The 72,089-nt window shown below is 41.1% G+C and overlaps 1 protein-coding gene across 1 annotated transcript; it reads right to left on the bottom strand.

Moving 5' to 3' along the window:
• Nucleotides 1-22,443: 22,443 nt before the first annotated feature.
• MYRFL (myelin regulatory factor like) lies at nucleotides 22,444-71,709 on the bottom strand. Its single transcript, XM_086740035.1, has 25 exons — nucleotides 71,664-71,709; nucleotides 64,547-64,637; nucleotides 58,741-58,808; nucleotides 58,388-58,646; nucleotides 56,825-56,916; nucleotides 54,890-55,037; nucleotides 51,474-51,669; nucleotides 48,972-49,048; nucleotides 47,614-47,724; nucleotides 46,972-47,062; nucleotides 42,523-42,723; nucleotides 42,005-42,113; nucleotides 41,439-41,548; nucleotides 37,958-38,121; nucleotides 37,299-37,362; nucleotides 36,038-36,123; nucleotides 35,185-35,256; nucleotides 35,019-35,062; nucleotides 34,728-34,892; nucleotides 30,031-30,105; nucleotides 27,178-27,265; nucleotides 26,882-26,956; nucleotides 24,752-24,860; nucleotides 22,624-22,698; nucleotides 22,444-22,530 (listed from the first exon to the last, which is right to left on the bottom strand). The coding sequence occupies exons 1-25, from the start codon at nucleotides 71,707-71,709 to the stop codon at nucleotides 22,444-22,446; spliced, it is 2,703 nt and encodes a 900-aa protein (XP_086596161.1).
• Between the last annotated feature and the right edge of the window lie 380 nt (nucleotides 71,710-72,089).

Here is a 72,089-nt window from a genome sequence, read left to right as displayed (position 1 = left end):
CAGCTGGGCTCACTCGCAGGCATGCAGGTGTTTGATGTATGATTGCAGTAATTTCAGGAATCATTCCTTCCTCAAGGTGGTTCATTTTTTTCTTAAATTATTCCCATGCTCCACATTGCCAATTACCAGACCAGCCTAGACGGAGTCTAGTGCTAGGCTTGGGATTAGCTGCTCACCCTCCTTGAAGAGTTTCCCTGACTCCACAAGGAGCTGTGAATTCAGCTGCTGATGAATAACCCCTTTCTGCCAAGCACCTGAGGAACCTGAGAAGACCATATGGGCTGTGAAAATGACAACATGCACATCAAGCGCTGTTTGTGTTTGCTGTGAGAAAACAAGTCTGCACAGACTGACATCAATGTCAGCATGATGACGGCTGTAGAAAAAAAAAATGCAAGCTGTAGATTTATCCTAAGAGGCAAGAAACCAGCCAGGAGCAGGTAACTCCCATCCTTCCTGCTTCACCTGCCCCGCTGCACCAGTAACACTTTATCGCTGGAGAAACCCACTGCCAAAATGTAATCAATATGGAGAGCCTTGACTCTTCCTTCTCCTCATCCTCACCTGGGTACAATACAGATGAAAACTAGAGGCAGTGGAAACAGTCCATGGGCACACACAGAAGCAGGCAGACAGCTTTCTGTGGTGCTCACCCCGTGGGTCAGGTGTCTTTCCCACAGAACCAAGACAAGCATCTTTCCCCTACTTAGAGCAACTGGTTGTGGTGCTACAGAAAAAGCTAACCCTTTACCACCGATCCTCCTCACCAGGAGCTCACATACTCCTTACGTTATCCCTCAAAACCCTTCCATGTTCAGTTGGAGGAGCCCACCTTTCACAGGTGCACAGGAGGTACACACAAGGCTGAGTGCCTTCTGTGGTTTCACAATCTGGTAACACTTGAATCCAACTCCCAGCCGCCACCAAAATAATTTTCAGCTGGATTTCTGGAACCAGACTTCCTGGTAAACTGAGTCCTGGCTTCATGCTTACGCATTCATGGCTGACTCAAAGGGAAGCCACCAAGGACATAGTTAGGTTGTGCTGCCAAGGCGCTTGCCAGAGCATTGGCACTGTCCAGGGGGGATCTTACCAACCACCCTTCAACTTCTGTCTCTTGAACCACCAGAAAAAAATGACCATACTCTCTTAAATGGCACTGATTCTCCAGCTGGACCAACTGCAGATCAGCCCCGGGCTCCACTCCAACGATCATTTTGGGTTTATGCATTTAAATGAAAGCCAGTGCATAAATACGGGGAAGATCAGCAGTGCCATGTTAGGGGCAAAGCAAGGTGGGCAGTTGACCCAAGCACAAGCTGGAGGGCATGAAATGAGAGAAAATGCACTGAGTCACACTGGCTGCAGCTTACCTGGTTTCTGCTATTGCCCAGCAAGTTACTGGGAGGGAGTTACTGGAGATAGCTCTCAAGAGCTGGAGAAAGCCAGGGAGACGTGGGAGGAGGAGGACTGAAAAAGGCTCTGATGGTCTGTGGGCGGAGGAGGAAGAGAGCAGGCCATTCAGATATCCAGAGTGAATGCTGTACACAATATTGTCAAGTTACTTCAATTTTTAAAGGCACACAAAGAAGTTGAATGGCCTACATAGCAGAGGGAGGATTATCCAAGCTGGAGAAGAGGGTATGGATCTTATCACTGGGAGAGTGAAGTCAGCATCTCCATTTTCAGTGGACTTGCCCAAGAAGAGTGGCTGAAGGAAACAGTTCAGATATTAGTCATTAGGCAAATTACTTCTAATAGAATTCTTAGCACTATAAGCTAAGTAAATCTTAACTATGATGTTACTTCAGAGGGATAAAATCCAAAACCAATTTCGTAGTGAAGCTCGACATAAAATCAATTACTACTGGCTGTGAAACACATGCACATCTTGGAGGCCTTTGATCTTTTGGAATGGGCGACAGAAGCTTCTCCTTGCAATACACTTCATACTGAAATGATCTGGCTATGGGGTCATGACTGAGCATTGGCACATGCTACAGACAATTTGGCTCAGAAAAAAAAAGCTCTATTCCTTCACAGTGGTCACTGGTTTGAACACTGGAAATCACCATTTCAGTCTGTTTTCACAGACCCATATCAGAAGCACAAAAGGACTCAGTGAATGCCTTCTTTCAGTCGCATGCAGTTGTCACTACCAGAAGCTCCTGTATGACAGTGTCTGAATCTCCCAAAGGTCTTTCTGGCATCTGCAACGCACATGTCTGTGGCAAGCAGAACCAAACCAAATCCCCCCGAGTCCTCTAAGAGGAACGAGAGAATGGGAAAGCATCCTAATATTCTTCCTGGCAAAATTCTACAGAAGCTTAATTTTTCTTACCGTTGCGTAGATTATGTGTGCAAAGGAAAACAAAAAAAGAAAGGGAAATAAAAGGTTTCTCCAAGAATATGCATATAATTTTCGTAGCAGAATAAGTCCTTGAGTCATGCAAAGGACAAAGCTGTGATAAAGCTAAAGTAGTATCACTACATTTTTCAGCCCTACAAGCTCTAAGCATTTCATATCCAGTGATGTTTATGTGCATTTTAAAAGGTAAAAATAACAAATTCTTACAGAAATGAGCATTCATACATACATATAATATATGTTTGGCTCTTGGCTGGAAAAGAAAGAGGTTTGTACATTAAACTGGAAAGCTCTATAGCACAGAATACAATTCCAAAATTAAAACAAAAAAGAAAAGAGAACTCCGTTCCAACAGATTCCATTGTCATAGTTCGTCCTTAGCTAAAAGTGAATCCATGATTAATTTTAAAGATTTGTCATTGGGACAGATATATGTAGTAGTCTGAAAAAGAGACAGGAAAGGTGAGCGGATTTTGTTACTTCTTCTGTTGTTTGTTTTTTCCATGGTAGTTAATAAACTTAACTTCTTCTACAAAAGGTTTTGCAGAGCTTAATGAATTTACGCTTTTGAAGACTATCCTTCTGTACAACAAAAGGCATCCTGAAACTGCACATCATTGTTTTGATGATGGTGATGGTGTTGAAAGCCAGTGTGACAGCTATCCACCTTCCTGAAAAAGTGCATGGTTTTTATGAGCACTTCTAGAAATAAAACAGTAATAGTAATACGGCACTCCAGCACCAAAAGGGTAGATATATAAGAACTATGCATTTTCTTATAGAATTCAGGGGAGAACAAAGAAAGGACTCAACTCCTGACAAGATAAACATGATCCTAGAATCATGGACAAGATACCTAAGGCATTGATTGTGTGCAGGACAAACATCTACAGTCATTGATCTTGATGAAATACTATATATACAAACACACATAAAACATCTGCAGCCTGTATTACACACTATCTTTCGCCAAATCTAGCAGGTTTCCCTGTTCTGTCACACACATACAGTATTCCAGGCTGGCTGTTATAAGGACAGAAGCCATTTACCCAAAGTGACCCTGCCAGCAAGCCCCTCGGGATGGATGGGAAGCGGGAGCTCTCCACGGCCTCCTGCCCGAAGCACTTTGATCTCAGCCGCGTGTCCCAGCTTGGCAGCGGGCAGGTACGGCGCACGATGGCCCTGCGCCAGCCGCGCTGTACGTCCATGGCTCCTGGCAGAGAAAGCGTGTAATTCCTGGGGAGTAAAACCTCCTCTGAGTGCCAGGGGAACAAAACAAAATGACTCCTGGCAGGAGGCAGAGCAGGGATTTTCGTGCACGGCAGATCTAGGTATCGGTTTGCAGAGTCAGGGCTTGAACGGCTGACAAGGCAAACGCAACTGGGAGGACGAGAAGGGACAGATGGACACTGAGAGATCTCCCCCCTTGGGAGCCAAACATACTGCTTTTGGCAAAAACATGTTTAAGATTTAATTACTAGGTAAGAACAATCTTAGAATCCCCAAAGGAAAATCTTGCGTTGTTCATGGCAGGAATAAAACATCAAGTTAATTTTTGTCAGCACATATATAATCCAGGCTGAAGCAGAACCAACATTTGACTTAAAATTCCTTGTAAAGAAAATCTTTGTCTTATCCTGACAGGGATCAAATATCCATGAACATGCTCAGTTGTGGTATCACAACCCAATAGGATTTCTGGTAAAATATGGAATATGTTTTTCATATGGAATAGGTTTTACAGAGCTCGTCTCAAAAACCAGACCAGGCAGCAAACTCGGAAGGGCTGCCAGTGAACCCAGCTTTGCAGCTTCACTCCGAGATGCACAGCGGTACACACTGAATTCCAAGTGGGAACATTTGGCTGCCACCATCAGCCAGCTCTTCTCCCCGCAGCCTCGATTTGTCCTTCAGGAAGACCCAGTGTCCTGTGTTTTCCATGTTTTCACAGGGGACAGAACAACAGAGTAAGGCCAGTTTGCCAGCTGAACATCTGCTTGGGCAACATAACCCAACAATCACTGCATGCTCAATAAGCCCTGGGGGGGGCGGTCACAGAACTTGGGTCAAGTGCTACCACCAGCTGACTTCAAGCTCAGCACGGCTTGAATCTTCACTACTGAGCTGAACGGCAAGTCAGACATCTGTTGTAACATCCTTGGTTGATTTCCTAGCAGCGCATAGCTGAACATATCAAACACAGCAGCCTAAGTGTCAGGAAGACAATCCCATCTTCCTTTAAACTCACGGGTTTTTTCTCAGCCTCCACTTGTCTACTGCAAAACTAGAAATTATTGCCAGCTTACAGACTGATTTTGAGAAATATGTACGCTTTCATACAATACTGAAGAACAACCAAAAGACTAGTGGAAACTTTCACTGCTATTCAGTTAAAATATTATTATGAATATCAGCCAGCCTGTTGCCAATGATAGCGTACTTTCTCAGCGTATGGGGTGGAGGGCTGGTTTTTAGTGTCTGCCTTTCCCTTATCAAGAGAAACTGATGTTGGTGTAAGAGCAGTATGCTCATCACTTTGGTGAAAACCAATGTGTGAAGGATCCAAAGAAACTAATATAAGGTTACGGGTGGAGAAATTGATTGCAGAAAATTTTCATTATTGAGTTGAGGAAGAGGGTGCTTAGGAACCCTGGAAGGGCCCTCATGTTTAGGAAGTTAGAGCTAGTCAAGTAACTCCTCTGAAAAATGTTTTCTTCAGTAATAGCACAATAAGCTTTGACAGTCTTCATGTTGGCAGCAAATGCTCATGAAGTCTTAAGCCATTTTTTTTTTTATTCATAAGCAAACCTCTAGTCCTTCCCTGCAGGCAAATTTTAAGGGCAAGCCAGCTGGTAGAGAGAATCAAGGGAAATAAAACATTCACTGGAAGTTTGGGAATTGGATGTTTCTTGTTGGTCTCAGGAGAGGACCACAAAGAGATCTGCAGCAGCAGCTTGGGATGTTCAGAGATCTCAGTTCTTTAAGGAGAACTCCCAGTGAAGACCATGCAGCGAGTCCTTGACAGAATAATAAACAAAATCATAAGTATTAGAAAGAAGGATATGAAAGGCTTCCTCCACCAAGCTACTGTCCCCAGCTGATTGTAACGGCAGCGGGTTCAACCCAACTCTCAAAAGGCTGTCAGACTTCCAGCTGAGCTGTGTGCGCCTTCCAAATTCAAGCAAATGGAGACAAAACATCCAGTGGCTTGAAATATCAGTAGGACCTTTCTGTAGGCTCTGTCCACTGCTGGTTGAAGAGAAATTTCCTAGAAATTTCTGTGACAAAATGCATAAAATTATCCAAAAAAACCCCTAAAGACCGAGTCTCCTAAGACCTTAAAAACAGACTAGCAGTCAAATAAATGCAAGCAGCAAAGAAATGGAGAAATTTTACAAGATGCTGCACAAGGAACATAAGCAGGAGGGGACCAAGAAACTGGGGACACCTCATAGAACAAAGCTATAAATATTCCACCCACTGATGGAAGTGAAGCTGCACAATTTCGGGTTGTTTAAGAGCAAAACTGGCTACTACTGCTTCAGGCCTGAAAAAAAGGCTTGTGGGTCCAAAACCATGTTTTTTAGATCGGTTCATACATCTGGAAAACACAGGTGCTATCTGCTCCAGGCTCCAAGCTCCATTTTGCTCATGTTCGCGGTGACCAAGCCCAACGCAGCTCTGAGAATCGGGCACTGTACCCTTGTCAGCAGCAACCTGGACAGCTGAAGTCTGCCGTCTGCACCCTGTGCACATAAATACGCCCTTTGTAGCTGTGCAGCCCCTCTGGATGTTTCACTGACCTACATTCCCACGCGTACACCTCACAGAACAGCAGCGGCACAGTGCAAGCGCTGTTTCTTCCCCTCATCGCAGCAGTTTTCCACTCTGCCTGCCGATCACATTGCACACTGCAAAAACGACCACTTCCAGCACGTCCTCAAGCCTCAGAGGAAAGCACAGATCTTTGGCTGAGTATTTCAGTGTCACCCCAGCTCCAGCACACTCAGCGAGAGCTGGAGCGCGAGAGAGGGAGCGTTGCAGCTCGGCTCACCAGATGCACAACTGTGTCTGAACAGCAGCGGGCCAGTATGTCAGACGCGGCAGGAGCTCATGGAAACGGGCCCATTAGCCAGAAATCTAGGGCGCTCTGCCAATTAAATTATTAACCTCCAGGCATGTTGAAACCCATTGAACACATTCAGCTTTTTTCCAGTTTTACTCCTTTCGCTACAATCATGTCACAGCGCTACCCATTTCTAAAGAGCAAGGTGCTTCATGCAGCTAGGAAAACATGCCAGGGGAAGCTCTGAAGTGGAGGAAATTCAGTTTTCAATGGGAATTATGCCCTTCGGTCCCACAAATGCTTTTTAACACTCACCCCATCAATGCACATCTTTCTTTGTAAGCTCCACATTGAGTGGCGTTGTCCTTTGGCACTGGGGAATGTCTGACTGCTCTTCCAACGTAATGCAAACAGAGAGGTGAAGGAGAGATAAAAAAACCTACCTTACTTCAAATCACGGAGCAGGGTCGGCTCATTAATCTGTTCCATAGAAGAATATCAGAGACTTTTCCGTAAGTTAATATATTTGACAGGGCATTTTGAGAGAATTGGGGAAGTAAACTACTTTTACACAGTCAGAACAAAAGTGGGAGGCAAAACCAGGTGTTAAAATGCCTCTAACTCTGAGGAGTTTCCCTTATTATGTTTTTCTGTGACCATCACATTTTAATTTGATAGGTGAACATCACTTTACTAGTATGCTCTAGCACCATCTAGCTGGCTCCTAAGGTAATAATAATAATGCGCTCCATTATTTTCTCCTTAAGCAGGCAAACGGTGATAAGAACCACCATTACCCTGCGGCAGATGTCAGAAGACATTTCCTGAGGAGCCAAGAAGGCTGTTCCTCTTTCCCTGACACTCAACACAAATGCTAAGCGAGCTTTTGCAAGCTGTGAGGACTCTCTAGTCATGCCTCCGCAGGGCTCATCAGCATACTTGTGGAGACCTCACTTGCATTTCGTGGTGGGCTTCTAGCTGCCTTGCCCATTTCTCCCTGAAAAGCACTGCAAAGATGAACCTCACTCAGATGGTACTGGCTTACACTGCAGCACCAAGCAGTGGAGAAGGCCAGGTTAAAGACTCAAATTCTTCCTCTCCAGGTCAGCAATGGATGCAGCTGAATGACAGCACCTCGGTCTCGGGGTGCCCACTGCAGAGCTCCAGGATCCACATCGGCTGCTTGCAATGGCTACTGCATATTTCTCACACATGGAACAACCCGAGGCTTTCTGTTTGAGTGGCTTAGTTAGGTCCACTGAAATAATTAAGGAAGAAAGGGAGAAAAAGCAAGGCCTCCAGGATGAAGCACAGCGCATGTTTTGTTTGCAATGCGTTGCACCACCTCTGTTACACAAATGGCCATCTCCCTGCTCAGACACACACCATGCTCCCTGCAAATGGAAGCACGAAAAGAAGGGAATGTTTGCTCCAGAGACATGAAAAGGTGCATGTCTGACCCCCATCTGGAGCCCCATCTGGGCCAGAGTGCATTCGCATGAGGCAGCATTCAGTAGAAGCTAATTCACACAGTTCTTGCTCTCTACTGGCTTTTTTTCCTGCATTTGTTGCCAAAAACACAGGCTGATCTATTGAAGAGAAAGGATTCATATTCCAGGATACATTAAATGAGACATTTTTTAAACAAAATCTGACACAGCTACTCTGAAGCAGAGCAATGCACTGACCCTGTGTCCTGGGAGTCTCCAGAGCCCAGGGAGGAAGCTGTTAGCACTGTTAACGTAAAGGTCGGACATGTGCTTTTCAGCACAATTTGAAACGTAGAATCTTCCCAGAGGGGAGGCAGCTACTGAAGAGAGACATGCACAGGAGCCTCTGGAGGCATTATCAAAATCCAGCTGGGCATATACCTGGAGAAGAAGATTGACACAATTCTGAATAAAACCTGTTGGAAGAGGAAGAAAAGACAAGATGTGTAGGTGCCAGGATTTTATAACTCCACAATCCACAGAAATGCTGTAAGTCCAAGATGAATCATAAAGGAAGCGACCTTGGCTCTCCCTTCTCATCCTGTGTAAAGCTTGTGCTACCAGATACACCAGGCAACAGTGGCCACTTTTCCTCCCTCTCCAGAAGACGAGCCAACAACTCTGCTCAGCCAAGGGAGAACTTCACTTGCACATTTTTGTACTAGCCTTTTTGGAGAAATATAAATTTAATCCTAGAGTCAGTGACATTTCACCCAACATGAAACCATCTTGTCACACTATCAGCATGATGTTTGCTGTTTTGAGAAACATTATCAGAGTGCAAAACTCCTTGGGAGCTTACGTGAGCTGGCTCTTTGTCACCTACAGAAAGGCAGGCACACAGCAGAGCTTATGAACAGGGGTTAGGAGACATCCATGAGAGAGCAAAGGCAAGTCGTTGGAGGCTGTTTTGCAATTTGGAAGATGCATTTTCTGCTCCTTGCTCTGCTAAGGTCCTCTTGGGTAACCTCAGGTGTAGGAGCCTCAGCCTCTGCTGTCCCTTGCTCAGCTTGAAAATTTATTGCCTTGTCCGCACTTCATGCATATCTGAGCTGCCTGTCAGTCAAACTGCCATGGATGGATTGATATTTAAGGTACACCACCACCAGTACCGACTTGCCTAAGACATTATTCTGTTCAGGGATGAGCCACCTTCATATTCTGGGTATTTACCTCTTTATAACCACTGTAAGTGAAAGCTTGCAATTGTCTTAAAAGCATAAATAACTACAACCTTTGTTGGCAACTACGATATCTTTCTGTTAAGCAAAGATTATGTTGCTTTCCTCTTTGCTGTGAGGCACGGGTGAAGGTGCACAACCCATTTCTTTCAGGTTTGATGCTGTTCAGTTCAGCTGAGGCAAGAGCCCGAATACAAAAACTCAATTCTTAATCTACTACTTAAGTTTAAAAGCTTCATTTTATGGTTTCACAAACATCTTCGGCCTTCACAAGGCAACCAAGTCCAGCAAATGGCTTCTGGAAATTGCCCACACTGGGAAAATGCAACCCAGGTTGGACACAGTTGAAATGGGCGGGCTCATAAGCAGCAGTGACTGAGTAAAGTTCCACTGTTTTCTAAGGATTTTACTAAAACCCCAAACATTATATAATTTATCGATGGTGACAGTACCTCTTACTGCCTCTCGAGTTGCTTGAACTGCATTTGTAACCCAGGTCATCACCAAAATGCATCAGGTATCACCACCACGATGACACCACCACTTCACCAGAGCTTTAGGACACCAGAGACAGGACATCAGATCTTTAGGTTTTCTTCACCTCCTCTGCTAGTTGTGGAGGGTTGACCCTGGCTGGATGCCAGGTGCCCACCAAAGCCACTCTATCACTTGCCTCCTCAGCTGGACAGAGGAGAGAAAATATAATGAAAGGCTCGTGGGCTGAGGTAAGGGTAGAGAGAGATCACTCACCAATTACCATGACAGACAAACACTCGGCTTGGGGAAATCAGCTTAATTTATTATCAAACAAATCAGAGTAGGACAATAAGAAATAAAACTAAATCTTAAAACACCTTCCCCCCACTCCTCCTTTCTTCCTGGGCTCAATTTCACTCTCAATTTTCTCCACTTCCTCCTCTTGAGCAGCGCAAGAGGACAGGGAATGGGGGTTGTGGTCAGTTCATCACACACCTCTGTGGCTCCTTCCTCCTCAGGCGGAGGACTCCTCACACTCTTCCCCTGCTCCAGCCTGGGGTCCTTCCCACGGCAGACAGTCCTCCACGAACTGCTTCAACATGAGTCCTTCCCACAGGCTGCAGTTCTTCACAAACTGCTCCAGTGTGGGTCCCTTCCATGGGGTCCAGTCCCTTAGGAACAGACTGCTCCAGCATGGGTCCCCCACAGGGTCAGAAGCTCTGCCAGCAAACCTGCTTCAGCCTGGGCCCCTCTCTCCATGGCCCCACAGGTCCTGCCAGAAGACTGCTCCAGCGCGGGCTTCCCACAGGGCCACAGCCTCCTTTGGGCATCCACCTGCCCCAGCATGGGGTCATCTATGGGCTGCAGGTGGATCTCTGCTCCTCCATGGGCCTCCATGGGCTGCAGGAGGACAGCCAGCTTCACCATGGGCTGCACCACGGGCTACAGGGGAATCTCTGCTCTAGCACCTGGAGCACCTCCTCCTCCTCCTTTTTCACTGACTTGGGTGTCTGCAGGGCTGTTCCTCTCACACATTCTCACTCTTCTCTCCTCTGCTGCTGGTGTTGCGCAGGTTTTTTTCCCCCTTCTTAAATATGTCATCCCAGAGGCGCTACCACCATCGCTAATGGGCTTGGCCTTGACCAGCATTCGGTCCATCTTGGAGCTGGCTGGCATTGGCTCTGTTGGACATGGGGGAAGTTTCTGGCAGCTTCTCACAGAAGCCGCCCCTGTAGCCCGCCCCCCCCCCCCCCCCCCCCCCCCCCCCAAAACCCTGCCACGCAAACCAAATACACTAGCGCAGTGGGAACAGCTCTCTTCCGTACACAAGGCAGAGGATGGGGCTTGCAGACCAACTGTGTGCAGCGTCACTGGGGCAGGTCACATTGAACTACCGCGGGCATTATCTCCCTCCTGTTATGTCCCTCCTGAACAAGAGCAGACAGGCCCTAAGGCCTCGGTGTCTGCAGCGCTGGCTGGGAACAGCCTCCACCGCAAAGGTCTCTGGCAAAAAGGAGCTGGAGGAGGCATTGATTGTTCCCATGGGATTGTTCCTATTTGTGCTGTGCTGAAGCTTTAGGGAGGAACTCAACTGGTTTTTTTTCCTGTGAGCAGCTTCATCACTAAATTAGCTGGCAAGTTACAAAGTCGTGATGCCAGAAGTAGGGAGCCTGGTCACAGGTAGATGTACCCAGACACCAAGCAAAACCTATCCTTCTCTCTCAGCTGCAGTATAGCTTTACTTGTTTACGGGAAAAGCCCTTAGGGCTGCCAGTCAGGAGGATTCAACTTAATTTTGCGAATGTGTTAAGTCTCCAAGACTTGAGTCTTTTTCATACGAGGAGATGAAAAATATAGGAACCAGGCTCAGTAGGGGCAATGCCCTTCAGAGCAATTTAGAAATCCCCAGCTCAGCGCTACACCACAACAAACCATTTTCAAACACCGCATTTTCCTGCCTGCAGGTTACAATAACGCTCACAGAGGCAGAAAGCTCATTACCGGCCCTAATCTAAAGCCCATCCTTCCTGACTCGGTGTCCGCACGACATGCCCACACTGGCGTTTTCCTACACAGGAGGCTGGGTCCCTCGGAGAGCTCCCACTCCTGGGCAGGGAGCTGACGGGATGTGCAGCCGGAGCACCTGCACGGAGACAGACAGCTCGTCTACCGGCGGCGTTTGGCAGCACAGAGTGATTTCACAGAGGACGCTCCATCTGTCGCTATATTCTGTAGCAGAGCCTGACCTCACTAGCACTAAGGAAGCCCTAGCAGATTAACATTTAATGATGCTTTCAGTTCCAGCTCTTGTAATTTTTCATCTTTCAGAGGGCAGACATAGAAGAGGAAGAAAGTCATATATTATGCACAGCATATGGGTCGTCTTCTTGCAACCATCTCCTTTAATATGCTTGACTTGGACAGGTTCAGATTTTTTTCTTCTTTCTGCATTGAAAAAAAATTTCTCTACATGTATTTTACTCCAAAAAGAGAACATCGGCTGCTTCTTGTATACACAGACTGGTTTTGTTTTGATTTGCATAACATTATACCTAAATCAGTTTAAACAAGTAAACATAGCGGGTATGGTTCCTCGTAGCTGTTTGAACAGAAGCAAGGAAACTAAACCTTGCCAAGACAATGGATTGAGTGAGATCCTTCAGGTGACTCTTTTTATTGTCTTGAAAAATACATTTAATCACACAACTTAATGCAAAAAGAAATCCTTAAGGGACAGTAAAATAACCTAGAAATGCAGAATTTGCATTCTTTTTTTAAGCAGTTCTGTTCATTTTTGTATTTTCTGCTTGTGAAGCCAGTTTGTACCCTGTGCTGAGGAGTGCATGTGGACAAAGCACCCAGAGATCTGCTTTCCCCAAAGCCTCCTTCCTTCGTCCAAGACGAAGGACCACCAGTGCTATGTGGAGCACCAGCTGAAGTCAGCAAGACCATCCACAAGCACAGAAGCCCACTGAAGGAACAACACTACAGTATAAAAGTTAATTAAATATATATTCGGTGGCATGGTTAAGTCTCTGATCATTTAGGTTAGTATTTGCAGGAAATCGTGAAATGGAAGAGGGATTTGCATGAGAAAGCACAGGGACAAAAATGATGGCCAAAAAGGAGGGAAAAACACAAAAGCCAGCAGAGAGATCCCAAGCTGCTGAACATGTCTGGAAGACAAAGGCACAAATTTTTAATTTGGCATGATGTTTACTAAGAGACGACACAAAAGACTGAACCTTAAAGCAAGTAGCTCACAAAGGAAAGTGGTAAGATGAATGTCAAGAGGGTAATTTGAGCTGCTTCGGCCATGATGCTGTAGGGGGGAGCAAGAGGGGAATGCAGGAGGCTACAGGTGAACGGCACTGACTGAATGCCGTTAGCTGTCAGTGCTGCAGCCAGAGCCCAGCCACTACGTGCACGATATCAAAGAAAATACCTGAGACAGCAAAAGTCCAGTGAAAGTAAGAACTGTGCAGCCATGAAGTGAAAAACAGGGCAATTAACCTGCCCCATGCAGTAGCCTTTTGGGGTTTGTTTTTTTGAGTACTGCCCGTGAACCTTCAATAGCCGGACAAGCAATGCTCACCAGCTCCCTATCAGCAATGAGGTTACTACAGCAAGCTGCTAGTGCAGATATCTATACCTGAAGAAATGAAAGCTTCAAAAACTGTTATCAATGCTTAGAAAACTGACATAAGTAAATTGGCAAAAGGGAAAGTCAGATCTGACTTTTTTGGAACTAAGATCCTCCAAAGTAAGAAAAAGGAACTGCTTTTGAAGATTAAAAATGCAAAATCATAAGGTTGTAGCAGACTCCAAACCAGCCTAGAAACTGAGAAACGGCACCCTACAAAGGCTTAAGACACCCACAAGAAGATGGAGAAGAATAGCTCCATCCACAGAAGACTAATTCCCAAATAGTCAGAGCTTGTGTTCAACAGTGCAAGTCACAGCAGAGCTGGCTCATAGGAAACTTCCTTCTTGGTGTCACAGGAAGCCATGGCTTTAACGCTGCAAGAACTTCACTTCTTCATGGCCTATCTCCATCCTGCAATGGCGAGAGACGTGCTGACATAAGGCATATCATTCTTTAGAGTGAGAGAAAAGCTTCTAGAAAACTGTTGGGCCCTGACTCTTCAACCTGCAAATCTTACAGCCCCTTGCTAAAGCTTAAAGCAGATAGCAATGGCATAGAATCTGAACGGCAATTTATTTTGAAGAGCAAAAATGAGTGTTTGTGGTTAAGTGCAACTATGGAAACATAAGACTAAAGCCTAAGACCAAACCACTCCCTGTAGCAAAATTCTGCAGCATTACTCTGCATTATTTATAAGCATCCATCATCATTTTGTGCTCTCTGTGCCCCAAATGTATGCACTGACACAGTCCCCAACGGCAACATACAGTAGGGAAGGGAAGAGTGCAGCAAAGACCAGTAGGCACATCTCTCTACCTCTGTAATATTTTCAGTGAGAACCATCCTTAAGAGTAGGATCTAGGCCAAAGTACAGGGGCATAACTACAGGATATAACCACATTAACCATCCCTAGATCCAGAGATAACCAAACGCCTCAGCAAGAATATCTGCAGTCTTAATTAACCTTGTGAGAAATCAGGAAAAGATAGATTATGCTTAGTTACTGCCTCATTTTGTTAATGAGAGATAATTGAGAAAACACATGCTAAAGTGATTGCCTAATCATCACATCAAATTAGTTTTTTAAAAAATTACATATTCATCATGATTAAATAGTTATTTACAAAAAAAAAAAAACCAACACCACACAGAGCACATTACATTTTTGGGGTGAATCTCATCCAATCTGGACAAATGGCCTTTGTGCAAGGAGCTTTGCAGAGCGAGGAAGATCGAGGCTGTGCCCCAGCAGCCTTCGGATGAGTTTGGGGAGTCAGAGCATCCTTCCCACTGCTCAACCACCTTCTATTTGAGAACATTTCTCACCCCTTTGCTGCGCATCCCGAGAAACCTCTTGACTCTTGGATCAGTGCTCCACCTTGCAGCAATACCCTGACCCCATCCATTCCCCTCTACTGTCAAGGTAAAGGTGATGAGGGTCCACATTGAGAGCTTGCACGACTCTACGCCTCCGAAAGGCAGGATTAGGCCTTTTGACAACAAAAGTCCTTTGTCACCCCTGTCCCCTAATGACATTTTCTTAATCTAGGTTTTCAGTGAGGAAATGTGTCAGCCAAATGCATAATGAATTATTTGTAAGTAATTTAATCTGAAGAGCTTAGTTCCAAACCCATGTAAGGCTCTGCGGATATAACAAAGCGTTCAGGACGCAACTTATTTTAGGAATCAGCAATATGCTTTAGGCAGAAATCTTGATTTGTAAATACTGCATTCGGCCCCAGCAGATTTCCTTCCTGATAGACCATGACCACTTCATAATTCTAGGGCAGAACCATGAAGATTAATAAAAAGCAGAAAGAGGATTTTAATCAACACAGCCAGCTGGTCTGTGGTTTAGATTATGTTGCGGAAGGGAAAGTGTAACATTAAGATTGAATGAAAAATGCAAAGCGCTGATTACCCCACAGCGTATCTCTACCAGCTAAACTAACATTAAACTCAAATTTGCAAATCCTGTGCTTGTATTACTGTGTGTAGGCAATTGCAATATATTCAACTAGAAATTAAAACACCCGCCTTTAAAATAATGAGTTTTGTTTTAAATCCTGTTCATAAAAGTCACTTTCCTTTCTACCCATTACTAAGAAGATGACCTATTTTAAATCTCATCCTTTAAAAGTATTGTAATGAGTTCCTTTTTTTGGAAGGAGGTAAAGCAGGGGACAGGACGGCTGGAAAGCAACTAGTGAGTGAAGGGGAGAGGAAGCCTACTCAAAGCCTGGGAGCAGGAGGATGAAGGCTTTTCCAACACAGGGACATGTAGCCAAAGGGTGGGAGCTGTGGTCTGCAGGGGAACAGCTCTTGGTTGCCTGGGAGTTGGTGGCTCCTCCAGGAGAACGACACGGAGAGTCAGCAGAGGCTGCATCCGTGCTGCTGCTCCTGGCCGGCAGATGTAGGCTGCGGCCAGCTGCTGCAGGGTGAAGGGAGAAGCGGGGAAATAAGCCTGCTGGACCCAGGCCAAGGAGCAACAAAAGGCTTGTGTGCCATCGCCACACCGCCCTGCCCCGCCGACCGCCCAGCTCGCAGAGGTGCCATAGCAACCAGGGTTAAAATTGGGTCAGGATTGCCAGTGTGAAACCTGTTACTTTGAATATAGGGCCTGGGCTCGCACTGAAAATGTTTGTTCATGCGCTATTTTGACAGAAGACACGCTATTTGGGGAGGCTGAAATGAGGAGAGGAGACTATATTTAAGAGGACATCAAACTGCTCAAAGTGCTGCGAGTGCATGAATTCTTTTTTTACCTATACTGGACCTGGACAAGACACACTAGAACGAACTAAAAAGTGCCTTAACATGCTTCAAACCTCACTGCCATTCTGGTGTGCTCATAAGTCACAGGTCCTGTATCTGGCTGGGGACAGCTGAGGCTGGGCCAGGCAGGTACCTGAGCCTGGTCCCTCCCTGCAGCACCCACGGTGCCCCAGGCAGCATCAGTCAGGCTGCTGGTGCCTGCTACAGGGATGCAGCCGCTGCTTGGCATTCCCCAAAGCTCAGATGACAGCAGGAGGACAAAAGTCAGTGGACAAGATACATGTAATATATTGGAGCATATACATAATATATGGAGCAAGTCAGTGGACAAAATACATGTAATCTAGGATGGGTGCATTCTTGTGCTTTGGCCTTTCCTTAGAAAGCACTGTTCTTTCAGCCAAATGATTTTGGGAGTATGGGACACAGCCAGCTAGCTGCCACCCCACATACTATTTGATGGTTTGCAAATGTTAATTAAAATTACTCATTCCACAGTGAGCAAAGACACCCACGTCAGAGTAGAAAAATTTAACAAATACTATGCATGCATAAAAGCAAGCGAGGGGGTGCGGAAATGTAACGGCCAAAAAAACATTTCTTCCATTTATTTGACCAACGTTATCCAGAAAAAAAAAGTTCATGCTTTTTCTACAGAAACATTTCTATACCCTAACAAGGACTTTGAGTTAACATGCCAAGATCAAAGCATTCAAACTGAAAAGCTAACGCTAGATCTATACACTCCTCACTGAGCCTTGTTTTCCAAAAGTGCTGGGCACACTGTATTACTAAAACAATGTCTGTTTGATTAGTCCCAAACACATGTAACCCTGACACCTAGGAGTACCCTCAGTGTGTTTAATACATTTATCCTCACAACACTGCCCTACTTTCAGTTCCTCTTCCCCTTCAAGAAAGGGAAATACTGTTAGCAAAGTTACTAATGAAGCAACTGAAGCATGAAGGCATCACTGGTCCCAGGTCTACAGAGGAGTGGGAATGAATCCCAGCTTCCTTAGTATCAAAGATGTTAGCCAAAGCTCTGGACCTACTAACTAAAACTTCCCCAACATCTCATTTCAAAAAGCACCATCTCCCCTAAGAGACCCGAGAGCCATCACTAGAGATTCTTTTGTCTGAAATGAACTAAATCCTGGCTTTAAACAGAACATCAGATTTCCACACTGATATCATTGACCCCCCTGTTCTGCTTACTAATTATTTTTATTGCACTGACCAATTACAGCCAAATCTGATAGAGGCTCAGCCATATTGTATTTCTACAAGATTCAAGAAAATCTGAAGCCAAGAAGACCCAAAGTGGTGCCCTCACATAGAAACAGACAGGCACAATTTAATATTTCCAGAAGCAGGTAGGAATTCCCTGTGCAAGGGAACAGCCAGCTTTTCCCACCTGTATGAGAACAGCTCAGATCAGAGCTGATCCTGCCTTTTACCTCATCAAACAGGTAGGGAATGCGGGAGGAAGCAAACATCACGTGGCAGTGATCCACAGAAGACAACAGAGCGGCTGGGATTTTTGCAGTGGCGGGCTGCCAGCGATACAGGATACAAATCTGCAGGAAATTGGTTTTTGTAGCACAGTTTAGCTGGGACATTAAGTAGAATTATTTCAGCACGAAGGTAAGACCAGTAAACGATTCCTATAACGAGTTTCCATCAATTGTGTTCAATGCTCTTAAGTGTACTATAATGTCATATATAAAAGCCATGCTTTCATATAAAGCAATATACCATATAAAAATCTTAAAGCACTACTTTATAAATTATTATTATTTTTCTGTATTTCTAGTTTCTATACCTATAATGAACTGATTTATTTTAAACATAGTCTAGCACTCAGATCAACAGAAAGAGTAAATCTGATGTAAATCAGGTTTTCATTTTGCAGTCAGATTGTCTCCAGTTCTGTGCAATGGATTTGTAATTTTAGAAGTGTAGGACTCCCCAGTGAGCAACTTCTCAGACTATGGGCAGAATTTAACCTGCTAACAATTCTTAATGTAAGTATTTTTCTGATTCTAGAAAGCAAGCTATGATCCCAGAAAAATGCAGGTAAGCAGGACTCTATCAAAAGCTCACCTCCAGTTCTCCCTTCAGACCTGTGCTGTGCAGGACTCCAAACTCAGCTTTGGGTTTGCTAGCTTCTCATGGTAGGCTCACATCATCTCACGCGGTCAACACGAACAGCCTCCTCATTCCCCATCAGGCTTCTTCTGAACTAAAGAGTCATTTGAACTGAGCTGTTACCAGAAAGCAAAATGCTCCTTTGCTCACAGCTGTCTACAGCTTTGGCTGGGCTCGTACCTGAAGGCTATTGGCTATTCCAGCTGCGGACTCACATCCCAGAACCACTCATTCTGCTCTTCTCCCTTGTACCTGGTTGCTGTGGGGCGACCACACAGGATTTTCCTTTTTATAGCCTCTCCACTTTGTGTGCCAGGCTTTTGAGTGATTGCAGGTCCTCACTTAAAATGCTGCTGCCACCGCCAGATCAAACTTACTGAAAGCAAGGTTAGGTAATTTGTGTTACAAGTAAAAATGTGAATTATCATATCATGTTCTCCGTATGAACAACATGGTTTGAAACCCAGATCAGATGGTACCAGATTGACCTATTCCAGCTCTAGCTTTGCCTTCTGCAATTTACAGCTGTGTGTATCACCCAGACTGGAAATTTGCTTTGCCTCAGCTCCCTCTTAAGTTCAGGGAAAATACTCCAGTGTCTGGAGGTCTCTACAATTCATCCACACTGTGCTAAAATGAAGCAAGGGAAGGGGATTTCCTCTTCCATGTAGAATGTAAATAAAAAGTTAATAATTTATTATTCAGTATCACAAAATTTGTTTCAAAGTGTAATGACCACTATTAAAAATTGTCGCAACTTTATCACTGAGCACACAGGAATGGCAAAAAAAACAACTGAGATGCTTGAACATTTAGAACTTTGTTTTTCATTTGGAAAAATCAATCCATATTTTCTTTAGTTGTTCAGGACAGAAAATCCTGCCGGCCATGTTTTCCCCATGGTACTCTTCTATGGCAGTCCTAGTTCAGTGTTGTACAAGGGAGAAGGACTGCACGAGGTAGAGAATGTCACCAGTCCAGTGATGTCAAGATGAGTTTCACCTCCCCAAAGACCGGAAAGTGAAGGCTCAGCTGATGCAGGAGTGAGAATCATTCCTAGAGCTCCTGTATTTCCACACTAAAATGGACCAAAATCTGGGCATGTACATTACCAACTGCACACTTGGTGGGGCTGTGTCATGGTTTAACCCCAGTAGGCAGCTAAACACCACCCAGCCACTTGCTCACTTTCCCCCAGTGGGGTGGGGGAGAGAAACAAAACTGAGAAAACTTGTCGGTTGGGATATGGACAGTTTAATAGGTAAAGTAAAAGCTGTGTGGGCAAGCAAAGCAAAACAAGGGATTCATTCACTACTTCTCACAGACTGGCAGGTGCTCAGTCATCTCCAGGAAGGCAGGCTCCATCATACACAACAGTTACTTGGGAAGCCAAACACCACCAAGTTGAAAGTCCCCCTTCCTCCTTTTTCCTCCAGCTTTTATTGCGGGGTAAAACATCTTATGGTCTGGGACTCCCTTTGGTCAGTTGGGGTCAGCTGTCTCAGCTGTGTCCCCTCCCAACTTCTTGTGCACTCCAGCCTACTCGCTGGTGGGGTGGTATGAGGAACAGAAAAGGCCTTGACTCAGTGTAAGCACTGCTCAGGATTAACTAAAATATCCCTGTATTATCAACACTGTTTTCAGCACAAATCCAAAACACAGCCCCATACCAGCTACAACAAAGAAAGTTAACTCTGTCTCAGCCAAAACCAGTACAAGCTGACACTCGTTGGGCTTGCTGAACCTGCGGTACATGCACTGTACCGCCAGCCAGCGCATGCCTGGCAATTCAATGTATTCTGAAAACATTTTTCAGGGGAAGGAGAATTAAAACATTTTCTGGGATGTCCAGGTGACCAAGCACCTGGTTGACTCTCAGACAAAAGAGCCGTAATGCAACTACATGCTGAATTACTTCAGGTACGTTCTCTTGCACTTCTGGACCTGGTGCATGTGAAATCCCAAGCAAATAGCAAAGTTTTGCTTTTTTAAGTAGGTTAAACTTCTAGATGGAAAACCAGGGCATGTTCAGGGATGCTCAGGGTTCTGTTACACTACCAGTGTTTTCTCCTGGCCCCCTGATCCACTAACTTATTCAGTGGTAACCCCAACCACACAATAATTAGTGTCACAAAGGGACAGAAGTAATCTGATCCCCATTTAAAATGGTCAAAATACTAGTGTTAATATGTCATCCAATTTTAAAAAGTCTTTCAGCTCACTGTTATTCACAATTTTCTTAGGAGCCTGAAGACTATGTATCATAGCTTTTTCAATGCCAAGTATTTCATTTCTGCCAGGTCCTCCCCAGCTTTTCCCAAGGTGGATTTTTGTTACCTCAGACATATTAGAACACAGTCTTCATAAGCAGCTTGTCACCTTAAATCTGAGTAACGTCTTCAAGAGTATCTCTACTAAAAACATATGGCAGGAGTAAAGAACTAGTTGAAAATTCTTGAACAGGCAAAGTAATTTGTAATAAAATCAACACAAGCTTTTTCATAACAAAAACAGTTGCTGTCCCACATGCATGCCACCCCAGACTCTAATCACAGGAATTTTTTTTATGACAGAAAACACTGGGAGCTTATATTCTCCTACTGCAGTGCTCTGTGCCACTGAGAAGAGTATTTCAACCCAGAACAGTGTGATGAAAACCAGGTGGATCTAGAAATGTACAATTTTTGTTCAAAATGCACATACATTATCATCTGTGACTGGGTGACACTTCTTAGGAATTACACTCAAGTATGGACCATAAAAAAGTAAAGGCACAAATTCTGATGCTTTTGGATCCAGAGTTCTAAGTCCAGTTACTCTCTGAGAACATGTGGTCTATACCATAAATACTTCCCAGGAAAAAAAAACAAAACCAAACCTTACGTGTTTAAAGTAAAAGCAGTGAGTCATTTAAGGCAGAAAAAAATGCACAGACATTGCAGTTAATCCCAACTGAAGCACATACATCTAAAACAATCAGTGAGAAGGTAATCCTTAAAGGAAATCCCAAAATAATGACAAAAGAAATGCCAAATGAAGGCAAAGAAAGAAAACTCTCCCACCGCATCATCAGGCAATAAATATACAGTTAAGACACACTGGTGTTTACAAAGACCGTGGTCAGCTCTTTTTCAGAGATTAATTTTTCTTCCTAATGTTTCCCTTTCACTGCTAAATCCAGAATTTAATTCAGAGTAAGGCTATTCAACTGTAACTTTTACATTATAAATCTTTAAAAGCCTACAGTCTCTCAATTATATTTACTTTATCTTCTCCACACAAAATGAATGACTGCTCTAAACATACCCCACAGTATTATTTATACTGTAGTTGGTTATTACATGTTTTCTTTCTGTCTGAGCAACTAATGTGGAATTTCATTCAAATAGCTTTACCTTAAAAATATATTTCCTAAACATAAAGATTTCTGCCATGCAAGACTGTATCCACATCCATCTCAGAAAGATATGCAAGCAAGACATTGTTCTTCTCAAGCATTTCTGTTCTTCCATCACACTAGCACAAAATACAAACATCAAAAAAAAAAAACGAGCCTGAATTTAGCAGTAAATAGTTCATTCCTGCCATACAGTTTAAAAAAAAAAAAAAGTAGCTGAAAAATATCTCATTCAAACTGCAGCAGCATCATTAAATCACACAAACGTAATGGTAATTATGGTACTGCTTTCTGAAATGGAAATACTTACACACACCATAGAATTGACCTGTTGTTCCCTAACTTAACAGCACTTTTTTTAGAGGGCCTTTGCATAGTGCTGCATTTCTCTCTCTAGTTTTGTTTGGTTTTGATTTTGTTAGGAAAAAAAATAGATTTATATATAAATAAAGGGCAGCTGATACTAAGAGAAGGTAAATGTCTTTAGTACAGAAGCAGGTCTCCTGACTGCAAATAACACTTTATTGTCTTACTGTCTTCTGAAGACTGGAGTGTATCCTAGATCAGCAGAGCTTCCACCCATTTGTTCTTATCTGTTCTGTGTACAATGTCATACAACTTCACGACCACCAATGGGATTTTTTTATTTACGTGTCACATACTCCATCGCCTCATGTCCTTTTAGAAACAGTTCCTCGAAATGCAGAGCTACGGTTGTTCTCAAACACTTGGGTTTTCTCCTTTTTTTACATGTAAAAGTGAAACAAGCAAGAAAGTGCCATACAGCTCAGAAAGATGTTTAAAAAAATACCCAGGGCCATTCACAAGTCTTTTTTTCACATCAAGAGCTTCATTGTCTTTTCCTCAAAAAACAGAATGATCAGCGACATTTTAGTTACACTGCCGATAAAAATAGAAGTAGTGATCAGTAAAAAATATTCCAGCAAAATAAGGGTCTGTTGAGCAGCTTGCAAAACCCTGTAGAAGGAAAATAAAGGAGATTCATATAGGATCTTCTCTAAGTTCAAATGCTATTTGTCTTTTGCTGTGTTGCCATTTGAAAAGGCTTACCGGTACAGCCACACGGAAATAGTATGCACTGTCATACAGTTTAGCTACAGGGAGAGTCCAAATATGCTGACGTCCCTAGACGATAAATGAGAGAAAGATTAGATAACCTTATTTTACATTAAATAGGAGAGAAGGATAGGGTCTGGAAACATTTTTTGGCAAATGCAGTGTAAAGTGATTTTAATAACAAGACTTGATAGCTATAGTCAGAGTATTTAAAGACAAAGTGCTGACTTTAAACCTTGAAATGTGGGTTTGCTCTGATCAGCTCTGCACAGGAACTGACAGATGTCTGGCTCCCAGTGACACTCAGCTGGCTCTCAGTAACTGAACTCCTTCTCTAGTTTCCCAAGCAAATCCCACAATAAATAGGGATTGTTCCTGATATGCCAAGTGGCCTGAGAGCTTTAAGGTGTAAGGTGTAACAGAGAGCTTTAAGGTGTAATAGTAGCAAACGGCAATTCTGATGATTTTGAAATAGCAACTTTAGTAGTCCTCAGATGGCAGTGAAAGTTCCTCTGTATATTCTGTCACTCATATTTCAAAAACAGATGTGGGCAAGATTTCATGCTATTTTTGATTGCAGTGTCCTCCCATGTACAAAGGACATAATATACTTTGTACTGGAAATGTTTATGTTACATTGAATAAAACAAAATTCAAAACTCATCTCTTTTTGACCTAATGATGCATGGTAACTTTTATTTCATCAGTTTCTATCATCTCAGCTCCTTCATCTTTCCCTCTTCCCTTCACTTTCTGACACATTCTCTCTGTTGAAGATGGTACGTTCACATAATACAATTTATGTGAGACTGCTGAGTCCAAATGATTGCTGTCCTGCCCTTTGGTAGGGAATAAGTCTTGCAGTCCCTAAGAAAATCCTCTTGGAAAAAAAAACTATTCAATAGGCAGCATTTCTACTCTGACTCAAACCAGAATGTTCACCGCTGCTGGAGGCTAGTTAGCTTTAGTCTTTTGATGTGGATTTCAGGTTGACAGTTGTCAACCAGTTTCGTCAGTAAGCTTCAAGGATATTTCTGCACTGCGAAACTCTCTGGGTCTGACTTAGTTTCAATTCTGTTCGAATTACGGCAGACAGGTCAAAACCTGGACAATTCTGACTTTCTGTTGGCTTTGCAGCAGTTGCAGAGAAGCCTGTAACTTTTTGCAAAGACATTTGAAAAGTCAGACAGAAAGTCAGCTTAAGAGTGGAGGTATCCCAACTGCTCTCGCTTGACAAAGCACCAAAAAAGTAATTAACAATCAATTAAGAACATAACATAGAGCACTATAGAGCAGAAATCTAAAGAACACTCCAAAATGACTTCCAACTTCACAGAGGTTTCTCCTACAATGTGTCCAGAAGTGCTACTATCCTTGCTTCTGCCTTTCCTAGTGTTTTAGCCAGAATAAATATTTCCAAGCAATGTGGACAAATCAAGGCCTTGAAAGAGTCTCATATTTCCAGAGAGTTTGAAGGGAGTTTAAGGCCTTCATTAATTTATTGGAGATCATCAAACGTTTGCAAGATCTGGTCTCTAAATATTTTTTTTTACTGGGAAATGCCAACATGTTTTCATAGCTTTTATTCCCATCGGGGCAATCCAGAGAATAACATGTAAACAACACTTGCTTTTACAATGAAGAATTTTCCCTAGAGAGACTTACTGGTAAACTCCCGTTCACACAGAAATAAAGGGGAATACTATCACTGTTTCCAGTGAATTTAAGACTTTAAAACCGGAATTCATTGCCCATAAGACAATAATAGAAACAGTAGAGTAGATGAGAGTTTGAAGGACTCTGTCTCCTAACGTCCTAGGTGAGAAGTATTCCCATTTCTTAAGTGTCTCTGCAGATACAATGAGTTATAGTGGTGCGTTAGGTTAAAGTAGACTCAAAAATGACCTTGTAGAGACTCACTAGAAAGATTTTTACAAAAGCCAGCAGAAAACTGACTCCTACAAAAAGGCTGCATCTCATTATGTTCATGCTAAAGCCAGCTATGACTGGCAGACTCAATACCATTTGGATTTCTACTACCTTAATCAAGATCAGATTTTCGCAGCCATTAATTTTATAAAAATGACCCCCAAAAGCCAGAGTATTGCTGCAAAACTCTTACCTGTGTGGTTTCTAGGAAATCCTTCCTACTGTTTTGGCTTGAAGAATAAGGGGAGCAATAATTTCCAAATGTCACTTTGCAGAGAAATATAATTAATGGTTCTGTGGTGCTTCAAGAAACAGAGAAAAATAAGGATCTATCGCATTGCTCTTAAACAGAAGAATCATATATATAAATACAATATCTATAGAATTGAATTGTGGGGAAATAAAGCAGAGGAGCTTACTTCACTAGCTGATATGAAGGAGATAAACCTAAGCCACCAACCTCTAATCTGCTCCCACTAATGGAGGATGTTTTTCATTTGGAAACCTGAGTGATATTTACAGTTGTTAAGATAAATCTAGAAAAGTACACTAAACTTCCTCTAACCTTAAGCATGTTCATACCAGAAGCTATTGTATATGACTTTTTATACAAATTAATGGTCATGACATGCTTGAGTTGCATGGCTGACATCATGCAGAGGCACAATATACCTGTACCAGAGGGTACCTGGGCATCTAAACACAACATCAATTTTATGGATGACAACTCTATAATAAGCCTTACAACAGGGACCTCTATAAATAACTCCCATTTACTACCGTACACATGCAAATATATCATTAAAAAGAAGCAAAAATATCCCAGACTTTATCTGGGAAAACAGTGGTAAACAGAATTTTATTCAGAACTCTTCAACAGCAAAGACCTCGTGGTCATATCTTCTCCAAACTATCTCTAGGAAGAGTTTCCAGCACTTCCTAGCTTACCAGATGGCTTTTCTGAGAAGAGTATAAAAAAACCAAAAAAGCCTTGGAGATGCAAAGGAACCTAGATATGGCAATGGCTAACAGAAGAAATGAAAGCAGAAGATGGGGAAAAGATGACATCAATATCTACAGTTTATGCTGTGGGAAACAATAAAGCACCCGCAGCAAAACGTCCTTTCACAACCTTAACTGGGTATTTAAGAAACATCAATTTTAAAGCATATTATTCACATACGGCAGATTCTCTGTCCTAGACAGGCTGTCAGTAGTGTGTGTTGATTTCATTTGATTTTATTCAGCAAGCACATATTTTTTCCAAATTTTTGAAGTAGTTACAGTGTCTTATAATATCTGGACACAGCAATAATAAAAATATGTTTGGGCTTTCTTAAGTGTTTTTGGTTTTGTTAAGTTTGTGGCTTTGTTTAGTAAAAGTTCATAACAAAGGTATGTATTGAAAATCCCCCTCTTCCCAAACCACAAACCAATATCCAAAATAAACTCAGCACCTGCTACAGTGAAACTCTGAGCATGATGTATTAATCCCTACATGGGAGGGTCGCATTTTTTCAGAATGGCATACACTTAAAAAGAGATTTTCAGTTGCTGTAGAAAAGCAGGCAAGCACTTCAGGAGTTCTGTTATATTTCCTCTTATCTGAAAAAGGCGGATATTTAAAAGGATAATATTCAAGATCAAAAGACTGAACCTAAAGACCATCTATAACTCCACAGAACCCTTTCTTGAAGAGACTGGAGTCATGAAGTGTTATCAAGCAGAGTGTTTGGCGCCTGTTCTGGCTATCGCTGGCCTATCTTGGAGAAGAACCCAAAAAGAAAGGATTTACTTCTGGGAGAACACCATGGAGCTAGACTTCTATTTGAGAAGAAAATATCTGCTGAGAGGAATAAGTTTGCTGCTTATTCCTGCTCTAAGTCACAATTTTATGCATTATGAGAGGTTCCTGCACAGTGCTTGGCATAACAGGCCAAAAAGGGTGTTCCCTGGAGTTGTGTTCCTAATAATATTTCTAGTGGCCTAGTCTACAGGACACAATCCTGTTAATATATGTGTACATTTCTGCTGAAAAATGGATACATGTCTGCTCAAATGACTGAACCTTAGGACTACTGGATTTTAATATCTGCATCAATGGGTGATATCGTCATTGTGCTGAGAGCGGTACTGGGCCTATGCTACAACAAAGGATCTACTCAAAGCTTTACATTAAAGACTTAGTTGTGCATAGATTCATCCCATTCCTCTAAACAGGGACAAATTTGTGTCACAACAGAAATAATGCAAGAATTACTATCCAAAAAAAAAAAGTGAACCACTCTCTTGTTATGTATGTGTTATCTTTAATTGTACTTACTTTATTTCCAGGGAGATTTCTACATCCATGGGTGTATATTTGTTAATAGGAATAACATAGGTATAATTTCCAGACCTGAAAAAGGTGGTATTAATGCACATAAGATTTGGAGGTAGGTAGTATCTTTGCAAAAACATAGAAATTGCATTTAAATTTTAAAAGAAAAAATATGAAAAGGTAAAAAATCTCCTGCACACTAGAGGAAACAACTGTGAGAAGGAGCCAGCCAAGTAGCCATGCCACATTAATAGTATTCTATTCCATCATAATAAAGGATAATAAAACAATTTACCCACCTGCACTGTAGATTTTTACTACAATAGCGACTGTCAATGCTTTGCTGAGTTTCCAAAATCTGTATGGAACTGATTGTTGTATCAATCCCTAAAAATATTAAGAATAATGTTTTCTTCTTAATTATTTCAGAAATCTTAGATAAGAGCATAATAAAATTGCAGTTAATACAGTGGCATTGACTCCCTTGTTTGCCACTACAGGAATTCCTACAGGTCTAAATTAGTGCTCAGTAAAAAGCCTTTCGCTGATAACCTTTAATTCTGCCATTATAGGGGAGATAAGATCCTTGTTCGATTTACAAGGACAAATATCCTGGACAGGCACCTAATATCTAACATTTTATTTTGGGCAGACATTGAAGGCTATTTTTATGGTAGTCCAAGTAGGATGTATTATAAACCATGATCATGCAAATAACCATTAATTTGAAAAACATTCTCTTTGCGGAGAGAAATAATTTAGAATGTAACAAAACTTGCTTTAATCCTATGTACATAAAAAGTACCAAACTCTAATGAATATTACAATTTCTACTTAAAACGCTGCCTTGAACTCGGAAGAACTTAAAGAGTTCTGTAATATGCTACACATACGAATATCAGGAAATATGAACCAAAATCATGCTCAGCTAACCAAAAATACATATGCACTTTGATTCTAAGTACACTGTGGCAATAGGAACTAAACCCAGTGGTAGCAGGATACTCTACTGATAGCTTCCAAACACTTACATCCTGAACTTGGAGGAAGTTTACAGTCTGAGGAATGGGAATATGGAAGAAAAACTCTATACAAATTTGTATTTTAGAATTAGCTCAACTTCTTATGTATAAACAGATGTATATACACTGTATTTATACTTATGTACATATAAAATATGTTTCAGGGCAGCACGCAATGCAGTTAGATATCTAGACACTAGTAAAATTGAAAGACTAGTTTCCGGGGCAAAAAACAACATCAAATCATAGCTGGTGTACTGATTACCAGGGAAGATGATGAAAGTAACTGATTACCAAAGTGATTATGTCCCTAACCAGGCTGGACTAGGTTCCTCCATTTGCCACAGGCTTCCTGTGGTACCTTGGGCCAGCATCTCTGCGCCATGCAGGTGTTCTCTAAGGTGCACAGTTAGGGTGACATGAAGAGTATGGCCTCTTCCCTGAGGCACATCAATCCTGGGGAAGAGTCAGGTGGCAAGAACCAGTGTGCTAACACAGCAGCATAGCTTCTGCTTTCACAGTTGGCCTAGCAATCACTGCACCGAGCTGCATCTTCAAAAGCTTATTTCTTCTGGATGCATTTACAGCATTGGAACGGTCCATAGTTAGGATCTGCAACATCTCAGACTCCTAAACCAGTTCACTTCAGCCTGAACTGTGGAGGGCCCTCAATCAGAAGGGGCTGAACAGGTTTAATCCCCAAAGTGGACCAGGCTCACACTGCCAGTGGTTTGGGGAAGGCCCAGGTTGGGGGGATAGAGTGTCTGAGCCATCAGTGGATAGCCAGACTCCAGCTGTTGCCTGCAGCATCGAGCTGCTGATATTTTATGTCTTGCAATCTGGTGCAGAAAGCATAAGGACAACCTGGTTCAGCTGGCCCAAGCCTGCTCTTCACATCACACTGTGAACACTGGTTTTGTGTTTCTGTTCCTCTGTTCTACAGCAACAGTTCTCTGCTTTGCAAAGAAACTTGGTGATTACAGGCTGATCTGTGCTCTGATTATAACACATCTGTGTGGTGGTATATACTTAACTTTCAGCATGCAAATATCCACACGTATACTTAAGTGACAGAGGGAAACTGAGCATGTTAATCTCAAAGAACTAGCACTGAAGAACATTTTCCTCTGACACAGCATCTCATTATATGTATCATAGTAACGCCACAGAGGCCCTTTTCTGAGGTGTGTAGCCATGCAAAAAAAAAATCAGGAGAGGAATGACTTTTTCCAGATCATATCCCTAGGGCACACCCAGGCAACAAGCAGAACCTGTGTTCTATTCCTCCCATGGCACTGGGTAGCAACTTGCTTTAAGTGCATGCCAGCATATAGATATTTTATCATCCAAATACTGTCTAATTGAGCATTTATTAAAAAAAAAACCAGACCATAAAACAGAGCATCCACATAAACAGAAAAGACAAGGCATAATCCTGCTCACACTGAATGAATGTCAGAGCATACCATTACAAAATACATAATCAGCAGATACTCATCTGCATGGAAAAGAATCAATATTTTCAGCCCAGATTGGCTCTGACAGCAGTACATAGTCACTAAAAGGGGACTGAAATCAAGCCAAATGTCCCGTGTTGAAGAACTTCATTTCATCTCCACTGATGCAGGCAGTGTCAGGATCCTAAGGTAGAGATGGCCCCTTTCAGCACCCGAGGTTTATAATCCATTAGGTCAACCGGGCCAAACCCCAAACACTTCCTTTACACTGTATGATGCATTTCCTGCACATAAATACCACGCTCATATGCTCAAGCATTTTGCTGTGTAAGGGTTTGCAGTGATGAGCACCTCACAAGATTTCAGCCCCCGTCAAAGAAAACGTCACTTGTCATTTTACTGCACCTGAAGCCAAGTTTAAGAACACTCTAGAGAGTGCAGACAGAGTGTCTATAGAAATCTAATGAAGTAGTAAGAATAAATTGCAATGACAAGAAAATTATAGTGAATCACAGGTATTTAACAGATTCCTAAGTGCTAATTCTCTATAATGACCAGTTACAAATGAAACTTCTCTAAATTCCAGCAGCAGAATTCCAAGCCTAAAAGTAGCTCTTCAAAGTTACACAATTACATGATTCAATAGTTTTTTTTTAAAAGATACGGGACTTACAGTCATTTCCAAGATCAGGTATTCCATTAGATTTTCTGACTGGATCTTGTTCAGGTAACATGTTACTTTGGTTTCCTGGAAAAGCATGTATGTACAAATGTCCTCAAGTTAGCCTTGCACAGTTGTAACAGCAAAATATGAACACAACACCAGAAGATGTTTTGCTAATTATCTCTTGGATAAAGGCATGCATAACCAACAAGAGAAACCTTGAAAATACAAAACACCTCTATTCAGAAGAGGATATATACAGTCAAAAGACTTTATAGGTTACAAGAAACAAGTTTTTGAAATTCCACTGGATATCTAAAACATTTCAAAAAATAACCTAATAGAAAATATTTCATCCCACACACAGAATATCACCAATTGTTATAACAGAGAGCCAAAGCAGAAGTCAACATCCAGTCAGGCACTCCAGCACAAATCTGATCATAAAACCACATCTTTCTCATTAGTGAGAAAATTAATAAATAGGCATCTGCCATGTAAACATAGGCCAGGGAATAATTTAGCTTTTTCAACGTGAGATGTAAGACACTGAGGACTGACTCAAGCAAGATACAGTACTACAGAGAGAGAAGAATGAGTCATCAAATTAAAGAAACTAATACACAGCTCTAACAACATGATCACCATGTTCACTGATGTCACCTCTGCAATTTTAAACGCTGGGAAATATAAGCTGATGACTTTTTTTTACTCTAATCATTTTCTCAGCATTTCTCTAGAAAAGTGAACTTTGTTTTGAATAATCATCACATCAAACAACCTGTGGAAGGCAAAAGGCCCTTCAAGCCCATGGGAAATGGTTTAAAGTGATTCCTGTTCTTTTACACTAACTGCCAGCCAAGAATCTGTCCAGAGACATGTTATCAATAAACTGGCACTGAGAAATGCTGACCATGCCTAAATGAACATGCTTCATCAAATACCATTTCATCTGGGATAAAACTGAATCACATAATTCTAGAATATCAAAATGCTCCATTCCCACATTTTCCAAAGGAAACACACTGATTTCAAAATTACTGTTTAGAACAGAAGTCATTGCTTCATTCTATCAAATTTTATTTTACAAAAGGAAGGATCAAAATGCATTATTTCACTGAAACTGAAAAAAAAGACAGCTGGACTGACCTTACTATTTTATTATTCATTCCAGATTTTGGTTTTCATTTCAGTATTAGGAAATATGAAAATTCAGACTTTCCTCATGCTAGTAGGTGACTGAGAGCATGGAACAACATTAACAACTGGAATTTGAGGACCCAGAAGCAATATAATACAAAATAATCTCTGGGATTTCCATCATCTTTGTGTTTTGTTATGATTCTGTGGTACTGCTGCCAATTATTCCTTGAATCCACTTTGTATTTACTTGCTCATCATACAGATCTGCCAGTTCTGTCAATTTGGGTGGTAACTGTTGCATTTAGTGGTCATCTGCTGTCCCAGATGTGTTCTGCTATCACACACTGTGATCTGCTATCACACACCTAGAAAAACGGCTACTGAACACATGCAATCACTTATACACGTACAGGACATCTTGAGGCAGATCTAAAAAAGACGTATTAATTCTCTCATTCTTCCTTTTAATTTGCAAACTAGTGGTCATATCTTCCTTTCACTTTCTGCTGTTTTCTCTTAATAGTCTAGATATGTTAGCAATGCATTGAATGTTCCCTGCCTTTTTGCATTCTCATTAAGGGAGAACTATTCTGTAGGAAAACCTATATCCCCTGGTAAAGGTAAAAGATTGCTCACTGAAAGAAAGATATTCTCCCTGTAGATACAATACTTCAGCTATGCAAGTGTTGGCAGGAATATTTATTACATACTCTGAATTTCTAAACACTTAATACTGTGATTCTTTGACAGATGATGGAAGAAAGCATTAGTGGGTATCAGAAATCTGTATTAAAACTAGGATGATGACAGATTTACTTCACTAAGGTTTCAACTATTTAAACTGAGTCAGTAATGAGTATAGAAAATTATTTTTATTTGGTTTTTTACTCTTCATCAAATTACTGTTTCACTGTCCTTTAAGCTGATGCAATGCAAATGAAATGTAGAAAACAGGACCCTGAAGTTATTTTATTTGGAGCTCTAGTTGCCAATTGAGAACATCAGGAACCACCAAAAAACCACCGTAGCAGTCTTCAATAAATTGTGGTAAACTTCCACTCTGTAACATAAGGTAGCTCTGAGGGCTTTCTCAAAGGCTGACGTGGGGTGTGAAGATCCAATTCAATAACCAATAAAAAAGTACGAGCACAACCAGAATGTAATGAGGACAACCATTACCTGCAGATAAGATTTAGATAAACTCATCCAATAATTCTGGCATCCTTTTTTTTTCCTCAAGTACTTTCTGGTTTTAATTTGAGCAATCTGATCTGGTTGGAGATGTCCCTGCTCCTTGCAGGGGAGTTGGACTAGATGGCCTTTAAAGGTCCTTTCCAATCCAAACCATTCTATGATTCTATGATTCTAAGTTGTAATATTGCATAAGCAGTATGGAAAAAACCTGCGGATGATTTCTTGTGGTAGTACCTTGCTATGAATCTGTTAACTACCATCTGAAGACAATAAATTAAAATGCATGAAGTTGACCAAAATCCAGCAGAAGTCCTCACCAAGCTTTTATTGTGAGGGGAGAGACACCAGGGAGAAACAACACTCTCAAGAGAAAGTAAAGAAAAGGGGTGAGCAATAAGAACTAATGGCAGGGAAGCAGAGAGCAGAAAAGGCCCAGATGCTGGAGGGTATTCAGGCTCCTCCTTTCCACTGAAACCAACAGGCATTTGAAAGTCTAAATCCTTCAGAAAAAACAGTTATTAAAACAATAAAGCATGAGAGAAAAGGCCACATGTAAGACTACATAAAGATGTGCTGAATTTTTATTTAATAAGTTTTCTCTTGCTTATTAATGCCTCTGTTTCTACTCAATAATCCTAACAGTCTTCTCAATGAATCTGAGATTCAAGAGGTTAGGATCTGCACTGGACGCACTCAGTAGTAGCCTGCACCCACAGAATTCGGGTATCGCATGGCAGAACAGTAAAAGGTCTGTTAAATATGAACTCCTAAATTAGCATGTAACTCAACTGTAGTGTCAAATAGTTTTATCTTTGCATGAACCAGACTAATCAGCTCACTCTAAAATATCCACTGTTTATCTTTATTATTTCCCGTATTTGACTCTTAGCTTTTTCTTCTGAAAACATTTTCCTTTTCATTTATCTTGGCTACAGCTACATTAAGCAGCTTGTTGGTTTTCCTTATTTGGATTTCATATTGACATTGTTACTTTCCATCTGGGGAGACATTCACCTTCATTAAACTTGTGCAGACCTGAAATCTTTCAGTAGCTTGTGTACTGTGCTGATTTTTCACTCTTGGATCCACACTTAATGCTATTTGGAGCATAAGACCTTGAGAAAGTAATGCTTTGTGTTTATTCTTATCTTCTTTTTCCACCTAGCATTGAAAGCAGCCAGCTGGGGATAGAAGGTTTTCGTATTTCATTTTCATCCGTCTACAGTTCCCTCATTTATAAAGGAGATTAATGTCTTCTTAATTAATCAACACTCTTTCAGGCTTCAGAGCAATACAAATCACTTAGGTATGACCTCTGGAAAGCAGTATATTGAGTTGTATCTGCCACGGGGCTTACTGCAGCACTAATCACAAGAATCACAAGGACCGCTCACACGCAGGCTGTCCGCAGACAACAGCACGTTGCGGTACAAAGAACTGCCAGTGGGTGAATCCCACTGAAACTGTTCATGTGGCAAGAGCGTCACAGCAATTGGCAATGTCTGCCCTGGTAGATATTTCTATTTCAGGGGCTGAACTGCATTCATCCCCAATTTCCCCTCAACTTGCCAGCTGTGGTTGGTGCAAAAATTGTTCTCAAGGCCAAGAAAGGAAGAGTATGAATGCTGGGTTTAGTAATACTAACACTTGCTTCTAGACACTGATGATGTTATGGTCTGGGAAAGAGGAATACAGATTCCAACAACTTTTACATACCTTTATATATAAAATCTTTCTTATAAATATTATAAAAGTTGTAAACAATATACCTACTGATATATTACGCATATAACATCTGGCAGACAATATCTGAAAAAGAATTCACTCCAGTAAAAGTAATTTATTTCATAGAGCTCTGCCTGCAAATTACATTTCTCTACTCAAATACCTTGCCTGAACGGGCAGAGGTTTAATTCTAGGTTTTACATTTTCTGGCAATTAAATTTCTGTCTCTGCCCACAGAAAAGATGTAGTATCACCACACTGTGACACCGTTAAGTAGTTTGGGTCATTTTACATCTGTTAATTCACCCTCCACTACTCCCAGTCAACTCCTGACAACTGTAGCCAAAGGTTAATTAAAGGGATTAGTGACTTTCTGGTTCACATGAAATCATTTAGCATGAATGACCAAGAAGAACAGTGACACCTGACAAAACATCTTAGGATTCAGAACTCTTAAAGGTAATCAGGCCAGGTTTTTCAAAAATACATTAATTGCAGTGATGATTAGTTGTATCAGGATTTTTTTAAACCTCTGGACCAGGCACTTTTATTGGAAGCCTTTAAATATTCTTGCCCCTTCCTCCACACTCTTCATATAGTGTTTGTTCAAATAGTAAATAATAGAAATTAAAATTTCAACTTACGTTTCTCCTTTGCATTGGTTTTCTCATAATTTAGAAATTTGACTTTTTGTAGATGAATTGGACAACAATAGACCTTGTCACAAGGCAAAATGTCACAGAAATTCACTTCAGGGATCCTGCTGACAGGTTGCGTGCTCTGAGAAATTGTGCTTTCCCCCTGCAATGCTAAAGGAAAAAAAAAATAATAAACCAGACATAATTTCCACTAGCGCTGTGTGTCTAGTGGCATTTCATAATAGCACAGAAATTGAAAGTCTGCCATGTGTATGCAGACCAGCAGAGATACAGTACCTGCTGTAGTCGTAGAGGGAGAGAGTGCAACAGAACTTGAGGTACTGGTGATGAAGAAAAAGAAAAACAACTCATTAAGAAATGGACATCAGAGTTGTGGACCAAAGCAGATTGGTCCACACTCTATTACTAATTCTAATTGACTAACACTAATTCAACTACTTGCCTGTAAATCGGATGTTTCTCAAAGTGTCTGTCATGAACACTAAGTAAACACAGGGTCGATATTGTCAAAGCACTGTAGAAAGATAATTATTCTGCAGATTTACATCCATCTCTCATGTAAAATAATACGAATAATACCTCGACAGCACCTTGTCCAAATGTAGTACTGTAAGAGTAAACTATTTGATCACTTCCCCTTAAATGGGAAAAATTTCAACTGAATTTAATGGGTTTTAGAACAGATACTTGTACACAGCTAAATTCAACACAAAATATGGTCAGTTTTCCATTGTAAATAGAATCACAACACCAGTTCCAAGTACTCAGTTCACAGAGAGACTGTAAGCCACAGGTTTTCAGACTGGAAACAGACAATGGCAATCACAAAAGTCCAGAGCATACTTTCCTTTCCACAAGTCCAAGGTCACAAGTTAAACTTTTAGAGTCACAGGACTGCCCACCACATTGGAAACAACTTCAGCTTCATTTCACATAACAGAATCACTCCGTACATCAGAAACTGTACTTAGGCACAGAATGATTGTATAAAACACGCGGAATCTCACAAGTCCAGCTTTGGATCTGTAGCACAAGCCACCAAGATACAATCAGGGTGCACTATACCTTGTTTCATTGTCAGAGATTAGTTGTGTGTGCACCACATGAGTATCTCACTTTTCTAAAACAATTTCAATGTTACGGTATTACCAGGTATATTCACTGTTAATTTTAGTACGTTGTGTTCTTTGAGTAGGAAGGGTGAAAAGAAGAAAAACACTGCAATCTTCTTTATGATGAGATAAGTAGAAAGGGGTAGGGAGAAACAAGTCAACTTGTTGATAATTAATTGTTACCATAGTGCCATAATAGCAATCAAAGCTATTATAGTCACCCGGAAAATCTTCACAGAGCACAACTCTTTCCCCTTTGATAAACAAACCTAGAAAACAAAAAAAAAGTTTGGTTAATTTAAGTGGCACATAACTCAGCTACTACCAGTAGATTAAGAAATACTACATTAGTCTGACTTTAAGTTAATCTTGTTTCTTTCAGAGGAACCATACAAGCCATCCTTATACAGGGGTCAACATCTATAAGGAGAAAAACATAAGTAATGAAAGGCTCCCTAAAACTGTGAGTGCCTTGCACAGTGTTGATCGTATGGGGACACAAACATGACACAGGAAAAAAGGGTGGGTAGAAATAACAGCTCCTTCTGTTTTCTTCCTGCCATTTTTCACACTCTTGAAGTACTTCAAAATCAAATTAAGAACATAGTGAGCAGTGGCAGAACTAAAAGATGAGCAGCTTTCAGCATATGCTCAGACCATGTTAAACCAGGGCTGGCATAAATACAGAAGAAAGGCACTTTCCAGACAAGTAGGATGATCTGAGATGATGGAGCATTTGATTGTCATTACGGATTAAAGAACATTTGACCTGTTATTTTCTCTTGCTCTCTGGCACTGACAAAAGCAAGGTAGGCAAACGAGCGTTAGTTCATCTTAAAGAACAGGACTTAGCAGCCTAGGAAGACTGTCTTGAAAAAGGTCAACATATATTCCCTAACTCATTCAATCCCTGCGAAAAAGAGTCTCCTCTTCCTATACCAGGATATGGGCAAGAGGAAGTCATTCAGCAATAGCAATGACCTGCTATCCAGGTCTTAACCACCTGAAAGACAGCATTATCCAGTAGAAAACAGGAAACGCCAACTGAAAACTACAGTGAAAGACTCATCCAAGAAAGCAAGCTGAGGAAGAGTTATCACTGTGCAGACTTCCAAACCGAAACGAGAATTTCTGTGTAAGGCCACACTGCACCACGTGAGCACACCTACAGGCTGAAAAATTCCCTCCTGCTGAGGTCCTCTCCTTCACACCATCACACAGCACGTATCTACTCTCACACACACAATGCACAGCCAAGAAGTGGAAATGTCTCATATGTATTTTCTATCTCAGTATAGTTAGTTTTTAAGATTCTAGCATGACACTAAATAATTCTGGCTAAGGAGTTTGATTCTATATTTAGAAATATGAAAGCTTTCACCAATATTTCAGCACTTACAAAAACTCTCTCATAGGCATATTTCATATATTTAATTTCACTCACCTTGTTGGATTTTAGCGGGACTGATTTTTTTGATGGCAAAAGACTAGTAGCTCGACTACACCTGCTGTAAGAGACAAAATCTCTTTAACATTCAAATACTTCAGCAACTAATAAATGAAAAAGAGTCACTTTGAATAGAGCGTTAATGTCACTTGCTTTTGCAATTTTAACACTGAAAAAGAGAAAGGCAGAAGTGTCATCAGATTAATTTTCAAGAACAAATACTTCTAGTTAACTCATTCAGGTGAATGCTATTAAATGCTACATTTGATTTCAAAGAAAACTTGGGGAAATGGTTTAGAAATAGAAAATGCTCATCACTTCCACCGAAGCACTAATGAAAATTCTTCCTTGCAGAAGTAGCTCCATAGATTTCTCTTAGCAGCAATTTCCAAGCTCAAGGGGTGTAACAGGACATAATCTACTCCTGCTTTATGCAACAGAAGCAATTCCAAAAATGACTGCAATTTAACAGCCATTTCAAATATTAATTTTGTCAGTGAGTTAAAAAATACGAGAAATTTGCATTTTTTGCACAACTTAAATGCTGGAAATGAGCTGAACTCCACTATCAAGCCAAACTGTTTTTAACTTCTACCACAGAGACCTCTTTACCAATTTCTGTGACAACTATCAGAGAACATTCCAGACAGAGGTACCTGACTTTGCTCTCTTCACTGACTGTTGACTTTAAACTGCTCATCCGTTTCAGCCTGGCCAGTTTCCTATTCCACTGTTCCAGTTCTTCTATTCTGACTTCAAGATTGTTGGTTAGTTTACAAAGCTGCTTTACAGCACCAACATTCTCCATAAAGATCTGATCCTGAGAAGCAAAACAATGACAAAAGTAGATACAGTATGTTCATCAATCATATGTAACAAATGGTAATGTGTACAGAATTCACCTATGTAACGGTACATTGAATATTTAAAATGCAAACACAAGTTCTCTCACTATAAATGGTATGCACTTCCGACTATAAAAACCTTTTGCTAGATAGCAAAAATTCTTTATGTGCAATTTGCAGTAAATTGAAAATGAGGACTTGCAGAAAAATTTGAAGAAGCTAAAGGGTTTCATAGGCCAAGAATTTAAACTATCTTTTACCTTCATACTGTGTTGAATTTTAAACCTTAACACTGTCACAACAGGCACCTACTATTTGATTTCTAATGCTGCAGCTGAACACAGATTTCAGAATCCCTTAGAAAAATGTACATCCAACCATCTACCTACACGATTGACTAACCTGGCTCAGACAAGCCAGAGTTTCTATCCATGTTGTACACAAAATGTGAATCACACAGGAATCAGTGAGACAGGGAATCAAGATCCAAACCAGAGGTCAAGCTGTGATGGTATGATATTTTATTCTCCCCTTCAACCTCTCCAGCCCCTTACAGGAGTCCTGTAAGTTCTAACACTATGATCAGCTCCACAACTAATACAGTCAGACACTCTCCATTTACTCCTTCTGAATATTTTACCCAGAAAAAGCCTTCTATTCTTCCGACCCCTGCTTATCACCTAGGTATCAATCTGCTGCTGGAGAAGCCCTCAGTACAACCATCCAGGTAGTAAGTATTTTATCCATTTCTGAGCCAAAAATGGTTACTGATCCACTGCAGGAGCATGATAATAGCATACTTTCTTTGCTGTGTTTGAAAGAACAGCTTTCTCATACTAATGTACAACTAGACTGATGCCATTAAACCTCAAATGAAGCTATTACTGCAGTTAATGTTGCTAAGTGTTCCAGTCTAGTCAAGTCATGCAGAAGTAAGTCAAAAGCAGAGTTTTGCCTTTCACGTTGCCTTTCACACACACCTTTCTTTTAAAGGCGACTGCATTCCACAGAAACAGACGGTGTTTTGTATAAACAGAACCAGAGCACAGATATCAGTGGTAAGCTGCAAACTTCTCTACTGCCAGAAGACCAACAGCCTGTTTAACTAAAAAGTGACCTAAAAATAACCTCCTGTGCCTAGAACTCTGAAATCATTTACACAATCACTTGTTCTCCTGTCAATGAGATGTACCAGCTGCCCTTTCCATTCTCTTAAAATCATGCATGAATCCTTTCTAGGTGACTTCGAGTAGATGAGAACATGGCTCATCTGGCAAAATGAAGGAATACTTTACTTGGGGAAAAAAAAAAAAAGACAGATGAGAGTTTTACTGCCTCACTGATGACGAACTGAGCACAGTGAAGTTGAGAAGAGAAGAAAGATTCTTGTCCCAAAACAGCAAATTTCCACAGGGTTGAGACATTTCTCTAGAAAGTAACAGAGCCTGGTTCAAATGTGTAACACAATCAATTGATTTTACAGAGTCTGACAGCACTAAGCAGGCACCTGACAAAGAGACACAACCAAACCATCCAATACCTTGCTTATCTGGAACTAAACTTGGAATATGAGGATAACAAAATTCAAGGCCTCATCACCTCCCTAACCAAAAGCAAAGATACGAACTACTGTCCACTTACTACTCGAGGTGCTGAGCTATTCTTGAGTTGGGAGCTCAGGATATTTGGAGTGGATATTCTAGCTGGGACGTCAGATGTCACAAAGCTCTGAATTCAATGTATATCTTAAACTGCTAAACAAAGATGTCTCCTGCCCCTGTCTCCCCAGAGATCACAGAACTGACATTCACATGCTCTCCCACAGGTGTCAGGCGAAAGATTAAAAAGCACAGGTTGCACTGCCAGATGAAAACAACGTCAAAGTGTTTGTGAAGTGATCTCAGATCTAGCCAAATAGTCAAGAAAAAGCTAAGTAGTAAATAAGCCATTGCTCTAACAACTCATTCCTGCTTGGGCCACATCGACGTTGCCCCGCAGGGTGCAAGGTCACATCCCTGGAGCACATCCTGGCAAGTGCTGTCCAGAGATCCAAGCTACAGAGGAGAAAGGAAACACAATGGGGTCAAACAGACAGTATTTTGTGTGATATTTCAGCAAAGAGAGATATTTCCAGAAATATATATATATCTAGAAATTAGCTACAGGTTGGAACCCTAACAAAATACGGCAAAATTTCTAAAAGTCTCCGTTTCAATAGTAAAGCTCTCCTTCTGCACCTTTATTCAAGGTGTCTAATCCATGCTTCCTTTATATGGAACATAGCCTAACAGATATAACTTACAAATTTAATTTATTTGCAGCCAATCAAAAGAAGACAAGTGAAATGTAATATATTTTTAATAGAGATTTTCTCCAAGTTTGGTGGTGCAAACTTGTGTTTTCTACAGAATAGTGAAAGAATGCATGATTTTAACAAATACAGGATCATGTTCACGACATCATCCAGAAAACGTTAACAATCTGTAAAACCTCCCCCTTCTTATTATCAGCTGTAAGCTGGAAAAAGCTGGGAAGTGGTCCTCGACCTGCAGTGTTTCAGCACACAGCAGAGGGGCCGCTCTGAGCAATGTTGTGGACAAGCACTGTCTGCAGTCATGTGTGACTCGACTTTGTGACTGACAGTCCCTTGCAGTTCTGTTTCTACAGGAAAAGTGGGGGAAGAGAGCACAGGACAATAGACTAAGGCATTGTTTCCACCCTATGAGCATGGTAACTACTTTATGTGTCATAAACATTTTATAGTGTATGATTTTGAAGCTATAATAAGGATTTCAGATGGCCAAAAAAAACCCTTTCCACAGAGCACACAGAGCTAGCAGTTGTATTTGGTATAAAGTGACTACACTTTAGAGTAAGAAAGTTTTTATTTAACAAACAAAATGCCATCATCGTTTAACTCACTTCTGGAACACTTAATTAACTTAAGCACTTAAACATAAAAGAATGTTTTGGATTCTCACTTGTTGGACCAATGCTATAAAATTATTATCCATCTTTATTCATCAAAGTTAGTTTTTTTCCTTTTCTCTTTTATTGTATGTTTATTTATTGCTATAACAAGATTTTAATGTAAATACTTTTTGTCATTAAAAGACTCCACCATTTACTAACACCTGGTGGTTCAGTGTTTCTCAATGATTTGCCAAACACTATTTTTGTAAACACAACTGCAGGCCAACATCTTTGTATAAAGCACAGTGTGTGTTTATAGCTCCATATTCTAAAGGAACAGTCTAAATACACAACCCCACTTTCTCTCTCAAGATCATACCTTGTCAACCATGAGGAAGTTTTCTATTTTTTCTCCATCATTACAAGCAACATCTCCAACTTCTCGAACAGCTTGAGGTAAAAACTCCTTCACTTCCTGGGCTATTATTCCTACTCACAAGATAACAGAAACTAAAGTCAGCAAACACAGGTTGTGTGCTTTGAATTGCTCATCCTAAAAGCTACAGTTGGGGCCAAACATGATACAGAATTTATCTGTGATAGGAAAATCCAGGATTTCACTTTTTTTTTTTCACAGAAAAGAAACAGAAACCTTTAGAATTCCCATATCTTTGCAATAAGAACAAAATAGTTTGTGATCACATATTTCATTCTCATTAAATCTCTGCAAAAATAACCTCCTATCTTCAAAAAACGAAACAGAAGTTGAATAATTACCAGAAATACTTAATTCGGGCATTTTTACATCACAAGAGAAAAACAGCAAAGTGTGCAATTTTAGTATCATAAGAAATTAGGATGAAATACCAGGGTGTTAAAAGGCACTGTGGCACAATGAACAACAGTGGAAGTTAATGAAAAATAGGGACAGAACTGACTGAATACCTGTTTCATGGGTATTTTTTATTCCCATAACAGATGCAAATTCAGGCTTGTAGTCATACTCCACCAGTCTCATTTGTGTTATTCTTCTCAACTGCTCATTCGTATCGACCTAGTTAGACAAATACCAAGATTCATATGTTGAAACATTAAGAATGGTCATGGCATCTAAGATATCACTGAGACAGCAACAAGCCCGACACAGCGACTTGGCCAACCTTCACATCGAAAAATATGGACAATCTTCCCGTTCCCCATTAGCAGAGTGCTATTCGTATTTGTATTGCCAGCTACCCTTCAGTCTGGCAACTTCCATTCGCACAGATATCCCCAGCTTCTATTGTCAGCCTCTTCCAAGGTCCACAGGCAATGGCTCTACAGAGCACAGTGGCACACTTGACTTCTTTAGGCCAACATTTCAGCACACCCAGGATAAAGAAGCTGCCTCACATGTCAGAACAATGATCAACACATGTGCTGTCGTGCAAACATAAATGCCCTAAATAGTCCACAGCCCTCACCTCCCGGATATTTTGTTTTGCTCGGCTGTCAGATGGGTGCATAACTCTGCCCATAACTTTTGCATTTCCACAGACAACCAGTGCTTCGTCTGGTGCATCTGTGTTAATTCCTACTCGACCATGATAGACTATCGTCTCTGGAACATGTCCTCGCTGCCACAGTACATCACTGTCATTCTCAAACTGCCCTGGGTTAGACGCCTGGAAGAAAAAAAATATGTTTAAAGATACAGTATAGTATAGATGTACTATTGCTTATTCCATCAGGAATACAAGGAAAATGAAATGCCAAGTCTTTAATATTTAAATTGTATTCAAGAGCTTTTCTAACACATCAACAGAAAAAAACAGAGTGGAGTCACTTCTAAGTACGTGTTTCTGCTCATATAGCATTGGCCTCACTGCTTTTCTCCTTGAATTCAATTTTATTATCACCTTAAGCTAAATTATCAATGTCCAAAGCTTTCCAAATTTTAAGTTTCATATTATGCCACATCACCATTTATTTACCAGCAAATTTTAGCTGAAGCTGGAAATCAGAAAATAAGAAATAAGGCAGAGATTAAATACATGTGGTTCAAAAATTATTTTTTTTAACATGCTTTGGCCATACCAGTTTTTCTTCTTTCATGTGCCATTTCACAAACTCTTCCAGCATATATTGAAAGCCTGTGCTGAACAGATCAGAGGTGATCTTGGTTTGCATTCGCAGGTCCTACTATCCTAAAGTAGATGCTCCAAACCATAAATGGCATGTATTGTAGGTTTCTAGAAATAACTATTTAAAACAAGTAAGTGGAGAAAAGAAGCCCAACTGCATTACCTAAATGGTAAATTACAAATTTAACTGCAAACCACTTGTGGAAAGGACTAATTTTGTTCTCTGTTTACACAGTATCTAGTACAGTGGAGCCTTGCTCCACAACGACAATATTAAAACAAGGAGCAGGAGAGGAGGCAGGAAGGGATAAGGAGACTGCTCCCACACACACTCCCTTTTTCACAATTACGAAAACATCTGCTGGGGAGCCACAACCATGGAGGATGTTAGGTTCTGTATGGCTGAGGTTTATTTTTCAGGCCCATTCTATTTCCTGCAATCATTTTGCAGCCATGCCAGACAGACAACCACCTCAGCACAACTCAGGGAAGAGAGAACTGTGACACAGGGGGAGGAAAGGCATCCAAACTATGCCCCAAGGCCACAGTTTGATGTACACTTCTTCTGGCAGCAAAACCAGTGTAGGCAGCCCATATCACCTCATCACCCATCTCCACCTGCCAGCCCTCTGTTCTCCTAAAACACCAACAGAGATGACAATGGAGGAACCAGTCTGACTTAAAATTAACCAAGCACAAAAAAATAGACTTATTTTTAACACATATCAGTCCCCATTCCTGTTAACTGCAGTGCCCTGGAAAAACAGTTGTACCAGCATGGCTGAGGAAGAGTGTGGGCACAGGAGCACAAAGCCCGACAGGAGCAGAAATGAGTCAAGCATTGTTCATCCAGTGCTGCCCCAAAATGAAATGTCCAACAAACTATGGCCCAGGAAGTATTTGTCTCTTTGCGGGCGTTTCCACAACAAAACACATACAAAAACATTAAGTCACTAAATCAAAAGTCTTCTGATACTCTGAGGAGCTTAAGTTTCATGAATATGCCTCAAAAATAAAATGGAATAATGATTTTTTTTTTCATTTATTTGTGATTTTGGATTGGTGGGAAACACTGCTCAATGAAATGGGCAGGAACAAATTCACTTACTAATACTAATTTCTGCAAGTCACAGCTACCAAACGAATTTTGCTTTTACTCAGCAACTGAGATAATGAAGTATAAATTACATTCAAAACCTGTTTGCAAGGTTCCAAAGACCTATGAAGTCTAAAAATAGCAGTTCCTGAGGAGGTGACCATCTGGAAAAACAAATAATTACTACTATCTAGTTAACCAAATGTCATTTTAACTGAATAAATATATTCATAAATTCTCTAAAATCCTCTGTAATGTTTAAAATTAGCTCCTGTTAGAAATTTCATGTCAAAGAAACAGGGTCTTTCAAAGAACACCAAAAAACCCATGGAGTGTGTATAATTAGAACAGGCATTTTGTCTCAATAATTAATTTTGTTAATTTTACTTTAAGTTTGAATTCAAACTTTAAAATTTGAGTCTGAACAAAAGTATGAGCACGATAAAAAGTCCCCACTCATTTAAAGAAGCCAGGTTTTCACAAGGCTTTGCCATCTACAATGCATGGCGCTGTGCACTTACCACTGTTTGTCACAAGTAGAGCATGATCTGATGTGCCTGATAACCACTACTCAGCCGGTACTTGTGTTACATTACGTTTGAGTGTATAAAGGGCCAGAACATGAGTTGCTTTCTCTCACAGTGCATTTGCACAGCTTTGCAACTTTAAGGTAACCAGCAGCTGGCTCACTGTACTCTGCCACTCAAGCCCTGTCAGACATGTGGAAAATTACTTTTTTTTTTCTTTCCAGTTTTCCTGTTGACATTTTCACCACTTCAAATCACAGCCTCTTGATCCTTCTGCTTTTCTACCTTCTTTTTTCTTTGCTGGGAATAGTAGCCAGATTTGCAAAATCTTATTCTCTGGATTCATATTAAAAATCTGTCTCACACACACATTGAAGAAGCTCTCTTCATTGAAATTTCAAAAGAATCTAACATCAAAAACGGTAGAAAAATGTAAATTTCTAAATCTTAGATTAAAATGTATCTTTTATAAGGTAACAATAATCCCAAGGATGAGTCAAATGTGAAAATTCAACAGCTTTCCCAAATTAGTAAAGAGGCAATATTTGTAACACTGCTAAGATGCAGAAAGAGAAATTCAGACGAAAGCAGTATTGTGGAAATTGATGGACAAAAAAAGGAATGGGACTAAATATGTAGAAATGATAAAAACACAATGCTTCAGTGTCCCAAAATAAAAGAACCCACAGCAACAGCCAGGATGATAAAAATTCTCAGCAGAGCAGAAAACTACCGAACTCCAAACATCACTTTCAAAGCTTTTTTTCGCAGCTCCATCCAGAAAAGAGCTCTCGGCTATATAGCGCTCAAAAACCTAACTGTAACTGCAAGAAAAGGGTTTATGGCACAAGAGGACACAAAGTTATGGCCCAGACAGAAAAGAAGACAGGATTAAACTGTCTGAAAGCCCTTATCTTCCTTTGTGAGCCCCTGTGCAACACCACACATACTGAAGATTTGCACTTTTGCTCTCTCCGAACGCTAAACCAGGCTGTGATCCTAAGCCTAGGCAGATGATGTGCCACCACAGAGGACCCAAGCAATGGCCTACAAAAAATGATGCCAGGACTAAAAGCTTTTGACAGCCCTCACCTTCTTCTAGGAGCCCCTTCCCAGCCATGCTTATTACACTGGAGTTCTTGGTCTTGATTCTAAAACAAAACCCTGTGCCTATTGCTCATCATAAGCCAAGGACTAGAAAGGCTCCGAGCAACCAAGCAGCAGCTCCTTGACTGGCCCACACAAAAAAGTTCACTGGACTGCAATTTTCCAGAGGCCCTCACCATCCTTTGCAGCCCTGCCACGTGGCACATAGGCATTTCCTGTGTTTCTAAGCACTAAACATAATCTTCACCCCAGAAATCACCATAACCCCAGACTATGCCCAGTTCACACATTAACCAGCAGCTACTGGTGACACAAAAAAGGGCCAGGACTGAAAGATTTTGGCAGCCCCTTCCTTCCCTTGCAGTCCCCTTGCAACCCCACTCATGCTGGGGCTCTGCACTTTCTCTCCTAACTCTAACCCTGCATAGCACCTGCAACAATGGAGTTCTGGGGTTTTTCTCTCTTCCAAGTCTAACTCTAAGGTAAAGCTGAGTACTGAAAGGAAAAGCGTCTATGGATCAGGGGATTGAAAAGTAACGGTCATGAGGAAGTGAAACCAATTCGTCCTTTTTCTGTTTTGAAACCTCTATGACAACCACCAAATTAAGAGCTGGAACACTCTGGAAACACACTGGAAAGGATCAGCTATAAGTCTTAATCTTCCTAGAGCTGCCGGACCTCCCTTCCTTGCATTTTTTTTAATTCTCGTCCTCCTTTGAAAATGAAGCATCTAGCCAATGAAAGCACTTACCAAATTCCTGACAAGTGCAGGAAATTGTTTCACCTCAAAGAAAAAACAATCTAGAAAAATCAATGTATTTTGTATTGGAATTCACAACAAGCTTTCTTTTTAAAGTCTTCTATAGTTCTACTTTTAACATTTTAAAATCCCAATCATTAAAAGATAACATACTCATACAGTATGCAACTGTACTTTTTTTCCTCAAGCTTTTCAAGTCAATGGTAATTTTTATGTGCAAGCATCACCCCCCCTAGTCTCCTGTGAGTATCAAAACAGTAAATACATTTCACGTGAAAGCAATATAAATTTCTACCTACCCTCACAATAATCTTTTCAGAGACATTTGCAGACAGTAGGTAGAACTGGTCCTGAGAGACAGCATACAGTCCAACTACCAGCATGAAGTATCTAATTTGAAATTGATTTAATCAAGACAATAATTGAAATAACATTTTCTCATAGGTAAAAATAAAATGTTTTAAATGCAACTGCTATTACTGATACATAAAAAGATAGCCAGAAAAAATTAAAAATATATTTACATTACAATATGAAAAAAAATATTTCCTTCACTCTCAAATAACATGCTCTTTCGATCCCCACAATCACTGAGAATGAACAAAGAGAAGAGTAACTTTGACAAATTTAAGTAATGAAGACTCAGAGATTAAGACCCTTCTCTCCCCAGAAGAAAATGATCATTATTTGTTTTTTTAGCTTCCTGATTTTGTCAGTCAACATTCTGAAGATTTCCTGAAACAATCTCTAATCATGAAGATGGGGTATTTTCTTTTATTCTCAAATCATTCTGTGACTTGCCTTTAAGTATCACAGAATTTGAAATTTAAAAAATCACAGGATTGGGCAATGCTGAGATTTTTCACAAACATCTGCTCCATTCTAAAGTAGACCTTCTCTTTTCCACCTCACACACACAGGCCAACCAGCTACAGCAATACCTCTGGTCAGGATTAGGTTTCCCCTTTTTTCTCATATTATTTGCTGTTGTTTCACTGAAATGCAACCTTCCCAGTGTTACTTTAGTTATCTGGTCCCCTGGCAGGTCAACTCTAAAAGAGAAAAGGAAAAAAGAATCAGGGAAATAAGCATTTAAAGATCTACCTGGCTCAAGCCAGATTTCCTCAAACTCATCAAGAGAGTTCTTAGAAAAACTGACAAATGAAAGAAAGAGGAATTCCAGAAAAAAAAAAAGCAGTACCCCTGGTATATAAAAATGCATTAAAACCTGTGATTATGTCAAGGAGATAAAAAAGATAAAGCATGAGCAGTGGGAAACTGTTCTTAATAATAGGAGTCTTGCGTTTCATTGTCTGTCCTGAACATAATAAAACCATATGTGTTCCATATGATGGGTATTTGTTGTTTGCCAAGGTTAACAATGCTTATTATTGGATACGAATTTCGACATTTAAATAAATAAATTTTACTGCTGGTGCTTTTTTTCACCTGCATCTAATTTGTATGTCTGGAAGTATAAAATATACACCTATGTCTCAAATACAAAGTGGTACTGTCATAAATAATATGAATAATATGAATATAGAGTTTGCATGGAGAAAACCACAGTCCACCGAACAGTCACCCATGAAACAATTTACACACACCGACAATCTATTCATCAGTATGCAAAAGGAAGAAAAATGCCATGATACAGGCAATTTAGTGAAAATTGAGCTCTTCTCCTAAGCTCAAAGTTCATTTTTTGAAGATTATATATTGCAGCCTTTATCCCAGCACTGTCCTGTCAAACTTGACACTGTCTTATCTTTTTCTGTTTTAAGGTTTATTTAATTATTAATAGCAAACAGAACAGCTCCAACAGAAGACACTTGTGCCAGAAGAACATTGATTCTGCCAGTGAGTTAAGATGCAGAAGAATTGCAGAGAGATCCAGGGAGAAGCTGCATGTATGTTTCTAGCAGAGACACTCTCCCTTAAAAGCACTGCAAACACATTTCATGCCTACGTAGAACAGGAACATTACTGACATCTTTAAGATGGGAAATGCATCTGCCATACTGCTCTAAACACCATACAACAGTGTTGCCAGCTGAATATAAATATTTTGGATAGGCATACTTAACACATCTATAAAGCCGCTGAAAATTTTCCATAATGAAGGGAGACTAGGTATACATTACTGCTGTGACTCTATGTGCACACCCAGAATGGAACTTGGAAAAACATCAGAAAAACAGCTTAGATCTACTACAAGTTTCCAAAAAAAACAACTACTTCACATTTCAGACCAATCACATATTGAAATAAAATTTAATAAATTTCTCAAAATTCTTACTTAACAGGATGGAAAGTTTTTTTGCTTCGATCTGACTGTGACTGTTCAATAGCAATTGTTTGATTTGGAGCTTCCACCTATAAAGAAAAAAGAATTTCCAAAAATGACAAGAATATTAAATTTTCAAGCACATACAGTTTGAAACAGAAATTAACAGGCAAATTGTGTCTGAAACAGTGAAATCTCTGTTATTTCTCATGGAGCTACATAGAAAGTAACACGGGAATTGACTCCTGATCAATTGACACCTGACAGCTAGCCTGAAGCCTCAAGTCATTCTGTGGACATAATTTGAAAGGAAAAAAAAAAAAAGAAAAAAGAAAAAGAAAAAGTCATGCATCAATTTGCAAAAGAAAAATTGCTTTCTGAATCTAGACTGCTATTAGCTCATTCTATCCCAAAGCACAAATGTAGATATTTAACATGAGAATTGCACCTATGCAAGGTAGTTCCATAAGTTATTTTAATGTAAATTTCTGTACCTTTCTGGAATGGTATTAAGCAGCACTCTGCTTCAGATGGGAACAGATGACAGTAATATTCACTAATTTCTTCTGCATTAGAACACATTAAGCAAAACTGGTAGTAAATGCCTTGCAAAACAGCTACATGGATTTTTTTTAATCACTGACTTCTGGTAGTAAGTAAAAAACCTGGTAAAATCTTTCAGAAAGATGAAAATTTCTTACTGCTTTTGTATATACAAGCTTGTGGACCCATACTGTCTGGGAAGAATTGGGTTGTTAAAATGAAAATGGAAAGCCTGGCAAGAAGAAATGAGGAAAGTGTGTTGGTTTTCTACAGGTGACCTCTCCAGGAAAAAGAGATTTGATTCTTTTTCTTTGCTTTCTGAGTTTTTTTTCAACACATCTTTTTAACTGATGGGTAGACTGGCCACATACACACCAAATGATGCCCCTGCACTGACCACAAAAGGAATAAAATTTCAGCCAAAGAGAGAAGTCAGTGAAACTGTGGCAAACAGGCAAATCGTAGAATCATAGAATCATAGAATGGTTTGGGTTGGAAGGGACCTTCAAAGGTCATCTAGTCCAACCCTCCTGCAAGAAGCAGGGACATCCCTGACTAGATCAGGTTGCTCAGAGCCTCATCCAGCCTGGCCTTGAACGTTTCCAGGGATGGGGCTTCCACCACCCTTCTGGGCAACCTGTTCCAGTGTTCTATAACTCACATCGTAAAAATTTTTTTCTAATTTCTAATCTAAATCTACCCCCCTCTATTTTAAAACCATTACCTCTCGTCCTAACACAACAGGCCCTACTAAACAGCCTTTCCCCATCTTTCTTGTAGGCCCCCTTGAGGTACTGGAAGACCACTATCAGGTCTCCCCAGAGCCTCCTCTTCTCCAGGCTGAACAGCCCCAACTCTCTCAGCCTGTCCTCATAGGAGACATGCTCCAGCCCTCTGATCATCTTCGTGGCCCTCCTCTGGACCTTCTCCAACTGGTCCATGTCCTTCTTGTGCTGGGGGCTCCAGAACTGGACACAGTACTCCAGGTGGGGTCTCACCAGGGCAGAGTAGAGGGGGAAAATCACCTCCCTCGACCTTCTGGCCACGCTCCTCTTGATGCAGCCCAGGATGCGGTTGGCCTTCTGGGCCGCAAGGGCGCATTGCCTGCTCATGTTAAGCTTCTCGTCCATCAGCACTCCCAAGTCCTTCTCCTCAGGGCTGCTCTCAATCCATTCCCTGCCCAGCCTGTATTTGTGCCTGGGATTGCCATGACCCAGGTGCAGGACCTTGCACTTGGCCTGGTTGAACTTCATGAGGTTCGCACAGGCCCACCTCTCCAGCCTGTCAAGGTCCCTCTGGATGGCATCCCTCCCTTCCAGCGTGTCGACGGCACCACACAACTTGGTGTCGTCGGCGAACTTGCTGAGGGTGCACTCTATCCCACTGTCCATGTCACCAGCAAAGATGTTGAACAGGGCTGGGCCCAGCACAGACCCCTGAGGAACGCCACTCGTGACCGGTCTCCACATGGACATTGAGCCGTTGACCACCACTCTCTGAGTGCGGCCATCCAGCCAACTCCTTATCCACCGAGTGGTCCATCCATCAAACCCATGTCTCTCTAGTTTAGAGAGAGGGATGTCATGCGGGACAGTGTCAAAAGCTTTGCACAAGTCCAGGTAGATGATGTCAGTTGCTCGTCCCTTGTCCACCGATGCCATCACCCCGTCATAGAAGGCCACCAAATTGGTCAGGCACGATCTGCCCTTGGTGAAGCCATGTTGGCTGTCACCAACCACCTCCTTGCTCTCCAATGTGATGTCTTCCAGCATGTATCAGCACAAGTACCCATAAACCATCACTTTTTTTGCAAAAAAGTTCCACACAGAAGTCACTAAATAGAGTTCAATTTTGTCAGTTCTTGGTCAAAAATTGCTAAGAAAGGAGTTCATTTCAGTTATTAGCTTAGCCTATAGATAATAACATACTAACTTATTAAATGTAATCATCACAAAGAGGAGAAATACTTGCCTTTATTCCAAAAGCTTTCAAGTAAAACTTTTCTATTGGTTTCCCCCCCAGCTGCGTTTTGACATATTTTGGATGTCCAGTGATTCCAATATGAACCGTGATTTGGAAATGATTCTTCTTCTGGCACACAAAGGCATCATCTGTTGTTGAAAAATTAAATCCTTTATCTGTGACAATGTGATATTCTACAGCGGGTCTACAAAAGTAAGAAGAAAGAACAGCACTTTAAGTACGGGCATATCTGAGTGACATCTTGAGTTCCTATTTTTTTATGTGGTCTGAAAATCCATCTGATTTTTACTGACAAAATGGGAGCCAAAATACATCTTTACAATCACCAGTTCTACCAGTATTTTCTTCCTAGCGTCTTAGAGGTGTAAAAATGAAAATGCATATAAAATGTAATTCTAGTTAGTCACATGAAATGTTTGGAAACTAGAGGCGGAGAAGCTTACATAATCCTCACTTACAAATCTAGTATAAAGGAACTCTGTTCACCTAAAAGCACAACCAAACCTTTTAGTGTATTCAGGCATTCATTATAACATTGCTACAAACAGAGATGAACTAATGCTGCAGACAATAATGAGCCAGCATGGCTCCCCATTTTGTTCCTGAATTTCCCCACCAAGTGCTTCTGCAGAAGCTGTTGGGATTCAAATAAGGCTTTACTCAGGCTAAAAGAAAAGCTATCGATACTGACCATCTGGCCACGTGACTATAAAACTCTCTTTTATAATGTTGTCCATCCTACCTCAGCTAAGGAAACCCTGTTCTATTTATTCAAAGGACTAATTTTGTCACCCAAAAAGTATTATGTCCTTATGATTCACAGCAAACAAGGAAAGGTATCAAAAGATCTTTCTAAAAGAGCCAGCGAACTCACCATCCCAACACTGTTTCCAGTCCTCTGATTTAAGTGACAGATAATTCTGAAATAAGGGACTACATGGCAAGGTTCTCTTACATGGGCATTGGCTTTTCTTGCTAATGAAAGTTTGATAATGATGATCTCGTCTGATGCTGTTGAGAACCTCTCATTAATACAATTACTGAAGATGGCTTTTCAGAACTCATACATTCGTTTGCATATTATTAGTTGGAAATATCAAAATGTACAGACTTTACAAGAAACGTACAGACTTTATTATCTTTTTAAAAATTACGAGCAAAAGGCCCCTTTCAAACAAACACCAATTATCTGAGACAGGGAATAAAGAGAAAACTACTTTGTAGCTACTTCACAACTACTAAGTCATGTGTTAATTCATATTTGAAATTATAACAGTGTCTACCATCTCCTCAAACGATCATTATTAAGGAAGCAAAACTTCTTAATCTTCTTCCTAAAACTGGCAATGCTTTTTATTTATGTAGGAAATGTATGTGTTTCATAGTAGGGAAATAAGTCATTTTTCAGATTTAGGTGTGAAGCAAGCTCGTTAGCTGATATTCTTAAAGCAATCTGAGAGTATTTGCTTACAGGCAGGCAAACAGATTGAGAAGCAAAAGTACATATTTCCATTTCTCCAAGTTGAATCACTTGGAACACAGACTCCCAAAGAGGAATTTCCTGCTTATGATTTTCTGAGTATGCCATTTACAGTATTTAAAAGCAAATACGTATTTTGATCTGATTGCACAAAGAATGGTCAGTCTTATCAAGCAGTACCGTAAAACTTGGAAGAACTTTCAGGTAGCAATCCCTGTCACACAAGCATCCCTACTAGAAATACACTTTGAATTCCTCTTTCTATTCAGAACTTGAGTCTTCAGACAACATCTTTGCAACAGAATCCCACCAATCAGCATAGTAATAGGGCAAGGGGCTAAGAAAGTGCCAAGTAGACACAATGCAGGGCATAGTTAATGGCAGAGTAACCTTTTCTAATGAAGCTACCTCAGCTAACAGCATTTAGTTGTGAAAATGAAATAATCAAAAGGTTAAAATATTGGATGAATAAAATCGAAAATAATAATAAACCCGAGAAATGCCCTTAAGGCCAGCACGGCAATTTTGAGGTACAGGCCCAATCCATCTATGCTAAGCAGTGCTAAGCACATCACTCCTTTGAGGCTAACAGAATACAAGATTACTACTCAGCAAATCTGTGCACTGTGCCATAATTATAGGGCACCTTGGAACAAAGGCACTACCATTGACCTCACTGAAAAGTAACAGACTTCCTCTGCAAATAATATCTCAGTCCCCTTCCGAGGTAATGGTAATGGTACACGTATCTGGATGCTTTAATGCTCAGTATCACATTGTCTTTGTTGACACAAGCCACCAAGAAATGTAAGTCTGGAACTTCAATTTTAAGTGTATGGGAACCAACAAGTAACTGGGTAGCGGCAGGAGAGCAATCTCCCACCATCAGCTCACAGCTCTAATGTAGTCATTGACTGAAAGCATAACAGGAGTTGGAAGCCACTTCCATTTACAGTAACAATTCACATCACAAACACAGTTAAGAGATTTCTTGGCCCATCCAGCTCCCAAGGAGTAGAAAGGTATGGACACTGAGCCGTCTGCTCTCTTGTCATGTCAATACCTTAGGAGGAAGGGCTGTGTGGGACACAGTAAAACATGTACTGCCCCCCATCACACTGTGCACAAACAGGGAACATCAGTGTCCAGCAATGACACTGATTCACTCCAAACTCCCATGAGTGCTTTTAGCAGGCTGGGCTAGAGGAACATTAAAATTTACTACGCTATTTAAGTCCTGTGGAGACAGTGACAAATTGTTTGCACTAATCCTGGTGAACTGATGAGATGCTGTAGAAGGGGTTTGGTTAAAAGGGATCATTCACTAAGTACTAAAATGGAGAAAAACCACGGATGTAAAGTGAACTTGGAATGACCTTTCCCAGATCACGTGGCCAAAAAAAATAATTTACAGTTCAGATTTATACAGGAAAACTCTAAATCTTTGATGAAATAGTTGCACATCACACATGTATGTCTTTGTTATTAAGACTTAAGTTATATGAGCCCAGAAAGTAATATAGATATCTTCTATTTCCATTTTTCTTTAATGTTTTAAGCCATTAGAGGGAAAGGTGCCACAAGCTCAGTAATTACTTACTCCAATGTGCTTGACAAAATAAACAAAAATTAACAAGTATTTTAAGTTAAACTCGTCCTTCTTTTGCCCCTAAATCCCTGAAGGGAAATCAGAAAACTTGGCATGAATGTCAACCAGAGTTTAAAGTTCTGCTTATCTGATGCATAGGCAGCTTCATATCCCATCACGCCTGCGATACTTCCTTCTCCGGTCTTATTTTCAGTAAGAACAAGGGATGCCAAATGTATAATTTATTCCTACAAAACCACAATACTAGCAAAAAAAAAAAAAAAAAAACCAAAACCCAAGAAATCCCCTTTTCCAAGTGCAAATGTCAGTGCTTACAGTTTTTCATAATTAGAGTTAAATAAGCTGTTCCACTGAGAAGTTTGATATGGTTGCCATGTTAGAGCTTGACAGCATTTTTCCAAAGCTGCATTCTGTCCATCACTGTCATATTCTTGCACTTCAGCAGCACAGTCCTTAACAGTTGCTGTAGAGAGATAGTGTCAATTCAGTCATTGCTTTTGTGACTAGCCAAAAATCCTGCATTAACATTTATATATATATATTTACATATATATATACATATATATAAAGCACAAATATATTGCATATATATTTAAATCTGACTGTCCTTTGCAGTTATGCCAAAAGATTCTGTTATATTTCTCTGCTCTAGAAAATAAATTTTTCAGCTTTCCTGATTTGCAAAATATTACATAAGTAGAACTTCCTTTTTCTATACTCTCCAAAAGGACAGTTAGTTTCCTTTGCAGGGGGAAAGGAATGCTAAGCATTTTACTGTAAATCTGCAACACTGCACGAAGCAATTAAGCAAAAATAATTTCATGTATTTCCCATTCTCTCTATTACAGGTGTAAGCTGAATACACTCCAACTTACTGCGACAGGTACTGCGTTCCAAAGCAGGAGGCACAGTTTTCCAACAGCAAGCACATTCACCACTACACCTGGTTATCTAGTTAGTGCTTTCTGACTATATATTATACTATTCAAAGATAGACAGGGTCAACCATAATTCTCTGAGATATTATACATTTTACGAAGAAAGAGGAGAATGTGATAAGAGAGGCAGATAAACGGAGTGCAGTAAGGACAGGAGAAAATACGTCATTGAGTGTATAAGCTAAGGTCCGTTCACAGCAGTGGCAGCACAGTAAGACAGAGCCTACAAAATCAGTTCAGGTCCAAGCTTCATTTGCAATTCCCCACTTCTGACATAGAGCAGAGTGAAAATATTAAAATAAGACCACAGTAACAAAATTCACATCTCACTTCTAAATGATCCCCATGTCATTTTTACCAACGGCGATGTTCCTTTTCCAATAGCATGTGTATCAGTGCCTCCCAAGGAAAGTGCATTTCAAAGCTGTGTCTTTAAGTATTAAAAACACCAATAGCAATTTCAGATACGGAAGTGTCTGCTCATCTTCTCTTTCCAGCAGTGGCAGAATTAAAGGACCAGTCATAATCAAGCAACACTGATCAAATAAAAGATACCAAAGGATAAGCAGCCTACTAAATCCAGTTGCTACTCATTAAAAGTGTTCTAAAAGACTGATTTAATGCTTAAAAATAAGTTACTCTGAAGAAATAACAAGCTACTCTCAGATTTTCCACTAACAGACAAGGCTGAAATTCCTCAGATAAACTGTTCATTATGAACTGAGAGAGCCTCACACTTCACAGAAGCTGATCCATTTCTGTACACACTTGATAAGCTTTTTTCTATCAATTGGTATAAAAGCCTAGCATTTTTATCGTGACAGAACAATGAACCAAATTAATTTGGGGAAGGGGTGGGGAAGAACACACAGCTTTTACCAAGCCTGCGCATGGATACACTTTGTAGAAAAAATACAGAGTTGAGATGATAAAGGGAAACTGCAATCTGTTTGCTATTCCACCATATGAATTGCCTGTTAAGCTGACCCAAGACGGTTTCTTTGCCCAGGCAATTTAGTGCCAAGCAAAGTCAGCAGAGTATGGCATCATCTACTGCAGGCTCATACATGGAGAAGAGCAGAATATTTCGTCCAGAGAGTCCTCAGGAAACATGAACCTGTAATGCTTCTCTCTTTGCCAAATATAAATAGGTCCTGGTTTTCAAAAACACTGAGAACGTAAATTCCTCCAAACTTGGTAGTGGAGTACAAACTGTTAATACCACTACCTCTTCAAAGCCAGCAGGAGCTCTTAATGCTTCATACCATAGGCGAGTAAATATTTTAAACTTCATCTTCACACAGTTGCTTACCTTGACTGAAGTCCTGAGATCTGACTGGAGAATCAGTAGCATCTCCCAGTAGTTGTGAGAGCTTCCTTTTTTTGCCTGATGCTGCAGAAATACTTTTTTAAAAATACATGTTGCATTACTCATTTATAAGTATAAATACAGATACTAGAGAATTTTAACAAGAGAACGCCCAGATATCTCATTCTAACTGTACTGTCACCCAAGTTGTGATTTGCCGAGGGGGAGGAGATTGTTGTTGGCTTCTTAAAACTGAATTATGCAATTTTTCCTCAAAAAACATAAATTAAGGGTTTTTTTTTTTATTTTATATGAATAGAGAAGCTGATCTCTTTTTTAAAACTTAAACAGTGCAATATGGGGCATGGTTTTATTAAAATCACAGCTTTATCTTGAATAATTGTAGTCCACTAAGTGTGAACTCACTTTCCTTCTTATACAGAAAACAGTAATAGCAGTTAAACCAATGCGTTAACGAAGAGATTTCAAGGGGCAACTAGTGGGTTACATTTTTCCCCTTTCCCAGAAACTGAGATTTCAAAAAATGCTCCTTTGTCCAAAGGGAAAAAAAAAACCTTTTTCCAAAGTTTTGATATCATAAAATGTAAGCTAGAATATTCTGACAGATGGTTATTCATTCTGGATGGAGGAAAAACAAGCCAAACTCCAGGCCTCAGTCAGGCCCAGCAGGTACTCAAAAGTAACGTTTCTCCAGAAACAGAAGAAAAGCCTGCCCACCATACTGTCATTCTTTTTCTGTTTTTTTTTCAAAAGTTCTACATTTGCTTAAGAAGTATTTTGTAAGTTCCAATAACAAAAGTATTCCCTCAAAAAACAATATGATTTTGACCATCTAGCACCTTCTACTGGAAAACAAACAAATAAAGAACACAAATAGCTTCACTGAGAAGCACAGCTTCCTTCCCCCACATCCCATGTAACACATAATCAAGCTCTGTACAGAAGAGAAGACAGGGTCAGAGCATGTGCAAGCCCAGGACTAACACTGATGAATTCACATTTCTCTCCCCTTAACCATGGAGGTCGTCCTCTGGCATGCATCAGTCAATTCATTCTTATAAGGTATCATGGCTGGATGCTTGCACAACCCAGTGTATTTTAAATAATTAAGCATCCACAGCACGCTGGTGGGTGAGTATGGCAGATGGTACAAGAATACCATTTCATTTGCTTATACAGATATGACAATATGTTTTTTTTTCTGTGATGACACTTGTCAAAACACTTGCAAGATCCCTATGGACAAATCCCTGCAATAGGTATTGCAAAACGCCTGAATATTGTTATAATCCAGTTATGAAGCCCTTGTTGATGCCTCTTTAGCCTTCTAACGTTTTAAAAACTGAAACCATTCCTACTTCCAATCTGGACTTCAAGATGGTTAAAGAACCCTCAGTCACAAGTGTCTCAAAAACGTCTAAACACTGCCATCCTGTGGAAAACCCTACACTCAAGGAGATTTTACATCAATCTTAAACCACTCCTTCTACCAGCTCTACTTTTTTTTTTCTCTCTCATCCTTTGCATAAAAGCTGTAACATTTACCCAGAAATCTGAGATGCATTGGGCTGAAAGTATGAATAATTAAAACCAAAACAGCTGGAGGATGCAGAATTATTCCAAGGAGTTGCAGCATTTTCTGTCTTCAGACAGCAGCCTTGGGGGATGTTGCAGGGGTGTCCACTGGCAGTGGGGTCAGAGTGACTCTCCATGAACCTGCAGGGAAGCCTGCTGGGTGCCACAGTTGATGGGCATGGGAGCGGAGGCTGTAGCCCACTGGGCCATGTAGTGTCATACCATAGGGCTGTAAGAAGTAAACAGACAAGAAAGTAAGGAGAAGGAAGGGAAGCTGGAGACCTTCCTATGAGCTTGAAAGAGAATAAATTCCTGTGACCTACTCTGGTGCTGTGGTGGAGAACACGCTTCTGATCCAGAATCCGGTGGGGAGTCTGGCAACTTGTTTTGCCTAGGGATGAAAAAGAGATTTTTATTTCAACTGGGTGAAGACATGGAGGACGACCACAAGGCAATGCTGAAAGCAGCTGGAGGGGTGCCACCAGGCTACCGACAAGGGTCTTCAGGAAGCATTGTTCATGTGGTTACTGCCCCCTCTCACAGGAGCAATGTCACTTACACTTCATTAGACCATCTCCTATAGCCTTCTGCCTCTCCCCTGTTTAGGGGCCCCATCCCTAACAGCTCTTGCCCAAATCCCCCTCCAGATCCACTGACTTTAATCCTCCTTCCTTCCCATGAGCCATTCTTCAATTACTTCCAGGCACACCAGTGACTCAACACACAGAGCTCACAAGGGCTTTAAACCCATTCTCTCTAGACTACAGGCTAAAGATCTGTAGCATCTTCATCCACTAGCCAATTTCTTAAGACTTTATTTTGCCCAAAGCACTCAGTTTCTATCAGATGTCCGCAGGTCCCATTTTAGCACCTTGCTCATCGTGCGAGGCAGCCCAAGTGTGGAGGGAAACAAGGGCTGCCGCTCAGGTGGGAAGCGCATTTGCCCAGTTTGAAACAAGAGCTTTTACAAGCTCACCAAAAAGATCCAGAAGCTTAATGTGGGGTTTCCACAGGTGATGAGCTGCTTTCCCTTTTTTTCAGTCCCACACAATCTTCCAGTTCTGTCTGGAAGAACATAGCAGGGGACCAATAATCGTAGAATTATTGAATAGTCTGGGTTGGAAGGGACCTGCAAACATCATCTAGTCCAACCCTCCTGCAAGGAGCAGGGACATCTCCAACCAGATCAGGTTGCTCAGAGCCCCGTCCAACCTGGCCTTGAATGTTTCCAGGGATGGGGCATCAACCACTTCTCTGGGCAACCTGTTCCAGTGTTCCACCACCCTCATTGTAAAAATGTTTTTCCTTATATCCAGTCCAAATCTTCCTCCCTCTATTTTAAAACCATTACCCGTTGTCCTATCACAACAGGCCCTGCTAAAGGGTTTCCCCCCATCTTTCCTGTAGGCTCCTCTTAGGTACTGGAAGGCCGCTCTAAGGTCTCCCCAGAGCCCTCTCTTCTCCAGGCTGAACAGCCCCAAAGCCTGTCCTCATAGGAGAGGTGCTCCAGCCCTCTGACAGCATCTTCTATGCCTACATCACAAAAGAACTGAAAATAAAAGAGCACTAACAGGCCCACCCCAATAGCATCCTCAAAGAAAAGCTTCAAAACCAAACAAAAAAAAAAACCCACCCAGCATTCCTCACAGAAGACAAGCCAATCAGCCGTATTTTAACCCAAACACCATTGCTGACGGATTATTTACAGCTGAGTTTATTATTTATTGAGTTTATCACCGGGGAGAATCTCGACACATTGCTGAAACCTGAACAGAGAATAAACCGTGAGACTTGCCCGGACAGGGCCCGGACAGGGCCCGGCGGGCGGGGGCTGGCGGCCGGCCATGAACTGCCCTCCGCCGCTCCCAGCCGGCTCCGCCCCGCCGCCCGCCAGCGCCTCAGTCAGCCAATCAGCGCCGCCCGCCAGCGCCTCAGTCAGCCAATCAGCGCCGCCCGCCGCGGCTTGCGGCCGATGCCACGGCGAGCGCCGGGGGGGGAGGGGGGGGAGAGGGTCCTTCCCGAGGCGGCGGCCACTGCATGGGCCGCGGTGGAACGGGGATAGCCCGAGGGGACTACGGGCAGCCAGCGACACACGCTCGACCCGAGGTAAACGAGTAAGGAGAGGGGAAGGAGAAGCCGTTACGCACCGCCATCACCCCCGTACCCCCGGGGGGCGGTGGGAGAGACCGAGTGAGGAGTGGCGGCAGCGAGCGGGGCAGGAGGAAGCGCTCGGTTTAAATTGAGCCTCGAAAAGGCGGCCGGCGTTTCCCTAAGCGTCTAATTCTCTTTTTCTCAATGCAGGAGACACTAACCAAAAGTTTGTGTTAATTGGTAACAAATTAAAAACGTCTCGAGTGTCGGCTCTCTCGCCCACGAAGCGCAGGCCCCTGCAGGGCCTCATCCAGCACCTTCCCTGTCACCTGCCCTGAACACAGGTGCTGGGTAACGCTGCGTCACGCCAAATTCAGGAAGAGCTGGGCTGCTTTCCTCTGCATACAGCTACATAAGCTGGAGACTCGCCTCCCAGTTCATGTCCTCGCAATTGGAAACCACCTCCACAGCAGCTCAGGGTTGCAGGCAGCCAGCGCAGCACAGGAGGCTCACCCTTGGCACCTTGGTGGTGTGAGGCAAGGTCCCAGCATAAGACAGCACCCTCAAACCCCCCCAGTGGGAGTGTTAACAGGGAGCAGGTGCAGAGGCGTGGGATGGGAAGGGAGGGCAGTTATGCTCTGACAAGCCATTGAGAGCCAGGGGCTGGAGGCATAACAGAGGAATGCTGGCTGGGAGCCAAGAAAATTCCACGTGATCAGCAGCAACTTCCTTGCCAAATCCCATAGCCAAGCAGGAGAGATTTATGTTTTAACACTGCTGTTTGGGAGAGGTCATTGTGGAAAGCCACAACTCTGTATTTTTTAGTATTCAACTGTTTTTTGTTACTCAAACAGATAAATCTCTGGAAACACGACCTCTCCTGATTCCTTTCTAAAGAACTTCAAGCACACTGCTCTGTACAAGAACATACCTGCCTATATTTTACTGTGCAGCTTTGTCCTGATTTACAGGCAGGAAGTAAATGTTTCCTCCTAGGCAGCTGACACTATGAGCTTTGCTCTCAACTTCTCTCCAGCAGCTCAGCCCATTCACATGCCTGAGATTTGAAAGAAGGTTCTTGATCATTTACTCTTTGGTAAATGCTTTATTATATTGTATTATCTCTCCCTGTGATATTCTGTTTTGCTTTTACGCTTACAGAGTTTCTCCTGTCAGACAGTGTGTAAAGGATTACTCTCTTAGAGTGAGACCTGGAACTACACCGTAGTCTAAGCTAGGCCAAATCCTTCATGCGTAGCTCACAGCAACAAGCAGATGTTCCCACACTACGTAGCAAAACCACTTCATTGCTTCTGCATTGAAAATAGGAGCATCCTAAGTCAACAGCAAACCGCTACAGAGGCTATGCTTCTGTCTCCTGTCAGTTGAGGGCACAGGTCTGTCACGTCTCCTATTTTATTTCAAGTTTTTCAGTCCTTTATGATGATGCTTTCAAAGCAGCTTAAGGCGGAGAAAATCCTGTGACATCTCGCTGCAATTTAGAGGAACTACAGAGGCTTCCTCTATTACATTAGGAACAGATGGAGATTCAGGAAATTGACTCTTAACTCTTTCAGGTACTCCTAAGAATTGCAGGCTCACACACTGCCCTGAAGCACTACCTGAAAGACAAGTGCTTAAGATGCATGTTGGGCTAAAAATGCTAGAGCAGAGGAAGGATGACAGGCATTTGGTGAGGCACAGCTCCTTTATTAAGACCCAGTGTTCTGGCAAAAGTTGAATAAAACAAAATTTCTTAAAGGGACACATGTTCCTACACACATAGCAAATATTTTCAAGCATTAATGGAAAATTTCCATCACCTGATTTTCATTCTACTATTTCTACTTCAGATTTTGTATTTCTGCGTTTGGATGGCGTGAGAGAGAACAGTTTCAATTTTGGTCACAGCCTATTACTTTTAACATGTTCCTGTGTATTTCATAATGGCCTCGCTACTGGTTTTCTAACATGCCACAGCCACAACCCTGCATTTTGGGTTAGCTTCAACTACACAATTCCTCTTAGGAAAGAAATTTTAAAATTCCACGTTAGAATAATCTTTAATTTCCTTCAAAACAAATTCTCTGATGCTTTTAAATACTATGTCTACTGCTCTAAACATTGTTTTCAACTTTGAATAAAGAGCTAGTAAACATTTCAGTTGTTATTTTTCTGTGGGATACTCGATCCATACCTAGAGAATTCCAAATGGGCCCTGTAAAATTTATAAAGATACATCCACAAAGTCTAAAACTTCCCTTCAACACATTTGGTTCATGTTCCCACTTTAGGTTAGAGTATTTCAGTGAAATACAGAGACAAACACTTTCTAGGACAAAGAAAGCATTCATTCTACTACAGAGGTAGTAGAGATATGTCTCCAAGTTAGAATTTTATTGAAACTGTCATTGTGCTTTTTAAGGAAAAAAAATATTCTGTAGTTTAAATGATTCTGTATTACAGAATATCAATTTACAGGATATCAATTTAAATATCTGCTTAGGAAGGGACAGGCAACCCGTGTTCTCCTTTCACCGCTCAAGAGTAAGCTACCACTGTAGGAAAAGAAGAGGCACTCACGTGGTGCTTCACATGTGGTGTAAGAGAATAAATGTAACGCCAATGGCCTGTCTGATGCAAGATGATCTTTAGCGATGCACCCAAGACCTTGGTGGTAACAGCAACCTTTGCACTGCAGTCTGCAGTCAGTATTGCACGCGCCGTTACACTGGTCGGCATTTTGTGTGTATCTATGTGGACGCTTTTAATATTTTTCTCCTTTGACACATTTTGGCAAGTTCCTTTATGAGATTCTATTCTGTTTATGCAGAAATAGTCTGCAATACAGACAAATGCTTCATCATTTTATTTTCAGAGACCTAATGATTCGGTGAATGTTCTTCTTGATTCCATAATTAATTAGTACTGTAGTATCCTTGTAAAATCCCGTTAAGCCTCTAAACCCATAGTAGCTTTACAGATTATTTTCTTGCATGTAAGTGCTTAGTAGCACTGCAACTGTAATATCTAATGTACCTAAGCTACATAACAGCATATATATACACATTTATATTTCTGCTATGTTTTGTGTATAAAAGTAAAATAAAACATTTTAAAGTTGTCATACAGGAGTTCAATAATCTGTTTAACCTGATACATGTTTAGTCACTTAGAAAATAAAGGTTATGTGTATTTATATACAACAATCTCTTCATTCTTCTTTACTTTTATAGGATGGGCAGAGAGAGAATCAATTCATTATTCATTATTTAGAGCATGTAGAAGCCTGTTTATCCCACTGTAAGTAAATATGTGTGCTTCTGCATGTGTCCAGAATGAAAAATCCCATGTTTCATTATTTTTAAAACACCCCCTCTTGCTCTGCTTCTTGGCAAGTTCAAGTGTCAGCCCATTAATAATATTTTGCATTGAACAACAGTCATCTGACAGTTGTCTAGATGAAAGATTTGGGTTTGAAGTCTTTGATAGATCTGTGCTGCACAACTTTCCACCCTTGACCATGACCCTTTTCATTGTGTGTCCTTCGTATCTCTTAAAGTTAGTCTCAGAAGAGATTAGTGGACAGTTTCTCTGTTCTGAATGAAGCATTAGGATGAAAACAGCAGCCCTACTTCCCTCAGACTGGGAGGATTACATTATTATCTCAATTTATTAAACATTAGTCTCACTTATACCACTTACTCTGTACATAAACACTAAACAAGCACTTACACAAATGCTAAGAGCTTTGCATTTAATGCCACTATTAGTGTAACAGTCATGAATTATCCCAGACCTCATTATAATTCATTCTGTTGAACAACAAGAGGACCATATTTCCATTACTGTCTGTCATTCATCTTTCCAGGTCTTCTCATGCAGCTTCAAGTAAGTAACAACATCAAGAGTGCCACAATCCTCTCGAAACTTAGATTTCAGGTCTGACTGTTGTGCTCAGATTTTATCACGGCACTAATGAAAACAATTTAAGAAGTGTCGCGAAGGAGAGGAACTCTGTGTTGCTGTAATACTTACAAAGTTCCAAATTCTACGTCACTACTGATGAATTCTTCTAACATACTTGTGTCCACCATGGGATTCTCCAAGGCTCCATGGACATCTTGCCCTAAAATTAAAAACATCAAAAAGACTGAAATTAGGAGAGTAGAATTTGGAGGAGTCGTCAGTACTTCAGGCTGAGTAATGCTGCCCACTGTCCTACACAAAGGAAAACCAAACTTGCCCTGTCTCGTGTGTAGCAGGTGGGTTACGCGTCTGGTTTTGGTCACTCTGGGAGAAAGTATGATGGGAAATGCAGAGTAAAAGAGGATGTGCAGAGGAAGGTGAAGATGACGCAGCAGCACCAAGCAAACACCAGTTTACACATGGTACTGAGGCTTCACTGAATTACCACAGCAAGAGGGTGAAGGGCCCCAGACTGCAACTGGAAAAAGGAATTTTGAAGATAACTTTTACTCTTTTACATTGGGATCAAAACAGGGTCAAAGCGCAGACATTGTCACACACAGATCCACTTTCTGCATTAGTACTGCAAGTGAGTTTGTGAAACAGTGTAAAAATCCACCATCCTGAGCTTAAAGAAAGCAAAAATAAAGCTTTAGAAATGTTTGATTGGTGGCTTCCTTTAATTCTTCCCAAAAAAAACAGCCCACTAACATGTTAAATGTATTAATAAACAGAAAGATTCAGTACTTTGTCCTTTGTTGCTTGGTAACTGAAGGCTATAAACAGATTTTATGATTGTAAACTCTCTGGGATTCATGACAACTTTTGTAGAAAGTCAGCCGGAACTCTCTAAAAAAGCCAAACAAACAGAACTGCTTTGTAGGCTCCCCACCTCTCCAGCAAGCCTTCCATAAATACGGGTGCGGCCAGTCAGAAAGCAAACAAGATAAGGACGTTTAAGTTACTGCTTTCTCCAGTGCGTGGCTGTGTCCCACTGCTGCAGGAGGTAAAGTGGAGTAGCCTACAGAGCAAGAATGCGTGGCTCAGTCCCGAGCGGCCAACACCGACCATTTCCCCTCAGCTCTGCAGCAGGGTGGGAGAACACAGAAGGTTAATCACTGTCATTGGGCACAGGAGCAGTAGCTGCCTTTGGTGCTCTCACCCTTCTCACTGTAGTGAGCATCAGACGTGCAGGCTAAAAAGTCATACCACAAAATTTCTTCTGTTCTTTTCCTGATGTCTCTATTCAACACGGTTCCTTCTTGACCCAGTGTTTAGGCATTAGTTCTCTGCAAGCAACATCTAAAAATCCAGTTCTACCACCTTGCACAAGAATTCCCTTGTGTGTCTATCTCAATACATAAATTCACATTGCTAATAAACATCTCCTGAATTGCTTTGTGATCTCAGATTGATCTAGGCATTGTTTGCTTCTTGCTGCTGCAGATTTAATTTTGGCTGCCTTTCACTGTGAGATAGCAACTTGCAGGTGCGCTAGTGATAGATCCTTGCATCCCAACGTATTGCCTTCTATACCAACCTGTCCTCTGCACATCAGAGAAGAACAGATGCAACAGGTGCAGCATACTTACTTGCCTCAGCAAAATTGTAACATGGAAAAGTCTTGAAGTAGCAGCAAAGCACTTCGCAAAAACAGCTTGAGAGTATAAGAGCCTAGCTTTACTTCACAGCCTTTCTCAAACTTGTTTTTTGCTCTTCATCTCTGAATTTAGGATCTGCCCCCCCCGAATCTCAAACACTTCTCCTTCTGCTAATGTAGTCCACAGGAAAATGACTCAATCACCTTCTCTTCCTTTTACCCCTCTGTTCCTCATGTTCCAGTTGCCTGTCCCTTATGCAGAATGATATAACTTTGTCATTAACATGAGGGTAGAGGTCAGATACAAAGTGTTTTTCCTGTGCCACAAAACCAAGAATTCCTTATTTCGTCCAAGGTCAGAAACAAGCTCTTTGGAAGTACAGCTGTGAATCAAACAATGACAGGGCCTTCAATGTGGACATCCTACAGTCCAGAGACTGGTACTGTTGCTAAGTGATGACATCAGCAATATGCATGATCCCCTCTTAATCTCTCCACTTTGCATAAACGGTTAAATGGCTAAGGGAGAAGAAAGAAGGAATAAGTGATTCTGTGCTGGGAGAGGAAGGAAGTGCACCAGGACGAAGACAGGCCACCGCTAACGAAAGTTTTGTGACACATGTGCACAGGAGAGCCAGTACACTGGGCCACCCTGTAGAACTTAACTGTAATAACTTTCTTCCTTTCTATATGTACTTCCCTAGCCTACGGCGTCATGTGCTTGCATTGGCATCTGTTTCAGCAGAGGAGGAGCTGTTGGATGACAGGCAAATTTATTTAACATCGTGACATCCATTTCATAGGCATGTGATCACAGTAAGTACCTAATAGATACGGGTAGTATGCAAGCCAGTCGCTCACCTGGACATTAGGTGGCTGCAAGAGCAGTGAACTGTGTGTACGTAGGTGGACAAGCCCTGCTGAGCAGCCCCTGTGAACACACAGCTTCCTGCGCAGAACCGCGTGCCTGGCTAAGAGCTGCCGGAGGGTATGCGGAGTCAGCAGCCTTTATCAGCTCGTGCTCGGGGATCTCTGCTCCCGGTCCACACTCCATGCCACAGTGTGCCCAGGCATCTCTGGGAAGAGCCTGCACCAGGTGATACATGCAACTCGAGTGTCACTGCGCAGAGGATTGACAGCTACCCAAGAAACTGATGAAGATGAAAGGTCAAGGCAATGACTGGGGTTTCATAGGCAGTTGTCTGCAGAGCAGACTGCAGTCATAGGCAGCATATGACTATTTTTCCCATTTCTCCATAAACTTGATATTCTGTTGTTATCTCTTCTTCAATCTGAAGCCTCAAACCTCTCAGTTCTACCACTGGCTTCTGCTTCCCTATCCATTCTTGCCTAGCCTGTCCCTATTCCCACCCGCAGGCCCCCAAGGAGTCACCTGAACTCCAGCCTCCTAATCTTGACAGTTGCTTGCTTCATCTCTATCTCTTTGGCAGACATCCCCTCCCTTCCACCAGTCATGAGGCCGTAGTCACTTGGCTCCTGAACTTCACTTTATACTCTACACTTCTGTAACCAAGTCTCAACCCCTGAATTACCTGCCTCGATTAATTCTCCCAGCACTTCCACGTAGCGCTTACACACGACTGCATTTCAATCCATTGCCTCCTTTTTGGTAGCACCTAATTGCAAAGTGAAGGATGAGGGACAGAGAATGAGAAACTCCTTGCGGTAAGTTTTAGGTCTTTAACAGAGTAGCTGTTTCAGAGAAAGTCACACACAGTTGTGAATTTGGCTTGAACCACAGCCGTCACTTTCCAAAGGAGTACCCAAATAACCAGGCTGTTAGGGTGCTCTTTCTGCAAACAAAAATTCAGTCCACAACCAATAAAATATTCTCTCAAACTTTCTGTGTTGGCAAAAAAAATCAGTACTAAACTGATCATTTCTTGACATTAAAAGAGGATGCCAAGAGGTTCCCAGCCAAGTCCAGCTATTTGTAGTAAAATCTGTGTTAAAACATCAACTGTTCTACAGAGAGAACAATCCTTAAATAACAGCTTGAGATGTAAAAATTGCACACAGTGCTCCTTAATACCTGCTTGCTGAAAGGAGAAATTAAAAACGTTTGCTACAAACTTGAGGGAAATGTTTCTGCTTGAGAATTACTAACTGATTTTCATCTGAAGATAGTTTACCATTGAGCCAAACTGGCCTCAAAACCTTATGAGCTCCACTACACAGGCTCAGTGAAAAGTCCAGTTGAACTTCATGGACTTACACTAAGGTTAAGCCTTACTTAGAGGGCTGATAGTTTCATAAACTTCTTTCACACTAAAGGACTCAAGAGTACTGGTCACTATTTGAGCTGTTCAGGATAGTCCAGTTCATTTTGACTGGAACAGACCTGGAGTCGGCGATAAAAGCTGCTGGGCCAGCAGAGCTATGGACATGAACTGTGGACATACCACAGCCTATGGTTACGCAAAGGCAGGAAAACCTGTAACACTCCAGCTGGTAAGGAGTGATCTTGTCTCAAGATAGATGGCTTTTCCCCAAAGGAACATTTTCCAGAGAAACAAATCTTATCATTAATATTTTAAATTCCTCATTTCATCTTTTATTCCTGTTTCAATCTCCCATCTTTAAAATGGTATGAGATGCCTTTGGGGTTTTAAGTGCTTTGTGTTTAATGGAATGCATGCTCTGTAGCTTTATTTATTTACCAAGAGCTCTAAACTCTATTCCAGGAGCATGGGTGTACAGAGATTCCACTAAGAGCTTGCTGTAGATCACAGAGAGCACTGAGACCAAACACACACACTTCAGACACCTCAATGTACCTTCCAACAATAAAAAAAAAAAAAAAAAGAGAAGACTGAGTTTAATAGTGTAACTAGGTTGGTCTTCATTGAGTGTCTCAACCCATTGATAATGTCAGCAAGAACAGATCGCTGTGCTGCATGCGGACAGGCACAAGAGCTCATCAGGAGCCCTGACCTTCCCCTGACAAATGGGAAGTTACTTATTAAAAACCCCAAGTATTTTAATTAAAAAGTATTCATTTCAACAGAAATCATAGGGAAACCTGTTCAAAGATTAAACCCCTAGTGTGGGAGAAGTGAAATGAGAGAGAAAAAAAACCTAACAGGTTCTCACAACAGCCACACAAGAGAAAAGCCATTTACTCTTGAGAAAAAGCCAAGGTCAAATCCCAGCTAGAGTCATATCTAATCTAAGGAGGTCTATTGACTATTGAAAGTAGTGATCAACAGGAAAACAAACATTATCTCATTTTCCTTGGAAGAAAACCTCCTTTTTCAGATTGTCTCCTCTTAATATTGCAAAAGTGAGTTTATCTTACTAATGACTGTCAAAACAAATACACACTGTAAGGAACTAAAGCAGTGGGGAAAATGTGATCTTTTTTGCTCATGAATTTCAAATAATCTTACAAAACAGATCTATACTTGTGCTTAGCTGCCAGCTGATGCATTTGGAAGCCAAAACTGAACCACTGACAAAGCAGAGAGACTTCCTCAGTGGCGGCATTCTCCGCTTGGTATCGCAGGACTCAGCTTTTTTTGTAGCCTTGAAAGACGATGTTCTAGCGCTGTTATGACTGATCTCAGAGGCCACCAAGTTAGAACTAGCAGTTTATTGCTCTTGCTTCACAAGGTGGGGTTATAAAGCCAACCCACAAGCTGTAGGGCTAAGCTGGAGAGAGGCCATCAGTTAAAGCTGGCCTTGCATTCAGTGAAGTTCAGCCCGTACTCGAAGAGTGCAAACCTTGCTGTAAATCACTTTGCTCCCTTTTCAGGTTTACCTGTGGTTTAACAGCAAGAGGAGCCTAGCTACTATGTGCAGAAAGAATGATTACCTTTTGGAGCCATGACGCATACCTAGTATGTCCAGATGATGAAATTCAGCCACCTAACAGCATCCCTGTGCACTCCACGGTGTTAGACCTCTGTTGTATTCTAGCACTACACAGCAGAACCACCCAACAATACTGAAGGAACATAACCTCCCAAGATGCTTTTTTTCTTGCAATTAAGTGGACTTGACAGGGCTTCTCCTCATCATGCTTGCCCAGAGAGATGTTCTACCAAACTACCTTCTAAAAAGAGTTAAATTAGTAACTCTAGAATTACAATTAGTAATTCTAGTTAAAGAGCTCATACAGCTAAAATATCTGAGATACCTTCTACCATCAAAGTATCATTGTTGCAAAAACCAACTGAACTGATCCCAAACTCCCTAGAGCTCCATTTTTCAGCTCAGTTCCTAAAAACTCTTCTGATTATGAGATTTTTTTAAATATATCTCATGTCCAGCATTATTTTAAGTATTTAACAGTGCAGTACTTGAAGAAATAGCTTGATAAAAACCAACATTTTGCTGAAAGCAAAGCCAAGGAAGTTTGTTAGCTTTTGATCTCCATGACTTAAAGTCAACTTTAAAAACATGGTATGAATTCCCTAACATCTATAAACAACACATTTGCTGGGTAGCAGCCCTAGGTTGTGGTTCGCTGATGTGAATTTCTTGGCCTAAATGCTGGAGAATCTTTAATTTCCTAGTTTGAAATTAAAACTCAAAAGTTAAGAGTTTCCACCTCTCACCAAGGCCAACAGAGTGCCGGGGGTAGGGGGGAACAAACAAACAAACAAAAAAAAACACACCACAAAAAAAGCACAACAGAAAACACAAACCAAGTTATTTAGCACAATGGAAATTAAATCTAGGGAAACAAAAATTGTCCACATTATCTAAAACAGAAAAGGTAGTTTTCCAAGTTACTTTGAGATCAGTATCACATTAGTACCTGCACAGGTAATAGAAGGAAAACAAACTCAGAATGAGAAGCTTGGAATAGAAAGGGAAAAAATGTGAAGTGTAAAGTGGAAGAAGGGGAAGAAAATATTTAGTAAAAAAGTAAAAAAATACATAAGCCTTTGAACAGCCATTTTGAATCACGTTACGGCAGGGCCCGAGAAATGCAGTTTGATTATGGAATCTCTTAGAAAGTAAATTTTGTGGTAAGAGAAAAGCAGGACACTAATGGGACCTGCTTGAATGTAGAATGTCTTTGGGAAAAAGGCAGAAGGACAGATCCCAGCCAAAAGACAAATAAAAAAAGAATAATAATCTGAGTTTAACTTCTCAGAAGGATCCTGAGGATACTGCCACAATTACCATTTTACCAATTATAATCAGTCTGTTTTAGAAGAATGATATGAGTGGGAAGAAAAGCCTCTTTAACCTGACATGGTACAATAAGAGCAGGGACGGAGCTCTCTAACCTCATGAAAATCACCAAGATTTCAGAAGTAATAAATTGCCACGAGACCTCAGCCACTTCCCAGTTTTTCTTCCTGGCAATTACCACAGCAGTACTGCAGGCTCTGCTGGGTCCACCTTCCCATTGGTCTTCTGGCCGAAGTACAATGGAAAAGGCACTGCTGTCCATTCATACCATTTTTACTGTTTAATTCTGGTATCGCCTTACACTAAAGCTTTGAGGTTTGGGGTTCTTTTTCTTGCATTCTTCAATTGACCCTAAAAAGTTACTATATTTTTGCTGCCACCAGAAATTGTTAAAATGCTCTCTTAAAACTTGACTCTTACCTTCAAAGAACTGCTGCAAGGCCTCATTTTCTCCCACCACATCCATGAAAATTCAGTGGAAGTGTTTTGCTTTCCTCTCCCTGCTTGAAGAGTCCCAACTGAGAAAAACGCCCAGTCTCTCTTCCCGAGGATTACAGATGTGCCGAGAACCACATCATGTTTTTGTCAGAGGTTTCAATGACTTTGTCCCAGCTGATTTCATTCCTACATAACTAGAGCCAGGGCTCTACTTAAACTCTGCTACACACAAGGAGAATCTGACAAAGCTTTTGAGGCAAGACGAAGGTGATGTGTGTTCTTCTGTTCAGTACATCTAATGTTCTTGTTTTAAGGACCTTTGGTCCCAGTACTAACCATAATTACACATGCGCAAAAAAAAAGCAGCAATAAAAATTACTTATCTTGTCTCTGTGCTTTCACATAGGT

This window comes from Chlamydotis macqueenii, chromosome 1, assembly GCF_036417535.1.
Source record: "Chlamydotis macqueenii isolate bChlMac1 chromosome 1, bChlMac1.mat, whole genome shotgun sequence".
NCBI classification, from domain to species: Eukaryota; Metazoa; Chordata; class Aves; order Otidiformes; family Otididae; genus Chlamydotis; species Chlamydotis macqueenii.
Note: the sequence above shows the minus strand (reverse complement) of the source record. Positions and strands in the feature narration are given on the sequence as shown.

Bases quoted from the DNA above. Each gene is read 5' to 3' on its own strand.
- MYRFL (XM_086740035.1), bottom strand. From the start codon at position 71,709: ATGGATGTGGTGGGAGAAAATGAGGCCTTGCAGCAGTTCTTTGAAG. The intron at 58,809-64,546 runs GTAAGTATTACA...TTTCATCCCTAG, and splicing joins GACGTAGAATTTGGAACTTT to GCAAAACAAGTTGCCAGACT. The intron at 36,124-37,298 runs GTGAGTGAAATT...TTTGTTTTCTAG, and splicing joins TCCCGCTAAAATCCAACAAG to GTTTGTTTATCAAAGGGGAA.